General features: G+C 33.1%; 6 protein-coding genes and 3 pseudogenes across 6 annotated transcripts; 4 read left to right on the forward strand and 5 right to left on the reverse strand.

Moving 5' to 3' along the window:
• Positions 1-3529: 3529 nt before the first annotated feature.
• On the reverse strand, positions 3530-5583 carry LOC116143715 (annotated as a pseudogene).
• Positions 5584-15136: 9553 nt separating this feature from the next.
• LOC116143716 lies at positions 15137-20394 on the reverse strand (annotated as a pseudogene).
• A 2648-nt stretch (positions 20395-23042) lies between these two features.
• LOC116143790 (GPI-anchored CFEM domain protein A) lies at positions 23043-23744 on the reverse strand. The gene has a single exon (XM_031429246.1). It carries the CDS (start codon positions 23655-23657, stop codon positions 23307-23309), a length of 351 nt encoding a protein of 116 aa, XP_031285106.1. The 5' UTR covers positions 23658-23744; the 3' UTR covers positions 23043-23306.
• Positions 23745-25647: 1903 nt separating this feature from the next.
• On the reverse strand, positions 25648-26527 carry LOC116143801 (putative glycine-rich cell wall structural protein 1). Its single transcript, XM_031429258.1, has one exon. It carries the CDS (start codon positions 26313-26315, stop codon positions 25851-25853), a length of 465 nt encoding a protein of 154 aa, XP_031285118.1. The 5' UTR covers positions 26316-26527; the 3' UTR covers positions 25648-25850.
• A 2089-nt stretch (positions 26528-28616) lies between these two features.
• On the forward strand, positions 28617-32175 carry LOC116143779 (protein FLX-like 4). The gene is made up of 4 exons (XM_031429235.1): positions 28617-28808; positions 30130-30713; positions 31340-31479; positions 31580-32175. Exons 2-4 carry the CDS (start codon positions 30184-30186, stop codon positions 31837-31839), a joined length of 930 nt encoding a protein of 309 aa, XP_031285095.1. The 5' UTR covers positions 28617-28808; positions 30130-30183; the 3' UTR covers positions 31840-32175.
• Positions 32176-32968: 793 nt separating this feature from the next.
• Positions 32969-34354, reverse strand: LOC116143717 (tetraspanin-15). Its single transcript, XM_031429153.1, has 2 exons — positions 33728-34354; positions 32969-33265 (listed from the first exon to the last, which is right to left on the reverse strand). Exons 1-2 carry the CDS (start codon positions 34352-34354, stop codon positions 32969-32971), a joined length of 924 nt encoding a protein of 307 aa, XP_031285013.1.
• A 2696-nt stretch (positions 34355-37050) lies between these two features.
• LOC116143785 (cytochrome c oxidase subunit 6b-2) lies at positions 37051-39220 on the forward strand. Its single transcript, XM_031429241.1, has 4 exons — positions 37051-37171; positions 37619-37707; positions 37805-37886; positions 38961-39220. The coding sequence occupies exons 1-4, from the start codon at positions 37160-37162 to the stop codon at positions 39012-39014; spliced, it is 237 nt and encodes a 78-aa protein (XP_031285101.1). The 5' UTR covers positions 37051-37159; the 3' UTR covers positions 39015-39220.
• A 7093-nt stretch (positions 39221-46313) lies between these two features.
• Positions 46314-48175, forward strand: LOC116143774 (tetraspanin-8-like). Its single transcript, XM_031429228.1, has 2 exons — positions 46314-46990; positions 47642-48175. Exons 1-2 carry the CDS (start codon positions 46484-46486, stop codon positions 47939-47941), a joined length of 807 nt encoding a protein of 268 aa, XP_031285088.1. The 5' UTR covers positions 46314-46483; the 3' UTR covers positions 47942-48175.
• A 3046-nt stretch (positions 48176-51221) lies between these two features.
• On the forward strand, positions 51222-56056 carry LOC116143718 (annotated as a pseudogene).
• The last annotated feature ends 290 nt before the right edge of the window (positions 56057-56346 follow it).

A 56346-nucleotide genomic window follows, 5' to 3' on the forward strand; every position in this document is an offset into this window, starting at 1 on the left:
TTAATTTTCAAACTATGGAATCAGGTATGTATTTCTTTTTATATATATGTGAAAATTCATCAAGTTTCAAGATCCTATATTTTATATTTGTGCAACTAAGGCATAAAAAACATGAATTGATTATTGATCTTTTCTTGTTTGATTCTTGCTTTTAAGTTTATATTTTCAACCAAATTAAGAAATAATTTATATAATTGTCTTTTTTCTTTTTGGGTTTTATGTTAGCTATATTTTGCTAAGGACATTTTATTTAATTGAGGTAAGTCAAGACTTAAATTAATCAAAGTTTGTGCGATGACGACGACATAGTAACGAAAAATTTGGTTCAATTTTTTGTTTTTTTTTTAATTAAGAAACTTTAATATTTTATATGTAGTTGAAAAATTCATAGTCATTTTGGAATTAAATTACTTGTCCAAGAATATTCTTAAGCATGAACCGAACTAATCATACAAATTAAACAAATAACAATATAGACCAGTAAAAGTCAAATAATTTATAAATTGATAAGTATATTTAGAATAAGTTGATTCATGAACTCATTATGTAACGTATTGTCATTTGTTAAAACATGATATAAGCTAATGGGATGCCATTATCATGCCCAAATTTTATTTTTATTTTGTCAATACATTTAAAAACCAAAGGCTCTGAATACATGGATACATCATTTATATATATTATTATGATTATTTATTTTAAAAGTCAACCTGAAATATGAAATATGAATTTATATATAAACTCTTTCTTAACCAAACGATTAAGAGATTTATATGATTAACAAACCATTTTAATTTCCTCATATTTATTGATTTAAATTATTTTAGAAATAATTTTTTGTCCACCACTATACAAAGAGAAATGTGTTTTATCTAACAAACAGTAATGTACAGTTACTGACGGGTGTGTACCGAATTTGTGCACTGAATGACATGTAAAATCCTGACCGTTGATTTATTATCAGTTAATTTAATCAACGGTTAGGATTTTGTCACGTCATTCGATGCACAAATTCGTATAAACTTTTCGATAACTCTATCATTTTCCATCTAACAAACCCCCATTTTAAATAGAGGATAATATCTTTTAACTTAAATTACTGACCTAAAACTAAACTTTAGTATCTAACCCTCTATTTCAATCCATCAAACAATTAGATAATTGTTGAAATGACATTAAAACCTAACTTAAATCTGGGATGACATTCAAATTAATTTACAATTATGATTAACATGTTTGTAAAATACTTAGAGTATTTTTATAAATACTCTAAATATTACCAAAAATGTTTGTAAAATATAGAAATAAGCGTTAAATAGTGGTATTTAATTATTTTAAAATGGTTAAGTATTTATATAAAATTTGGGAAAATCTAATGATTGCTTGTCTTATTCAATAAAATAATAATAAAGTTTAAACTCCTTTGTTTCTACACAAAAAGAATCTCCATGTTACATGTGTGTACTTTGTCACTTTCTTTATTATTTATTATTTATAAATAAATATAAAAATTAAAAGAGAAAATAATTATGTCGGAGAGGAATATTAATCGTGAACAATTGAAAGAAGAATGAACATATCAAATTATGAAAGTTTGAGCCAAAAGTGTCGGTGGATAAATATTTTTATGATATTTTATTATTTTATAATTCCTCTACCAAATAAGTCCACAAGTTTATCCGCTCACGTGGACCCCTCACTATCGGTCGATGTAACGTTTTTGTTTTTATATAATTTTATTATAAATAAAACCAATTTTATAAACTTATCATAATCCGTTGGCAAAAACTAATCTCACGTAACATTAAGTTATGAGTTTGAAGTATGAGAGTTATGAAACAAAAAATAAAAATTATTATGCAACTCCTTACTCAAACGATTATTGTACTTTATTTATAATTTTGATTACGACTAAAGTTAGCGAGACAAAACACTTTAAACCACAGTTGTACTTATATCTATGATGAGTAGAGGTTAGTGACTCTATTAAAAAATTATTCTTTTAATTTGTCCTTGCCTTTAATCAAGATAAATAAAGTTAAAATTCGAAGATTTTTAAGTAATTGATTGAAGATGGGATTGTATTCCCCGTGAAAGAATACTCGCCTTCGCTTCCAAACCTTTAGATTTGGGGCTATGGTTAAGGGCCACATCATTAGGGTTAAGAACATTGTTTTAAACCTAACTCGACCCAGTCGGTGAATCTGACCCGACAGCTTCACGGTCGGGTTTAACTTTTTCGATTCACTCCAAAACCCTAAAGTTGGGAGGATGATCGGTGAACAATCGACGGTCGGAAGTTAAGCTTTTGAAGACTAAATTTCGGTAATGCAATGGTGGTGACGACATTGATTTTTCGTGAGTAATCGACCGGACTCGAACAAACCATACAACGGCAACAATGGGATTTTTTCGGCGATTAGCGAGGCTAACGGGGTTGGTGAGGTGAGTTTTGGTCGAGAGGAATAGGGGAGTAATTCCTGGGTTGATGGGAGGTTTGTTGGCCCCGGCGTGGATGAAATCTTGCCTGAATACGCACGTCGAGCGGTAGATCTGGCCCGAAATCGAACCTATTTGGCCAGATCTTGGGTAATTTTAATGGAAACGGGCTCAGGGGACGATTGGGTTGCATTTGGGGTGTCGTTGCTGCCGATCATCGCCGGTCGATTTTCATTTGGGGTGTCTTTGATAAAGTTTAAACATGTAAAGACTTGCAGTAATTTTTAAGGGTGATTTTGTTGGTTTTAAAATTTTTTTTCAACTAGTTTGACAAGCATCAACCGGTTAACTGGTTAACCCAAACCCAAAACTTTGCCAGGTTTACCCTGAGTTGGGTTTAAAACATTGATTAAGAGATGAGGTCCCAACCTTGACCCCGACGCCATTTTTAGTGTGTGATTGAATTTGGACTAAGAAAGCAAAGAGCAAAATAAATAATGTACACACATAATATATTATTTAAATTATAAAAAAAATACTAATTTTATGAAAAACACGAACTATAACTCCATCAGAAGGAATAGTTCGCAAGCAATAATTAGCAGAAAACGACAAGTCACTGTCACACAGAAGTCTTGACAATGTGTAAAAAAACAGTACAGCAGAGGGCCCACTATTAAAAATCCAAGCCAATAAATGAGGCCCAATATGGCCCATCTAGAGAACCTATATTGTCGGCAAGCAAAGCGGAGATAGATCCCATGCACTGTGCCAATTACAGCCTGGATCACAAATCTTTTGACCAAAAGTTTTCAGTAATCTAACGGCTTCCGCTTGACTTTATCTGTGCTTCATCACAAACGGTGGGTCCCTATTCGAACCGTATGTCACGGTTCTCTACGCTGTCGTTTTCACGCTTGCTGTCTCGTACCACTTTTTCTTCTAGGTTAAGAGGTATGGTATTGGTCGTCCTCTTTTATCAATCAAAAGCTCTTTGATCATAACAATAATAATTTTTATCCATTTAAAATTTTCATATTCATTTTGCATTAATATATTTTTTTAAATTATTAAAATAAGTTTGAGATTTTCAAAAACCCCCTTCAATCTCAAATTCCTATAAAGAATAAAAAATACAAAAAAATACTTTTATAAGAGTATTAAATAATTTTCAAAGAATCACCCTTAAACATAATAATGAATAGAATAAATATTCTGTAAATCTATTATCAAAAGGTTCTATGTTGAATCCTTGTTTATAATGATATACCTAATCGTTAACTTCGTAACCTAAAAAATTAGCTGAACTGCATAATACCCAACACCCTATTCTAAGCTAGTGCGAATTCCCTATTTACTATATCAATCTACTACTCATATACTAGAATGATTCATAGGATTAAAAATTAAAAGACCTAATTATTTTTTTGACTTAACACAAAATGCAAACTGTGTACTGTGTAATAAGATGGCGCATTGTTATTGGACCAACACATGAGACACTTGATAAAAGATAAGCCATGAAGGAAATAATGAGCAATGATTAAAAGTAGGAAAAATTGAGAGACTTGAAAGCTAAAACGTTTGTGTTTGGGCCAATCAAAGTTGACGGCTGAAGCTTTTTCTTTACTTACACAAACAAAGAGAAATAAAAACAAAAATAGAAATTAAAAAAAAACTACAAGAAAGTAAGAAGGGAGTATTACATTCACCTCTCCCCCAAAAAAGAATAATTTGTTTCTTTTTTTTTTTTTTTTTTCCTTTTTGTTCTAGGCTTTCTTTCCACCTTTCTTTTTTCTTTTTTCCAGGAAAATAAAACCAAACCTTCTAAAAATTTCCAAAAATAAAATTTAATTACACGTTTGCCGTGATGGTAGCCGTAATATTGAAGATACCATCTAACAAATTTTTTCAACCCGGTTTGTAAATCCGTTGTCGGTCTATACCCGAAAGCTTTCTGGCCGCACTTATATTCGCATGAGTGAACGGAACGTCGCCGTTTCCGGGCATCTCGATTATTTTCTTCTTCGCCTTCATCTTCAAATGCCTCTCCAGTATGTCACAAGCTTAGGTACCGTTACCGGAAGTATTACCCAAATTAAATACCCGTACGGGCAGGCCCCCGTTTCTTTCCGCCCGACCCGGTGCTCTTACCCGAAGTTCCAATGACCCCAAACAACCTTTCACTACGTCGTCAATGTAAGTAAAATCTCGTGCCAAATCAACGGTTTTTTCCCGCGATATACCGTGATAGGTTTGCCTTGAAGGATGTTTCTCGTGAACAGAAATAAGCCTATCGGGTCGGCCCAGGAACCATAGACGTGAAAAATCTTAACCCGGTATTGAAAGTCCGTAAATGTGGTTATAAGTGTGGGTTATTTCTTCACCCGCTTTTTCGTAGCCGCGTACAGACGCGGGCTGGTCCGTCGATCGATTCGGAGAGGACTTTCTCGTTTAAGCCGTAACTGAGCTGGTTGAGGCCCACACAATGGACGGCTGAGGATTGGCTGATTTACAAGCTCGGAAGCGTGACGAGACCCGCGATGTTGCTATGAACGTACGAGTGGGGATTCTCCATGGCGTATCTGACGCCGGCTTGAGCCGCTAAATGCATCACGTGCGTGAAAGCCACGGTGTCAAAGAGCTTAGCCAAGAGTTTGCGTCATTGATATCGCCTTCAACTACGAAAATGCCATGGCTATTCAACAGAGCTTTACGCGCCATCTTTAACGAGGTCGTAGTAGTTGTTGAATTGTCAGTCCAACGACCCCGTCTCCGGTTCTTTAAAGCCAACGCCACGTGTGTACCAACGAAACCCGCTGAACCGGTACCCAGCACCAACACCCACCGGACCGATGGATCTGAGCAGAGTTTCCTCACTTGTTTCTCCCACTGGATTCCTCCCCACGAAGCCGAGAAATACCGACTACCTGAATCCACAAAACTCTGAAAACTCAAATACACCGCCGTTAAAGCAACCAAAAACAACGCCCACAAGAACATAGTACTCGTCGACGCGAAACACCGGTGAAACTGCCGGTTCATCGTGTGACTCCTGTCGATCTTAAACTTCCCAGGCGTCGACGGGAACAACTCCTCCTCTAACGACGGCATTCTAATCAAAACTTAACGAGTCTTTTCCGTTTTGGGGGGAATTTACAAGAGAAGGAAAAAATGAAAAGAAAGATGGGTGTTTTGTGAGAGATTGTAATACAGATGCAGAGAAAATCAAGGGGACTGCATCTGCTAAGAGAATGCAAGGATAGCAAGATTAAAATAGTGGTAACCCACAAGAAACCACAAGTAGACGCGTGAACGCGTTAAAGGACGGCCAGATTGGGGGACAGAAGAGAATAATTTTTTTTTTTTTTTTTCTATGAATAACCAATATAACTGTTTACTACTCATAGTATTATTACAATTTTATAGACAGATAAGAACTGTTAATTAAATTTAAATTAACCACCTTTTTAAGCATTTTTGTATTGAGTTAGACTGTTAAAGTGTTTTGTGTGAAAATTCTATAATTTTCGGTGTCCTCTTTTGACTTTTCACATTTTTGAAAATTCACAGTGAGCTTGCACTATCATTACAATGAAATAATTAAAATTATTTTTAATTATGGGTTTCCCTTTCGTAATTAGCAAGGTATTAAACGAATTAAATACATCATAATTATACATATTTTTTGTATTTAATTAATTAAAAAATGTGGGGTTATTTGATAATGAAGAGAACATGGGGGGCCACGCGAGGGGTCATTACTGGTTGATGAAAGTGGAAAACTATGTGCTTTAGAATAATAATAAAAAAGTTAGTTCTACTCGTACCGGACTACCGGAGACCGGTCGTGACTGAGCACGAATTGGTAAGTAGTTGATCGATAGAGACTAATTAGAAAAACCGGCGTGTCCGGTGGAAACGGCTACTGTTCCTTGGCTTGCACATGGGCATTGGCGGTGCTCCTTCAATTCTCTATATAATTATTTTATTGTTCTTTTTTAGGTGCTTTCTTTGACTCGTCCACATTACCTTTTATATATTCTTTATTTAAGAATATTTTCCTGCCTATTATTTTTCAGTAAGAAAAATCTTAAAATGCTTTTTATTTTTTAAAATTCAAAATTTTAGTGATATTTTAAGTTGATTTTATAGAGAAAAAAAAAAACAAATTTCTTTACAATACACTCTAAGCTTGATTATATATCTACTTATGGATAAAATCTTTTATTTATCATTCTAATTAACTTTTCTATATAAAAAGGTGAAAATATTAAATAATTATTAAAATAATACTTCTAATATTTTCATTAAAATTCCTTAATTCTAAATAAATAAATATTCACCTCATATATACCGTATATTTTTTTTCTTCAGATAATATGTCAACGGCATGTAATTTCAAAATTGACGATTTTGATTATTGTTATTTTCTTAAGGTATAAGTTAGATGATGAAATACCAAATTAATAAAATTCATAATCAAATTCTGTTTTATATAGTCTATAAATAAAATAAAAATAATAAAACAATTTATAGCAAAATCATTATTAAGTATATTATTAAATAATAAATAATCTAAAATTTATGAATAATACAAAGTTAGTAGTGTGTGGGATTTCTTTGTTTCTTTTCTTTCCTTAGATTCATAATAGTAGTGGATCCACCAAATTACATCTTGATAATTTGTCTGCTGAGACATTATTGACCCTGTATCATAGTATAGGAACAATGCTTTTGTGGATGAGAAATCTGCTTATTTATGGCATAAGCGTTTAGGCCATATATCAAGAGAAAGGATGCAAAGATTAGTAAATGATGAAGTTTTACCTGATTCGGACTTTACTGATCTTGGCGTCTGTGTGGATTGTATCAAAGGAAAACAAACCACATCCACAATTAAGAAAGTAGCCACAAGAAGCACAAAACTCCTTGAATTAATACACACCGATATATGTGGTCCTTTTGATGTACTTTCTTTTAGTGAAGAAAGATATTTCATCACTTTTATAAATGATCTTTCACGTTATGGATATATCTATTTATTGCATGAAAAATCTCTATCTGTTAATATTCTAGAGGTATTCATTAATGAAGTTGAGAGGCAATTAGATAGAAATGTGAAAGTAGTACGATCAGATAGAGGTGGTGAATATTATGGTAAATACAATAAATCTGGACAATGTCCAGGTCCATTTGCTAAATTCCTAGAAAGTCGAGGCATATGTGCCCAATACACAATGCCGAGAACACCGCAACATAATGGTGTTGCAGAAAGGCGTAACCGAACGTTAATGGATATGGTTAGGAGTATGTTAAGTCATTCCTCATTACCCTTATCATTGTGGATATATGCATTAAAGACTGCTGTATATTTATTAAATAGGGTTCCTAGTAAGGCAGTTCCAAAGACTCCTTTTGAACTGTGGATAGGAAGGAAACCTAGTTTGAGGCACCTGCATGTTTGGGGTTGCCCAGCAGATGTCAAGATTTATAATCCACATGAAAAGAAATTGGACTCAAGAACAACCAGTGGTTTTTTCATTGGTTATCCAGAAAAATCTAAAGGGTATTGTTTTTACTGTCCTAGCCATAGTACGAGAATAGTTAAGACTGAAAATGTAAGGTTTATTGAGAATGGTGAAACCAATGGGAGTGTTGAACCACGTAAAGTGGATATTCAAGAAATCAGGGTACAGGTCCCTACGCCTATGACTTCTACTGAGGTTGTGGTTCCTATAGTTGTTAGACGTTCTAAAAACAATTAGGAACACCAAATAATTGAGCAAACACTACCTGATAATTTAGTAATCAATGAACCTGTGATTGGTGAGCCACGTGAAATAGTAAATGAACCACAAGAAATGACATTAAGAAGATCTCAAAGACAAAGGAGATCTGCCATTTCTAATGATTATATAGTTTATCTACAAGAGTCTAAAATTGACTTTGGAATGGAAACAGATCCAGTTTCGTTTTCACAAGCCCTTAAAAGTGGTAATTCTGTAAAATGGTTAGATGCCATGAAAGAAAAGTTAAAATCAATGGAATACAATGAAGTCTGGGATCTAGTAGTATTGCCTGAAGATTGTAGAACAGTCGGGTGTAAATGGGTCTTTAAGACCAAGCGCGACTCTAATGGCAATATTGAACGGTACAAGGTCAGACTTGTTGCCAAAGGTTTTACTCAGAAAGACGGTGTTGATTATAATGAGACTTTTTCGCTAGTTTCCTCAAATGACTCGTTTAGAATTATTATGGCAATGATAGCTCATTATGATCTAGAGTTACATCAAATGGATGTGAAAACTGCCTTTCTGAATGGGGATTTAGAAGAAGAAGTGTACATGGAACAATCTGATGGTTTTCCAATTGAAGGGAAGGAACACATGGTGTGTAAATTAAAGAAATCTATATACGGATTAAAACAAGCTTCCAGACAGTGGTACCTTAAGTTCAATGATACAATTACAACTTTCGTATTTAAGGAAAACACTATTGATCGGTGTATTATCTGAAGGTCAGTGGGAGCGCATTTGTAATTCTAGTCTTGTATGTTGATAACATTTTGCTTGCTACTAATGATCTTGGCATGATATATAAAACCAAGAAGTTTCTCTTTAATAACTTTGAGATGAAGGATATGGGCGAGACATCCTATGTGATTGGAATTGAAATTATCCGTGATAGATCACAAGGATTGTTAGGATTGTCTCAAAAAACTTATATCAACAAAGTTTTAGAGAGATACAAAATGAATAAGTGCTCTGCGAGTCCAGTTCCAATTCAGAAAGGTGATAAGTTGAGCCTTAAGCAATGCCCACAAATTGAATTGGAACGTAAGTAAATGGAGCATATTCCTTATGCATCAGTTGTCAGAAGTTTAATGTATGCTCAGACATATACCAGACCAGACATTAGTTTTGCGGTCGGTTTGTTGGGTAGATATCAAAGTAATCTTGGAATGGATCATTGGCGAGCTATAAAGAAATTGTTAAGATATTTACAAGGGACGAAAGATCATATGCTTACCTATAAGAGATTTGATTATCTTGAGGTTGTTGGATATTCAGATTTAGATTTCACTGGTTGTTTAGACACCAGGAAATCCACTTTTGGCTACGTATTTATGTTAGCTAGAGGAGCAGTTTCATAGAAAAGTGTGAAGCAGTCTGTCATTGTTGCTTCCACTATGGAGGCTAAGTTTGTGGCATGCTTTGAGGCCACAGTTCAGGGATTATGGTTGCGAAATTTTATTTCAGGACTTGGGATTGTCGATAGTATTGCCAAGCCGCTGAAAATTTATTGTGATAATGCCACAGCAGTCTTCTTTTCTAAAAACGACAAATATTCAAAAGGTGCTAAACATATAGAATTAAAATACTTTGCCGTTAAAGAAGAAGTTCAGAAACAAAGAGTGACTATTGAGCATATTAGCACCAATTTTATGATAACGGATCCGTTGACTAAAGGGCTATCACCTAAGACCTGTAATGAGCACGTTGAAAGGATGGGTATTATTGCTCGTCATGATTGATTTATAATGTATTGTATATGTTCCTTGACATTATGTTGTTAATATTATGTTGTTTTTATGTACATAAAGCTCTTTATGTTTAGTCACTATGAGGTCTTGATGTATTGTTTTCTATCAATATAAGTTATTCTGTTGTATGTTTCTTTGTATTATGTTATTTTGTATACATGAATGATAAAGATGACATAATTTGTCCTTGATAAGGGCATTATTGTTGGACCATTAAGAATTATTATAGATTGTTCTAAGTATAGAATTTGTAAAATGATACATGGAAGGGAATATGTTGATTTAATAGCATATGAATGCCATGATCCTTAGAGGTTCCTACTTTATAATGTTTATATCTTGACCATTTAAGATATGACCTTTAATTAATTATTATTGTGTACACATTATGTTTAATTACTAAACTGTAAAGTTTTATTTTTTATGACATATGGACCAAGTGAGAGAATGTTAGAATTATTAATAATTCTTATAAAGTGGTCCATGTGAATTAAATATAATATAAGGTTTAGGAATAATTAAATTAATTGAAGGGCATATTAGTCTTTAACCTTTGATGGAAAGGTTACATCAGTTAATAAAATAACTGATGTTTGCAGTTAATTAAATAACTGCAATATAAAAGGTGGGTCCTCTCTCTATTTCCAATGTACACTAAAATTTTTCTCTGTCTATCGAGAGAGTTTGCAATTACAGAAGGGAAGAAAGTGAGAGAAACACTACCTATTTTGATTCAATCAGATTTAAGTGTTTAATTTTCAAACGATGGATCAGTATATTTCTTTTTATATAATGTAAAATTCCATCACGTTTCAAGATCCTATATTTTTATATTTGTGCAACTTAGGGCATAGAAACATGAATTGATTATTGATTATTTGCTTTTGATGAGTTTGCTTTTAAGTTTGCATTTTCAACCAAATTAAGAAATAATTTATATAATTGTCTTTTTCTTTTTGGGTTTTATGTTAACTATATTTTGCTAAGGACATTTTTATTTAATTGAGGTAAGTCAAGACTTATAAATTAATCAAAGTTTGTGCGACGACGACGACATAGTAACGATAAATTTGGTTCAATTTTTTTGTTTTTTTTTTTTTTTTAATTAAGAAACTTTAATTATTTATATATGTAGTTGAAAAATTCGTAGTCATTTTGGAATTAAATTACTTGTCAAGAATATTCTTAAGCATGAACCGAATTAATCATACAAATTAAACAAATAACAATATAGACCAAGTAAAAGTCAAAATAAATTTATAAATTGATAGAAAGTATATTTAGAATAAGTTGATTCATGAACTCAATTATGTAACGTATTGTCATTTGTTAAAACATGATATAAGCTAATGGGATGCCATTATCATGCCCAAATTTTATTTATTATTTTGTCAAATACATTATAAAAAACTAAAGGCCTTGAACACAATGGATACATCATATAATTTTTATATATATTTATTATGATTATTTATTTTAAAAGTCAACATGAAATATGAATTTATATATAAACTATCTTTCTCAACCAAACGATTAAGGGAAGATTTATATGATTTTACAAAACCATTTTAAATTTCCTCATATTTATTGATTTAAATTATTTTAGAATAAATTTTGTCCACCACTATACAAAGAGATAACGTGTTTATCTAACAAACAGTAATGTTACAGTTACTGACGGGTGTGTACCGAATTTGTGCACTGAATGACATGGTAAAATCCTGACCGTTGATTTATTATCAGTTAATATTAATCAACGGTTAGGATTTTGTCACGTCATTCGATGCACAAATTCGGTATAAACTTTTCGATAACTCTATCATTTTCCATCTAACAAAACCCCCATTTTAAATAGAGGATAATATCTTTTAACTTAAATTACTGACCTAAAACTAAACTTTAGTATCTAACCCTCTATTTCAATCCATCAAACAATTAGATAATTGTTGAAATGACATTAAAACCTAACTTAAAATCTGGGATGACATTCAAATTAATTTACAATTATGATTTAACATGTTTGTAAAATACTTAGAGTATTTAATTATAAATACTCTAAATATTACCAAAAATGTTTGTAAAATATAGTAAATAAGCGTTAAATAGTGGTATTTAATTATTTTTAAAATGGTTAAGTATTTATATAAAAATTTGGGAAAATCTATATGATTGCTTGTCTTATTCAAATAAAAAATAATAATAAAGTTTAAAACTCCTTTGTTTCTACACAAAAAGAATCTCCATGTTACATGTGTGTACTTTGTCACTTTCTTTATTATTTATTATTTTATAAATAAATATTAAAAATTAAAAGAGAAAAAATAATTATGTCGGAGGAGGAATATTAATCGTGAACAATTGAAAGAAGAATGAACATATCAAAATTATGAAAGTTTGAGCCAAAAGTGTCGGTGGATAAAATAATTTTTATGATTATTTTATTTATTTTATAATTCCTCTTACCAAATAAAGTCCACAAGTTTATCCGCTACACGTGGACCCACTCACTATCGGTCGATGTAACGTGTTTTGTTTTTATAATAATTTTATTATAAATAAAACCAATTTTATAAACTTATCATAATCCGTTGGCAAAAACTAATCTCACGTAACATTAAGTTATGAGTTTGAAGTATGAGAGTTAATGAAACAAAAAATAAAAAATTATTATGCAAACTCTTACTTCAAACGATTATTGTACTTTATTTATAAATTTTGATTACGACTAAAGTTAGCGAAGACAAAAAACCTTTAAACCACAGTTGTACTTATTATCTATTGATGAGTAGAGGTTAGTGACTCTATTAAAAAATTATTCTTTAATTTGTCCTTGCCTTTAATCAAAGATAAATGAAAGTTAAAATTCGAAGATTTTTAAGTAATTGATTGAAGATGGTATTGTATTCCCCGTGAAAGAATACTCGCCTTCGCTTCCAAACCTTTAGAGTTGGGGCTAGGGTTGAAGGGCCACATCATTAGGGTTAAGAACATTGTTTTAAAACCTAACTCGACCCAGTCGGTTGAATCATGACCCGACAGCTTCAACGGTCGGGTTTAACTTTTTCGATTCACTCCAAAACCCTAAGAGTTGGGAGGATGATCGGTGAACAATCGACGGTCGGAAGGTTAGAGCTTTTGAAGACTAAATTTCGGTAAATGCAATGGTGGTGACGACATTGATTTTTCGGTGAGTAAATCGACCGGAAATCGAACAAACCTAGCAACGGCAACAATGGGATTTTTTCGGCGATTAGCGAGGCTAACGGGGGTGGGGTGAGGTGAGTTTTGGTCGAGAGGAATAGGGGAGTAATTCCTGGGTGATGGGGAGGTTTGTTGGCCCCGGCGTGGATGAAATCTTGCCTGGAATACGCACGTCGACGTCGGTGAGATCTGGCCGAAATCGAACCTATTTTGGCCAGATCTTGGGTAGATTTTAATGGAAACGGGCTCAGGGGACGATTGGGGTTGCATTTGGGGTGTCGTTGCTGCCGATCAGTCGCCGGTCGATTTTCATTTGGGGTGTCTTTGATAAAGTTTAAACATGTAAAGACTTGCAAGTAATTTTTAAGGGTGTATTTGTTGAGTTTTAAAATTTTTTGTCAACTAGTTTGACAAGCAGTCAAACCGGTTAAACTGGTTAACCCAAAACCCAAAAACTTTGCCAGGTTTTACCCTGAGTTGGGTTTTAAAACATTGATTAAGAGATGAAGGTCCTCAACCTTGACCCCGACGCCATTTTTAGTGTGTGATTGAATTTGGACTAAGAAAGCAAAGAGCAAAATAAATAATGTTACACACATAATATATTATTTAAATTAATAAAAAAAATACTAATTTTATTGAAAAACACGAACTTAGTAACTCCATCAGAAGGAATAAGTTCGCAAAGCAATAATTAGCAGAAAACGACAAGTCGACTGTCCACACCAGAAGTCTTGACAATGTAGTACAAAAAAACAGTACAGCAGAGGGCCCACTATTAGAAAATCCAAAGCCAATAAATGAGGCCCAATATGGCCCATCTAGAGAACCTTATTGTCGGCAAGCAAAGCGAGAGATAGATCCCATGCACTGTGCCAACTTTACAGCCTGGATCACAAGATCTTTTGACCAAAAGTTTTCAGTGAATCTAACGGCTTCCGCTTGACTTTATCTGTGCTTCATCACAAACGGTGGGTCCCTATTCGAACCGTATGTCACGGTTCTCTACGCTGTCGTTTTCACGCTTAGCTGTCTCGTACCACTTTCCTTCTAGGTTAAGAGGTATGGTATTGGTCGTCCTCTTTTATCAATCAAAAAGCTCTTTGATCATAACAATAAATAATTTATTATCCAATTTAAAATTTTCATTCATTTTGCATTAATATATTTTTTTAAATTATTAAAAATAAGTTTGAGATTTTCAAAAACCCCCCTTCAATTCTCAAATTCCTATAAAGAATAAAAAATAACAAAAAAATACTTTTATAAGAGTATTAAATAATTTTCAAAGAATCACCCTTAAACAATAATAAATGATAGAATAAATATTCTTAAATCTATTATTCAAAAGGTTCTATGTTGAATCACTTGTTTATAATGATATACCTAATCGTTAACTTCGTAACCTTAAAAAATTAGCTGAACTTGCATAAATTAATCCGAACACCCTAATTCTAGCTAGTGGCGAATTCCCTATTTACTATATCAATCTACTACTCATATACTAGAAGTGATTCATAGGATTAAAAATTAAAAGACCTAATTATTTTTTGACTTAACACAAAATGCAAACATGTGTACTGTGTAATAAGATGGCGCATTGTTATTGGACCAACACATGAGAAACTTGATAAAAGATAATCCATGAAGGAAATAATGAAGCAATGATTAAAAGTAGGAAAATTGAGAGACTTGAAAGCTAAAACGTTTGTGTTGGGCCAAATCAAAGTTGACGGCTTGAAGCTTTTTCTTTACTTACACAAAACAAAGAGAAATAAAAACAAAAATAGAAATTTAAAAAAAAAAACTACTAAGAAAGTAAGAAGGGAGTATTACATTTCACCTCTTCCCCAAGAGAAAAGAATAATTTGTTCTTTTTTTTTTTTTCTTTGTTCTAGGCTTTTTTTCCATCCTTCTTTTTCTTTTTTTCCAGGAAAATAAACAAACCTTCTAAAAATTTCCAAAATAAAAATAATTTACACGTTTGCCGTGATGGTAGCCGTAATATTGAAGATACATCTAACAAATTTTTTCAACCCGGTTTGTAAATCCGTTGTCGGTCTATACCCGAAAGCTTTCTGGGCCGCACTAATTCGCATGAGTGAACGGAACGTCGCCGTTTCGGGCATCTCGATTATTTTCTTCTTCGCTTCATCTTCAAAGTCTCCAGTATGTTCACAAGCTTAGGTACCGTTACCGGTGAGTATTACCCAAATTAAATACCCGGTACGGTGCAGGCCCCCGTTTCTTTCGCCCGACCGGGCTCTTACCCGAAGTATCCAATGACCCCAACAACTTTCACTACGTCGTCAATGTAAGTAAAATCTCGTGCCAAATCAACGTGGTTTTTCCCGCGATATACCGTGATAGGTTTGCCTTGAAGGATGTTTCTCGTGAACGAGAAATAAGCCATATCGGTCGGCCCAGGGACCTAGACGTGAAAAATCTTAACCCGGTAATTGAAAGTCCGTAAATGTGGTTATAAGTGTGGGTTATTTCTTCACCCGCTTTTTTCGTAGCCGCGTACAGACTCGCGGGCTGGTCCGTCCGATCAGATTCGGAGAAGGGGACTTTCTCGTTTAAGCCGTAGACTGAGCTGGTGAGGCCCACCACATGGACGGCTGAGGATTGGTGATTTACAAGCTCGAGAAGCGTGACGAGACCCGCGATGTTGCTAGAACGTAGAGTGGGGATTCTCCATGGCGTATCTGACGCCGCTTGAGCCGCTAAATGCATCACGTGCGTGAAAGCACGGTGTCAAAGAGCTTAGCCAAGAGTTTTGCGTCATGATATCGCCTTCAACTACGAAAATGCCATGGCTATTCAACAAGAGCTTTACGCGCCATCTTTAACGAAGGGTCGTAGTAGTGTGTGAAATTGTCAAGTCCAACGACACCGTCTCCGCGTTCTTAAAGCCAACGCCACGGTGTCCAACGAAACCCGCTGAACCGGTAACCCAACAACATCCCACCGGAACGATGGATCTGAGCAGAGTTCCTCACTGTTTCTCCCACTGGATTCCTCCCCACGAAGCCGAGAAATACCGACTACCTGAATCCACAAAACTCTGAAAACTCAAATACGACGCCGTTAAAGCAACCAAAAAAAACGCCCACAAGAACATAGTACTCGTCGAGCGAAACACCGGTGAAACTGCCGGTTCATCGTGTGACTCCTGTCGATCTTAATTCCCAGGCGTCGACGGGAACAACTCCTCTCTAACGACGGCATTCTAATCAAAAATTACGAGTCTTTCCGTTTGGGGGGAATTTACAAGAGAAGGAAAAAAATGAAAAGAAAAGATGGGTGTTTTGTGAGAGATTGAAAGTACAGATGCAGAGAAAATCAAGGGGACGCATCTGCTAAGAGAATGAAAGGATAGGCAAGATTAAATATAGTGGTAACCCACAGAGAACCAACAAGTAGACGCGTGAACGCGTTAAAGGACGGCAGATTGGAGGACAGGAATAGAATAATTTTTTTTTTTCTTTTTATGAATAACCAATATATGTTTATACTCATAGTATTATTACATTTATTAGACAGATAAGAACTGTTAATAATTTTCATATTAACACATCTTTTTAGCATTTGTTTGTATTAGACGTTAAAAGTGTTTAGTGTGTGAAAATTCTATAATTCGGTGTCCCTTTTCGAATTTTCACATTTTTAAAATTCCCAGTGAGGCTTGCACTATCATTACAATGAAATAATTAAATTATTTTTAATTAGGTTTCCTTTCGTAATTAGACAGGTTTATAACGAATTTTAAATAATCATAATTATACATATTTTTTGTATTTAAATTAAATTAAAAAATGTGGGGTTATTTTGATAATGAGAGAACATGGGGGGCCATACCGAACATTAACTGGTTGATGAAAGGAAAACTATGTGCTTGAATAATAATAAAAAAGTTAGTTCTACTCGTACGTAGGAGAACCGGTCGTGACTGAAGCACGAATTGTAGTAGTTGATGATAGAGACTAATTAAGAAAAACCGGCGTGTCCGGTGGAAACGGCTACTGTCCTTGGCTTGCCACATGGGTGGGCGGTGCTCCTTCAATTCTCTTATATAATTATTTTATTGTTCTTTTTTAGGTGCTTTCTTTGACTCGTCCACATTACCTTATATATCTATTTAAGAATATTTCCTGCTATTTATTTTTTCGTAAGAAAAATACTTAAAATGCTTTTATATTTTTAAAATTCAAATTTTAGTGAATTTAAGTTGATTTATAAGAAAAAAAAAAACAAATTTCTTTACAATACACTCTAAAGCTTGATTATATATCTACTGGATAAAAATCTTTTTATTTTCATTCTAAATTAACTTTCTATATTAAAAAAGGTGAAAATATTAAATAATATTAAAAGTACTACTAATATTTTCATTAAAATTCCTTAATTTAAAAAAAAATAAATTCATCCTATATATACTATATTTTTTTCTTCAAGATAAATATGTCAACGATGTAATTCAAAATGACGATTTTGATTATGAATATTTCTTAAAGTATAAGTTAAGATGATAAAATACCAAATTAATAAAATTCATAATCAAATTCTGTTTTATATAGTCTTAATAAAATAAATAAAAAATAATAAAAAATTATAGCAAAATCAATTAATTAAGTATATTAATTAAAATAATATAATAAACTAAAATTATGTAATAATTCAAAGTTAGTAGTGGTAGTGGGATTTCTTGTTTCTTTCTTTCCTTGATTCATATATAGTGTGGGATCCACATAAAAATTAAATCTTTAATTTAAATAAAAAATTAAACAAATAAAATATTTATTGCAAAATTTGCTGGCATCACAAAGACATGATCTCACTCTAGTATTTGTCTCCGCTTCTGCCTCCTGGAAACTTCCACGCACGCTAGTCTTCATAATCACGCCTTTAATAATCTTAATTAATTCTAACTAATCTTAATTACTGTTTATAATACATTCATTATTCACACTAATCACATGCGCTGATTTGTGCATGTACTGAGATATCGGAGGAACATGCGACGGTTATTTAGATCGGAATCATGATCCGAAGGACCTATTTAATGTAATTAAATGAGTAAGATGGGAATCCGGTTGAGATTTTTTAGGTTCCAGTTACATTCAAGTTGGATTATTATCCGAAAATAAATTTGTATATGTAAATTAAATTTTAAAAACATGATGACATAACATCTAAAATTAAAATATTTTAAAATGTGTTAATATATTATCTAATCTATTATATGATTTTAAAAATTAGGATTTCTTCCATTGATGTGTTTAAATCAAATTGTAATGTCATTATATTATTTTTATTAATTAGGATTCTTATGGTTTATATTTTATTATCTATGATTTCTATTAGGTTTTTGGTTTATGGTTTTTACATTATTATGATTTGTTATATACACAAACAAAATGTTATTTCTCATAGGTAAAATTCCTCGAAAATGCATTTACCTCAAAGTCACACTGAATCTCTTGTCGATAGGTGCGTTTGACACATTATTTTACCCATATTCCCATCTATTCTCAAATATTGTTTAGCACATTATTTGAGAAATATTTGTATATTTTTTTTAATTATTTTAGACCCTTAAGTTTATTATTTCATAATACCCCTAGAAAAAAGTTAAAAATTAACAAAAACACCCCCTAAAACCATACTTGCCGATTCCGGCAACCACGTCGTGGTGGTACGCCGGAATTATCACAAAGGCCTACACTACGACTGAAACTGCCCGGTAATTCACGATCTGGTCTTTTCCGGTCAAACCACAATGAATCTGGCTGGAAAATGCCAGATCTAGCCGTCAGCGACGGCCAAAGAAATAGTCATATTGACCGACAACGACGGCTCCATATTTTGGCCGTCAGATGGACTTTTATGACGTCAACCAGCCAGATCTGGCTTATTCCGACCAGATTCGTGGTGGATTTGGCAAGAAAATGCCATATCGAGCCTAACCGCCAGATTTGACCGGTCTGTGCGTAACGCAATTTTTCGGCAAGATTCCAGCGGTGGTGGCCGGAATCTGGCACTGCAAGTGGTGGGGGTGTTTTTGTCATTTTACACAAATTTTTATATTGGGGCGTTTAGTTAAATTAGCAAACCTAGGGGGTTTGTTATAAAATTTTAAAATTTACCTTGTACTAATCCCTATTCAACTACCAATATTATTCTCAAAATCATATCCAAAATAAATAAACACAAACGGACCCTATAAATTATATTTTTTTTTTTTGTAACCGAGTGTTGTCGGGCTAGCTTGCATACACTTAATTAATCATTGTAGTCATTGAACACTCTACAAGCTCACAAGGACCGGATAAAAAACATTGTGGTGGGTGACCCAAAGTTTAAACGCAGAAACTCACCAAAAGAAATAGATCTCCTTGACCGCCAAGGTTTGTTGGCACTTAGAAGGAATTTTTTTTTTTTTTTTTTTTTCTCAAGAGCTGGAAAGTAAAAACCAAGAATAACAGTATTGTTCAAAAAGTGTAATCAAATTTCCGAGTTTGAATACCGTCGAAAATGTATAACCAAAATTAAAACAAAGTACTATTCTTCCTAAAAAACTATTAGAAATTTAATATCTCAAATAAGTTGTGTCACATGAATGGACACAATTTGCTCATGTTACGAACACACATGTAGAGATTTTGGTCATTCCTTAATTATAATTGACCTATTCAAATTAGAAAGTTCTTAATTAGTCAAATTTTTAATTATTCTAAATTCCCAATTGCATGATCTTCAAAGAAACGTCTAGATTTTATTATATAATATCATAGTCTAATTTTTAATCAACTCAATTGCTTCAAATGCAAACTAATTGATTGATTGGTCGATCAAGAGTTGGTGTTTGACCAAGACTAATAATTTTATGTTTTGATTTTTCAATTCTTTTTATTTATCTCTCATTCTAGATTAAAAATATAAGTGGATTTAAAAGGATTAAATATTTGAGATAATCGAATAATTTGTATAAATTGAAAACTTTATAACTCAATAATAACAATAATAATCATAATTAATTAATATAAGTAATGTTTTTATAATTATATGCTTAAAAAGGGAACTTCATCTTCCAACAACAATGGAAGGCTTTTATAATTGTTGCATTTTTTCGGGAAGGGCAACTAAGGCAAGTTTTAAATTGTTTAAAACTTTGGAAAGTTAACACATTACTCCAATTTTGGCATACACTGATACACTGAGTGCTATGACTTTATTTGTTTTTAACTCAAGATGGAAATTTACAAATGCTTTAAGTTTAAAAAATCGTCGATCAGATTGAAAGTTTGGAATTTTTAATCAAATTTCCCCTAACGTTTCAAGAAATTAGTCGGAAACCATCATTACTGACATATTTCGTTATTTGATCGTCAATTAACGGTTGAAAAAGCCAAAATAAGTTTATTTTACCTTTACTTTAATAATTAACTAAATAACTAACAAAAATATTTGGTTATGAATGATTAAATAAGTTTTTTCATGTCTACTAGGGAAATCAAAATTGTAATTGTATTATATGAAAAAATTATCAATAATAATTAAAGTATTAATATTTATCATCATGTTGAAAATTATGAATTATATAATGATAATTTAAAACGTAAAGAAACTTTTACATTATTTTAACCAAATTCAACAACTTTTTTCATAAAATATTTTTTAAAATTACATTTATTTCAGTAAATTATACTTTCATAACCTCTACTTTAAAAAGATTTTTTAATTTCGAACTAAAATCAAGAGATTTCTTTATTACAAAGGAAAAAAAAAATAGTTGTACCTAAATAAACTATACCAAAAGATAACGAACCCTCAATATATTGAAGAGAGTATATGATACTACGAGCATGAAAATAATTAACAAAGTTAATCTAAAATTAAAACGACTTTTCACTTAATTAAGTCATTTTCACTAAACATGATGTAGTTTCAATCTCAGTTTAAAGTAATTAATCAATTTTAAAAAATGTCATTATCTTAAGTTACATTTATAATTGACATTACATCTAATCTTGATTGTTTATAAGTTCCCTAGCGATCTATTTCAGTTTTTTGTCAAATATGAGTTAGGTTATTAATGCTAATATTTGAACTAATTACTTGTAAAAAACGACATGTCATCTTGTAACCACTTTTAGTAGTGCAATGAATTGACATTTTGTCTTTCTTATTTTGCTTGTTTTACCATATGTTATGTTAAGTATAATATAATGATTAAAGGTTGATCTCGTCTATGTATTGGAGATTATTTTTAAGTATAAACTTTATGTCTTCGGCCTTTTTTTGTCCGCACTTGGTTGTTTCAGAAACGTGACTTTAACCTTTATGTGTTTGACATTTTTTTTTAGTGAGTATTCACCGATTTAGAAATAAACAAACCGTTAGGTTATTCTATTTAAGTTTGAAGGGAACAACATATTTACTATTCATCTAAATTCAATTAATCTAACATTTAAAATTTGTCAATATTATTGAAAGGTTGATATATCTTTTAGAGCTTAAACTGGTAAAAAAAAAAAAAAAAATGTCATTTAGGTGAAGGGATCTCAAAAGAGGATTTCAATTTTAAATATATGTATACTTCAACTATATTACCCAGCCCATGTTAAAAGTTATTTTAGGCCAAAGTTCGGGCTGATCAGCCCGGCCCAAATCACATATATACTCAATTATTTCGTTATCATCATATTCTTATATTATATAGCAAAAATTCTTGAACTTCAAATTTTAACTTAAATTATCCTCGCATACAAGAATTAACTCTTGTTAATGAAATTTAAGTTCTGATTACAAAAGAAAATTAAACTTTTTATAAAAGAGATTGTTCGTGTAATAGAAAGAGATATGCAATCGAACCCATCTGTCTCTAGTCTTAGTCTCGAGTTTTTTATTTTATCTCCGTTAAATGTAATTTCTTAAATACACTGTTTAACTTTAGTTTCCCTCATTCATTAAATATTACACTTTGACCACAAATGTAATTTTCTGATTCGGCCACCGGACGGTTTTACTTCTTCATGATATCCAAGCGAGGTATTTTTACCCCTTTCTTGACGTTGAGGCTAGCTAAGAGCAAATCCATTGAAGTAGGAAATTTCTTTATGCCTTTCTTTTGGTCTTTGGATACCGAAACTCAAATGCTTTTTCCAATTAAGAAAACGAAAGAGGATCCAAAGATGAGCTATCAAGAACATGTTACATGTGCTTTAATAGCTTTTTATATTTTATATATTGTTTAAACTAAGTCTTTCCCAACATTCCATGGTGGGTTGTGAATTGGCTTAGCCATTTTGGTGATTTTATTCCTTATATTAATATTAATTTTGACTTGAATAAAATATTCTTCTATTTTTGGTGATTAGGTTTTGCTTTATTAGCCGCAAAGAGCTCTTTGTCATTCTTTTAATAATTCAATTTAATTGAAATACAAGAATTCTATAAAACGAGCTAATTAAAAGTAATTAGTTAATTACAATGACAAATAGATTGTTTGTTTGCCAAGAAAATTAGAGAAACTATGAAAAAAAAAAAGAAAAAAAATATAGAATCTAGAGATTGAGAGGATATTAGAGAGAAAAAAAAAAAAAAAACCCTCTTCTGATTTTACAAGTTCAAAACTTATTAATTGTGTTTTATGCTATTAATTCCTTTTATAATTTGTTGAGTTTTATGGTATTTTGTTGTTTGATTATTTTCTTTTACTTCTTTTGAGATTAATTTTATGCTATTACACATCCTGAATGCCTTTATTCTGTAATAAATTAACCAATGGAATATTAGAAAATCATATATAAAATAATTACGGAAATTAAGGAAGCAGCAGTAGGTTTAAACATATATAATTTAAACCTTATTGGATATATCATGATAAGAAAACACATCTATAATGAACACACGATCGACAGACACTCGTAGATCAAGGAGTAAAAACATATTGAAGATTTTGGAAAACATCTTCATTTGACAAATCCAATTAAGACTCCAAATAAAAACACAAAAGAAATTCAAGAACCAAACGCTAATTCACCATCTTCTTATTCGTATTTATAATGGTGACACTCAATTAATTATTTAACAATTCTTTGCATCATTGTAAAAATTAATGTCCATTGTTATAACCTCCAGCGCCTGACCCAGCTCGAGACCCAGCATAGGATCCAGCTTCGGACCCTGCTCCGCCGCCGCCTGACCCAGAAGAAGTTGAGCTAGATGAAGAAGAGGAACTGGAACTCGAGCTAGACCTAGATCCGGACCCAGACCCAGAACCGGCTCCTGCGCCTGAGCCTGAACCGCCCCCACCCAACCCAAGGCCTAGCCCAATACCAAGACCAACCCCAACTCCTCCCAAGTCCACCCCAAGGTCCTTTCTTGCCACACGCCCTTGGCTCACCACACTCAAGCTTGAAAACACAAGCAAACCAAGTATAAGCAAACACCCCAACTTGGCCATGGCTAGAAACAAAGTCCAAAATATCAAACAAAACCTTTAGGAAGCAAGAAAGGTAGAGGTTTTGTGAGATGGGGATTGAGGTGAAGAATTTATAGTAAAATTTTTAGATAGTGCATGCAAAATGTAGCACGAAATGAAGAAGTGGGGGTACATGTGCCACCGCCTCTAAATTTATTATTAAGAAATTTGATGGTGGGCAAATATGTGGCTTCAAAGGGTGAGAAATTTGGTAGTGGGAACTAGCTAGGGTTCTGAAAATTGGGCCACTTTTGTTAATGATATGAGGATTAGGTGTCATTGTGCCAACCCATGAATTGCCCACTCGATATAGTGGAATTTGCATGCTTAGATTGTAAGGCAAAATTTGTCACTGCGCCAAAAGCAAGAAAAAGGCAAAGGGTCTTTTTGTAGCTGCTGAATTCGTAGTAAAATAATGAGAAAGACCATGTTTCCACTTCCCACTGAGCAAGAATTTGCTAGAAAGTTCAAGACTGCATTAGTGGGTTTGATCATTAATTAATTAATTTTGAAGGTGGTCAACATTAATCAATTTATTGATCTTAATTATAAGGATCCTGTATGATGTTAATTAACATGTGTAATTGTCTAATCTTATTTCACTATGGTTAATAGTTTTCTTAAGATTATCTTATATCTAGTTGGAATTTGTTTCTTCATTTGTATTAATGGATATAAGGCACTCTAGTATTGTACACTACAATTTAGAATTCAGGATTTATATAGTTCAATACAATTTATATCAATATTCATAATATTTAATGATCAAATTTGCGGTTTGCTCTTATAAGGTCAGGAAGTTAAACCTTTTATAGACACTTATATATGGATAAAAGCTATTATTTTTTGTTTTTTTTTAAGATTATAGGGTTTGACCAGACTTTAGTTTTAAACTCAGATTCGTAAAGCTTGTTTTCTAATACAATATTAGAGTGAATCTCATCGTTGCCTTAATGGAATTACTTAATTAAGTAAATATTAGAAGCATAAGGAAGTAAATTATGAAACTTCAAAAGCGTAATTATTTAGAAATGAAGTTATAATCTCTTTGACAAATTCCATGCATGGAAAAAGTTAGAAACTTTGTATATCAGCCAGAAAAATTAATGGCAGATATGGCATAATTTATTACATAAAATTAAGATCATGTCTTTTTGAAATCAGAAGTTGAAAGAATATGTAAATTTCTATACATGTATAATTTTAGTAAAAAGATTTATTAGGGCATGAAATCCTAACATTCAAAACTTCACATTTATCACTTTCCTTTTTAGGTGAAAGACTCAAGATGTTCTTATATCTAAAGATATGAGACTAATTCCCGATCAGACTCGGGTAAATGCCTTAAAAACCATAAGTTGTTTCCAGTGAAATTCAAACCTCTGACATTACGGATAAAGTTCGTTCATTAGAAGTTTAGTTATCAGCTAAACCACAGCTCATGGTTACCATTTATCACTTTCAGAATCTTGCTTTTACTTTCCATTATTTGTTTTAACAATTTTGGTGAACTTCCAGGAAATCTTTCGAATGTTTAAGGCTTTTCTGTAAGTCAGAAATAATATGCATATTGTAAAGAAAGGCATTATCAGTTGCATTCTCTTAATTATTCTTTGATATACAAACTGATCGATCATATATACAATGATATTGAAGCCTCTCCACACACTTCTAAGAATCTTCTGCTACTGAAACTTAGCTTCAGATGCTGGCAAGATAATCATAATGAATATTTCTGCAAGCGCATGCCTGCAGGAATCTATTAGCATGTCTTCTCTGAAAAGTTTTCACACTCACAGTTCTCTGATTGAAGGTTTATATAAGAAAATTTTTATCTGCAAATCTAAATTCATTAACTCTTCGTCAGGATGTCTGGAAGAGAGATTGATTGAGTTTATGTAAATTATTTTTCTATAAACTAATTACATGAACTTTAATGAAAATGAAAAAAAAAATTAAAAAATAGGAAAAGTTAATTCAAAATAACACATTCATCATTCTGAATTGATATCTTACACAAAGTAGTGGATAAATATATAAATATGTAAAAAAAAAAAAAAAAAAGGTACTCAACTTCACCATCTACTTATTTTTATACAAAAATGGTGAAAATAATTATTATTTAATTAATTTTTAAACTTCTTCTAGATAAATTTCCCGGAAATATAAATATTCTCAGTCGCCGCGGCCCTCGCCATAACCTTCACCGTAGCCCTCACCGTACCCTTCACCGGCGCCATTTCCTCTTCCATAACCTCCTCCATGTCCCCCACCATATCCTGAACCACCTCCATTACCTCCCCGGTTTCCTCCGGATCCTGAACCTGCCCTGGAACCCGCATAGGAGCCTGCATAGGACCCGGCTTCCGAACCTGCACCAGAATTTCCTGAAGAACTGGACGAGGACGAAGACGAAGAAGATGAACTTGACCCTGAACCTGAACCAGAACCAGAACCGGCCCCGGCTCCGGACCCCGAGCCGCCGCCTCCGCCCAAGCCAATGCCGACTCCAGCTCCAATTCCGACCCCAATCCCTCCAAGGTCCACCCCCAAGTCCTTTCGCGCAACCCGGCACTCGGATTCAATAATGGATAGAGTTACAAGCAAAGCAACGAAAACTAGAGAGGTTAATGATGCCATATTGGTGAAAAGAAATGCGGAGTATTTGTATCGGCTTTGGAGAAGCTTTTGTTCTTGGCGGGAGGAGTAATTGGGAGAGTGAGTTACTTATAGAATTATAGTTATTGATGAGAGTGTTAGTGGAAGATTTGGTGGAAGCCTGGATGTGAGATTCGTGGGCGGAATCTTCAGGATGTGTTGACAAATGGGTTTGATTTTACCGACCCATTTTGATAGTGGAATGTGAATGTTTGGCTTGTTTTTTGTGAAGGCAACTCAGAGAACTTGATGTGTACAGATGTAGGATTTTGTGTAGTTTTGGTAGTGTTATTATTGGGTAAAGGTATTGACTTGATTGAGGTTGATGAAAATACTTAATCATTTCAAGATTAGGTCTCTCTTATAGTCAACTTTTTGTTCTTTATGTGGGTTACATTAGACAGTCGACCCATTTTGATAGTGGAATGTGAACTTTAATTTATCATTGTCTAATGTATATGATGTAATCATATGAATATATTGATATGTGATACCATTAACTATCATAATATCCTTATGGAAACTCTATATTTTGTTATAGTAAGACATGGTGTTTATAAAGTACATTCTATTAGTGAGTCTTGACATAAATCATAGAGGATGTGGTTTAATTCGATGTCTTATCAAAGATTGACATAATAAAGTCCCGCAACAAATGCAACCCTTATATTTAGCTACCATCGTTGAGTTTGGAATTTTAATAAGATTATCGCCATATGACCTCTTAATCTTCCACCAAAAAAAAAAAAAAAAAACCTCAAAATATCATTGATAGACTTATTTCTTTTTATACAATTTTTTGAATTTTAATGCTATATAATAATACAATCATCTTGGCACTTACCCATTAATGGTCAAAATGTAAGATGTTTGCCTAAAAAGTCAGCTATGTGGGCTTCGTCAGCAAAGGCCAATCAAATTCAAGGAGGCTTTTGCCGTCTAATGTTTCATGCCGCAAGGACGGAAGAGTATGGCTATCGTCAATGGACAAGTGAACGCCAGTTTTGTGAGTGTGTTAGGAATTGTCATCTGCCCAGCCTTACGGATTTAAGGATCTCCCGTGCAGACAACCAATGAAAAGCGGGTTAGGAATGTACCATACCTCCGATGCAGACTCTGATTACTACTCTTGAATCCTCCAACTATAAATAGAGACTCCTCTCTCATTAGATTGACTTATTTTAGTCTAAAAAATCATACATTCTCTCTCTCTCTCTCTCTCTCTCTCTCTTATATAATATATATATAATATTATATTATATATATATATATATATATATAATATATATTATATATATTATATATATATATATATATATATATATATATATTCTTTAGATTGTAATTCAGCTCCCTGCACGATTTGACTGTAATCATCCATTGATACACTACATGGATGAGATTCGTTTTTGAGCATCCAAACCACTTTAAAAACGCTTCTTATTTATATTTTTACTGCGATTTTCATATCATGTATAATTTCTAGCCCCTTAACATTTTGCACCTTGAGTCATTGATGTCAAAATCCAGCACAATATAAGATTAATAGTAATTATATATTGTATAACATATGATTAACTAATGTGATTATTTAGCATAATTTATAATCATTATATTAATTGGGATTTGCTGATTCTAATGAGCTACACATAAAACTTCTTTAATGATGCAAATTTGAGTCCTAACTTGGGATAGTTATAATAAAAATAAATTTCAGATTGTAATTAGTTAAATTTTTTCTAATTTTCATCTTAAAAAAGTTTCTTACATATTAATAATTATCTGTATATTACATAAAAAAAAAATATATTTTGTTACATTAAAGGTTTATAATGAAATAAATATTTATCTAAATTATTTGGATAATGATTTATACTTTAGAGAAATTATTATTTTTTTAATTTGTAGTACGTAATAACTCGCTAGCATAGCAATTTTTTATTGAACCAAAATATTTCTAACTTTTCAAGTATGTTTAGAGTTTTTGCATAAAACTTTTTTGTTTTTTACTATCATACTCAAAATTATTTCATTTCTTTTCTCTTCTAATGCACCAGTGATGAAATCTTAATACATACTACTAAATGAATTATAATAAATCAAATATTAATTTTTTTTAACTACACATTTATTAAGTTATAATCTTTTTTGTTCATCCCTTTGTAAGACTGTGTTTGGGGCATTACTTTTACCAATCCTATCCAATCCTACCTGTACAATATATATATCCCTGTAACCAAACACTTGCTTTAATCGTTTCTAGGATTTAAATTTTAAGCCTTTGTCCAGACGGAGAAGACGATTGTTTAAGGAGTCTAAGCCCTTCAAATCCAAACTTTTTAATTTAATTTAATTTAATTTAATTTAATTTTATTAATTAATGGGTCACTCATAAATTTCAAATTACCACCAAATTGCTCATCGGTTTTGCCTCAGAACTGGCCAAGCTCTGAGCCTACGGGACCCTCGGTATCTGTATGTAATTCTGATTCTTTTGTTGCTTGATTTTCTTGTTCTTTTTTAAGCTTTAATGGTGTTATCTTTTGTTATTTTTAATTGGGTTTTGTTCAAATTTTGTTAAGTGTGTATAGATTTTGATGTTGCATTCAGTTAAGTGAATCCAAATAAATATTAAAGTTTCGTTTATGATATCTGGGGAGTTTAGTTTGTGTCACTTTATGTTAAAAGTCGCTGAATTTAATGAGAAAATTGATTAGTGTTGGTTTTTATCTCTCATTGTTGTAAGAATTCAATAGTGTTTTCATTTATTTACTTATTGGGTTGAACGTAAATTGCTCTTTATTTAAAAGAATTGATTACTGGGAATGTTGTTAAGTGGTGATAGTTTTTTATTTTACAGTGTCTTTGTATGTAGTTGTGTAGATACATGGGCCTGTATGTTTTTGCAAGTTTGTTCAAGTTCATTTTGATATGGGAATTGGGAACCAAAGGTGTTAAAGGGCTTAACGTTTAAGCACTTTGAAGTTGAACATAAGATGGTGAATTTGTGTTATTAGAAAAGGGTTTCGAAAGATTGTGTAAGAAGATAGAAGATATAGGAAAGCAGATTTTCGTCTACAGCTTGTTTAGTGGGAAACTGTGAATTGAAGAGAAGGCCTCAACTTGTTTGCATTTATAAGCTTTACACTCGTCGATGATTCTATTATTACTAAACATAAGGTGGAGAATCAGCATTCTTGGTGGATTTTGATTTGTGGATTTGATTGGAGTGTAGTGTGATTGAGACTTGAGAGAGAATAAATGGAAACTTTTTCCCTTAGCCCTTATGGTAGTCCAAATAGCCATTAAAGTTTTGATATTGTAAGAGGATTACTAGCCTCTCTGACTGGCAGGATGGATGATTAAATTTAGTAAAACGGAATTGTATGTGCCTCATACACCTTTCTCTGTAAAACGTGTTTGAAATTACTGGGAAACCTATATCTTGATTAATTATACTTAAAACAAACCTAAACCATGCCTCTGTTTGAGAATGAAATTGATGTTGGTCCAAGGTCAGTTGACCTTATCATATTCTATAAACAGAATCTCTGCGTTATGCCTCCCTGATAGCTTTTGAATATTCCTTGAAATCCGCAGTAGGACAATCTGGCAGATAATTTTGGCATTCCTTCTGTTGGGTAGGTTCCTGTTGGAAGTTTTTTATAAGAATCTTGTTCATAATACCTGGAGATTTGTCCGTATTAGGAGACGTTGCAAACTTTTTTGTTATTATTACATTTTTACTTAGCTATGATTGCTTGTCATGATTAACCAGAAAGTATTTACATCTCAGGACCTGGATCGTTACTATTTATGTTGGTTGTAGTCTGACTGGATTGTCAGACAGATGGCTGGCAGAGGACGTATTACAGCTTTTGAGGGACGTACCCAAACCCCAGGGATGTTGCGGCATGGTCCGTTTCCTGGTCGTCGATCATTGGAGCCTCTTCCTCCTCCTGGGCTTTTAGAGGATAAAATTGCTGTTCAGGCAGCAGAAATTGAACAACTTGCCGGGGACAATCATAGATTGGCAGCTTCCCATGTTTCCTTGAGGCAGGAACTCGCTGCTGCACAGCAAGAAATTCCAAGACTCAAGGCACACATTAGAAGCATCCATGCTGAAAGTGATATTCAGATCAGGGTGTTACTGAGTAAAATAGCAAAAATGGAAGACAGTATTAGGGCAGGTGAGAGTGTGAAAAAAGACCTTCAACAAGCACACATTGAGGCACAGAACTTGGTCAGAGCCAGACAAGAGTTGACTGTCAAACTTCAACAGGTTTCACAGGAATTGCAGAGAGCTCGGCTTGATGTTAAAAGTTTACCTGATTTACATGCTGAACTTGACAGTTTGAGGCAAGAACATCAGAGGTTACGGTGAGTAATGCAAGTGCTTAAGTTTCTCTTGTGGTATTTCCCATATTTGACAGTTAAACCTGCGGTTATTACCAAACCTACTGCAATCTTCATAACCTATGCTTCAATTATGCTAAAATGGGTAATAATGAGATCAAGATCGCATTAATGCAATTTAAGGACTCCATTTCTCCTTCTGGCACCCTGAAAGTCTCTAGTTTCAAGTCTTATTGAGAACTAATTTTATATTTCAATGTATAAGCTGAGAATTATGAGAAATATCATTAGTCGTCTGATCCATTACTGTGTTTGGAATAATCAAACTTACTTTCAGTTGCCAATGGCTTTGATGTAATCTTAAAGGGAGACATCAGAAAGCTGGATGTGATAAGGAACTTATTTGTGTAGAACTCTCAGTCGAGACCAAACTTTTAAACCTCTCTGTTTAAGTCATATTATGGGTGCTGATGGATGATGGTTATGTTTTCTAATGTGGCAAAGAAATGTTACTAAGATCACCAACATTTAAAATATCTTTGTTTCAGCTTCCATTGTCATTTTCTTCTTCTTCTAGCAGGATTCAGCAGTTTATCAAAGTTCTAACTTGGTTCCTTTTATTTGTTTTAATCTTTTGTTTGGGTAAAAAGTGCTACATTTGAATACGAAAAGGGTAAAAACATAGAGAAAGTGGAGCAATTAAAAGCAATGGAGAAAGATCTAATTGGGATGGCAAGAGAAATGGAAAAGTTAAAAGCTGAGGTGATGAATGCTGAGATGAGAGTACATGGTAACTTTTCTTGCATGTAGCATGGTTTTATTGGTTGAAATTTCATTACTCTGATTCTTCTGGCTTGCTGTAACACTTATGCTGGCGTTATTTTATGCAGCTCCGATCCCATACACTGGTGGCTACATGAATCATAGTCATTCTTTCCCGCCCCCTGTACAGGGCAGTGCCATCTATGTTAATGGCTATGGACAGCCTCTTGTGCATATGGGTGTTGTGCCAACAATCGAGGGAACAATTCCACATGGAAGTGGTAACCAGGTGGCTGCTTCCAGTGTGGTTGGTGTTGCTGCTGTCCCTGCTACCAGTGGTGGTGCAGTGTGGGGAGGACCATATGATCCATCAGTTGCTCGGAGGTGAACTTGGAGAAGCTGCAATTATACGTGCAGACAAGTTTCTTCCTATCGCAGCATTGCTGGCATGTATGGAGGATAATTGATTGAGTTATATTGTTGTGAAAATTATGGTTAGATAGGTCAAAATTTATTCGAGAACCTCGTACATGGCTTATTATGACCGGTAACAACTTGCTTTACTGAAATACTGTGCAAATTAGGATCTGGTCACTCTGTCATGCTTCCAAATAATTGTTGTTCACCGCAAATTTTGTGTATATTCTCATAGTTTTAGGTCAGTAAGTTGAAATGAAGCTTCATGGCCTGCATATGAACTTTTGCATCATGGATGAAAAGGTTCAGTCATTATCTTCAAGCATCTTTAATTTTACTGATTACTACTATTCTCTATTCTTATCTTAACCGAAGAAATAATGGGAAAACAGCAAGTACAAAAATGAGTAATAACCCCCAGTAAAGATTGGTACAATTCAATTCAACATTTTGTTCATTCAGGTTTGATTGTCATAGCTCTCTAATTTAGATTAGGTTTATTGTTGGATGAACTACATTATTGGTATTGACCCAAAAAAGAAATGGTAGGTACAAGACAACTAGTCTGTGAATAATCAACCATCACATTGTAAGTATTGGATAGGTTCGATCTATAGTCATTAGGTCTTCCTTAAAGATCTACTAAATTTATCGAGTTGTTTCAAAAAATCAAAATGGCCGGTTATTAATGGAATTTTGTCGACTCTGCGTAAAGTACTTGTTTGGATGAGGGCTCCTTAACACATCGTAAGCTAAACATGTGCTGACTAATAACCAACTCACAATGATATGTATTTATGTTCGACGTCGTACAAATCAAGCTCTACTAGATTGTACTTATATTTTCTTTTCATCTATCACCTTGATTGATTAATTTTAAAAGTAAGTATTTTTGTGATGAATGAATGAATAAGAAGGTATTAACCAAACATGAAATCAAACTATTAACCAAAAATTCGAAGTGCATGCCTTTGATTAGCCTTTATTAATCAAAGAAACCCTAACTTCTTACAAACAAAATTAACAAAAAAAGAGAAAAGAAGAAGGAAAAGGAAAACTACCCAAAAAAGAAACGAAATAAAATGACCACCTAAATTTGCCTAATCTCCAAAACGCTCCAACATGGTGGTAACGAAGAGCAACAAATGAGAAACAATGAGCAATAAAGCAATTAAAACCATGAAGAGGCCAAGCTTCCACCATTTGCTTCTCAAAGTTTTGAGAAATCCTTCTTTGCAAGCCCGGCAACTGTAGCACAAAATGGTTCTGTCATTTGTCCATATATCACAATCTCTATCACATGGAGCTGAGTTTTTCATGGCTGCATCGTCTTTCCTCCAAAAGGTTGCATTCACAAACTCCATCCCACAGATTGATGGTGGCTTGCAACATCCGGCCTTAAAAAATCACAACCATATTTATAATAATCACTTTCTGATTACAGTATGAGCGTTTCAATTAAACGATTGCAAAAGGGTTTCAGAATCATATTAATGAAACTTCAGCCATAACGTTATCGGACTGGTAATATAAAACTAGAAAAATGAAATAGTATTAATGAAACTACATGCATAATGTTATCGGAACGGTAACATAGAATTAGCAATGAAACAGTATTAATGAAACTACAAATATAATGTTATCGGCCGGTAACATAGGTCTAGAAATGGAAAGGTTATAGTGAAATTACAAACATAATGTTATCAGACCGGTAACATAGAATTAGAAATAAAATAATATTTGTGAAACTATAGACATAACGTTATCGATATGGTAACATAAAACCAGAAATGAAACAATATTAATGATATTATCAGACATATATATAACATAGAACTAGAAAGGAAAAGTTATTATACCTCAATGGAAGTTAACTTGCTCATACTAAAATCATAAGGTTTAAAGGTGATTGATCTTGAAAACAAGTCGTCACAAGTTCTTGTATCATAAATGCAGGTTTTGATATGGTTCCAATTCAGATCATCTTGAACCTTCGACCTCAACCACTTGGGAGAAGCAGGAATTCTCCTACTCTCCATATCATAAGCCCCCACAAGAGCCAATCCAACAACGAGCATCACCAGCAACGGCACAATAACCAGGAGGAAAGCCGGCATCGGAAACCGCCGTCGCAAGAACAAGGCGGCGATGGAGATGATGAACATGAAGATCAACGCAATGCCGATCCCAAATTGCAGTTTTGGAAGCCTCAAGAGGCTCTCGCAGTCGGAGTCTCTCATGTAGAGAAGCCATATGACTGAGGCGAGAATCGGAAGAGACAGAATGAAGGACAACATTGTTATTAAGCCTGAAATGGTTTTTGCATTAATTAGTGCTTCTGGGCCTGGTGGTGGTGGCGGTGCTTCTGATGCAGCTGTTTTGTCTGCCATTTTTGTGGGTTGTGGAGGTGCTTCTGCGGCTGGTGCTGGTGCTGGTGGTGTGGATTTTTCTTCAGTAGTTGTAGTTACTACAACAGTTTCAGCCATGTCAGTGAAAGAGTGGACTGGTTGGGGGTAATAAATGTTGAAGAAATATATGGATTTTCTTGTATTATTGGTGGTTTAATTTTTGCAATTAATTGATTTACCAAGTCAATTCTCAAGTTTGTTTAGAAATCTAGGGAGAGAAGAGAAATATTTGGGGAAAATTAGGAACTACTATTTGACATTAACTTTGTAGGTTTTATTTCCGTTTCACCCCTGAGGTTTAGTGTTAATACGTTTTTCTTCTTCAATTTTGGGAAATCAACATTGACACCTTCAAATAAAGGTTATTTACCACTTCCATGTAAAGGTGGAAGGGGTGGAAAACGCATTTTGAATAACGGGTTGGCAGTTTTTGTCAAACGGTTAAGCATTTTTACATTCAAGAATCATAATAATACCAAATCAATTAACCTGTTTGGTCAAAACTTCTAATTGTTTGACAAAAACTACAATCGTTTTGATAAAAAAATATCAGCAATTTATTCAAAATATATTTTCTAAATCCCTTAAAACATTACATTTAACTAACAGACATGTCATTTGGGGTAAAAAAAGTTAGTTTTCCAAATTTTGGGGCGAAAGGGTTTTGTGCCAAACCTTCAGGGTGATAGGGAAATACTAATTTTGTGTATGAATTCTTGAGTATCAAGATATGTAATAAAGTACTAGAACTGTTATATCATCCAAAGTTTTTTATTACTTCAATGGTAATAATATCTCGTTTTTTGACTAAAAATTATTGCTTGGTTGATCTAGTAATGTTATTGAACTAGCGTAATCTTCGGTTAAATCTAAGGACTCGAAGTATTTGGAAAATAATTTTTTTTCTTTTTAAAGAAAAAGAAAAAGTAATTTGCATATCTAAGTAGATATTTTGATGTTCAAAGAGTGTAGTCAAGATCCACCGGGCTAGGGCTAGTTTATGAGTATAACTAATTATACACATGGCAAAAAGAATCCTTAAAAGATTCTAAGTAAGGTTAGAGTAAGAACAGGGTAATAAATAACAGAAAACTAATATATCATTTTGGATTTCATCAAGTCAATCTCGAATCAGGCTATTAGTACTTTCTTCGATAAGAGAAATTCAGACTTATTCAATGGTCCTAATCTAATTCAACACTAAATAAGTTCGAATAGTAGGATTAACCACACACTTGTATAAGAATTTCTAGGCTTTACTGTTTGTTACAGGAGATATAATTTACAACTCAAAATATGAGATTGCACAAAAATTGATACCATATATACTCCCAATTTTGGTCCCAACTAATGTAGTTGTTAATGTATCATCACTACATTAATTGTAAAATTTTATGAAACAACGTTGTGCTTCTTACAATTAATATACATTAACAGCCATATCAGTTGAAATCCTAACTTTATATATGTAACATCACTTGAAACACTAAAGATATTACGATCATATTCAACTCAAAATATTACATATTAGATATTGAATATATTTAACACTAATGTCATTTTATATTTACTTGATTATCACGTTTAGTTGTTAAGTAATATAAGATTTCGGTAATCTTTCAAAATCAATAGTAATTACTATTAGTAATATATGAGATAATTTATCTCAATTTTCTTAGGTATTTTAAGATTACTTGAAAATCTTATTTTTATTACAATTTTACCCCTTATTAATAAGATTTTTGGTCAAAAATACCCTTATTTTGAAAATAATTTACAAATATATTAATCGACTATTTTATCCTTGTATATAAATTTTTTAGGACATAAATACCTCTAGACTTTAAAAAAATTACCCAAGGGTGGTGGCTGGATCTGGCCACCACCGTCAGCAGCCAGCCGGCGAGGGAATGGCACATGACCAATTGGATCTGGCCGGCCGTGCATTGTTAAGGTCTTTTTCGGCAATGGATATGTGATCCATGGACAGAAACGACCATATCTGGTTGTGAAAAGGCTAGATATTTGGCCGTGAAATGACGGCCGTTTCACGACCACAGATTTGGTCGAAAAAAACTTCATCGGCGCACGACCTGTCAGATCCGACCGCTCGTGCGCCATTCTAACAACTGCCAGTGGTGGTGGCTGGCTGCCGGTAGTGGCTTGGGGTAGGTGGAGGTGATTTTGTTATAAATTAAAGTTTTATATAACCGGAGTATTTTAGCAAAATTTCAAATGTAGGGGTTAAAAGAATGATTCAAAAAATAATATCATATTAATATTTAAAAATGAGGACAATTTAGTAATTTATATAAAATACCTACCAGTTTATACTCCCAACCAAACATATTAATATAACATACGCACTAATTTATTCTAACTTAACCAAATACATTTTCTTAAATACTCCCAGTAATCTTCAAAGTAATCTATCTTTCCATTAATATAACATTCTTAGTAATACAACATTCCCTGAATAAGACACACCCTTATATTTATTTATTTTTAATTATAGGACTATCATCAATTTATTTATATTTGGGGTTAAATATAATTTTAATTATAGAATAATAAACATATTTGTTAATCAAGGTTATTAGATGATTAGTTAAGAAAAGAAATATCTAAAGATTATAATAATATCACATTATTTGCTTAATTCGAGTATCGATTTAAATGAAAATATTAATCCAAAATCTTAAAAAACATGAGCCTTTTAATTATTTTACTCATTACACGTGGCTAATTATAATTGGCAATTGCACGAACCGGATACAAACACTATACAGAGAAACACAAATTCATTTTTATAAGGCTTTTGTACTGTGTAGCCATATCAAATTCGAAACCACCAATTTCTCGTGTTCGTTGATCGGATCACTCATGGCGGACGAGGTAAACTTTCTGTTTGGCTCCCCAGAAAGTAGAAACTGCTGGAAAATTAAACAAAATTTCAAGCGTACTTATTTCTCATCAGATTCAACATTTAATTTCCACGCCGTCGTATTATTTATTTATCACTATTAACTCGTTTCGCTAAATTATTAACGCAATCAATCTTAATCTCGATTAATTAGTTATGTGATTTTGCAAATTTTCGTCTATATTTAGGTTCATGATACGGTTTCGTGCTAGGTCTGGTAAACGGGCCTTCCGTGGCTGTTGGATTGACAATTTTATATGTATTCCATTTTGTTACAATTCGTTTATGTCAATTATGTGTACAAGATTTTAGGTTGCAAAAATGGGTGATCCGGTAACGTTACCGGATTTGCATTCCGGTAATTGTTAACGATTTGCGTGTGGTGTAGTGTTTTATTGGTATTGTGGTTTTATTTTTAGATTGAACTCAAAACAGCTCCTGCTGATTTCCGGTTTCCGACCACTAATCAAACGCGACACTGCTTCACTCGCTACATTGAGTTTCATAGGTAAAGTTTGTGAATTCTTGGCAGTTTTGGTTCTGATGGAAATGCTTTGTGTACTGTATATTGTGGTTTGTTCTTGAAAACTGAATGTTTGTTGCAGGTGCTTGGCCGCGAAGGGTGAAGAATCTAATGAATGTGAAAGATTTGCCAAATACTATCGTTCGCTCTGCCCGGGTGAATGGGTGAGTAAGCTGAGTTATTTGTATTTGGCTAAGTTACTTGCAATTCACTTAGTTGTAAGATGTAGCATGTTATGTGCTCAAATTGTGTCACTTATGGTGTTTTTGAAAGTCAAATTGTTATGCATCTAATGCACGAACTTTGAGTATATTGGCTAACTCTTCCATAGTTGGCTTTTCTATGTCCTAATTTTGAGATATCTGTTCCCTTCTGTGGAATAAGTAAACTTACTAGTATTGTCGATGGATCGGAGGAAACTGCTAGATAAAAAATTTCATGTCAAACCTTTAGGATGCTACTCTTTACTCCGTTCATGCCCGCACTCATATATGTAGGCAGAAAATTATTATCATACATTTGCATGTCCATATACGTATTCAATACTGTGTACCCACTAATATTCTCAATTGCAGTTATGCTGTCATGTCTAAGTTTCTGGGAGTTTCTATGTTGGACATCTTGTATCTGTGTAAAACTTTTGAGTCTGATTCTCGTATGTGCATATCATCAAATATTGGAGACAATCCCTGTATACATAACAACCCTCAAAATTGAGATAGAAATGAGAGGAATAGTATTTTCATCGAAGATCTAGTCCATAGCTTTATATTTTACATATTGATAATGGTGGTTTTCAATATCAAGTTATGTCATATGCTAGAATGCGTTTATGATAACCAGCAGCTTATCTGTGTTTTTGGAGATCCGCTGATATTTAGGCATCAAATATTTTGTTGAGTTGACATTTGATTTCTGATAGCATGATAGATCACGGGATATATGCAAGTAATACTGGTTTTGTTGTTCAGGATCGGACCTGAAATTTCTTTCTTGGTACTGTGGTTATTACAATCTGTATTTCTGATGAAACAATAGAGTTACTGGTTTTGCATTCATTTATTATTCAGATGATTGCTACAGAGAAAGAATCACCATGTTTGTCAGATGGTCATTTGTATTCCATGACCTTACTTTGGATGTTTTCTAATTGCTAGGGTAGGAGTGATTTGCGTAACTGATTGGCACAGACCATCGCTATTTTTGTTTAATCTTTTTTTGTTCTTAAATTGATGCAGGTTGAAAGGTGGAATGAGCAAAGGGAGAATGGGACTTTCCCAGGTCCTCTTTAATCTGGAGACAGCTTGATTGGCTCATTTTGGGAACGGGAAGTTAAATATTGCTCTTTTGCTGTTTCATTGGTTATCATTGAATCCTCTGAATCAATAAGGCATAATGGAGATTCTTTTGAATTTATTGAATGTTGATACTAAATTGTTGTGAATGGAGAAGTTGCTAAAGAACTTTTAAAGGTCTGACTTCTTTCTGATGCCCTTAATTTTATGATCCCGTGCATCAGTTTTGTGTTTTTGGTATGCTACAACCTAGAATTGGTGTGTGATATGTTTTGTCTGTGTGTTTTATCTGCATGCATGGTCCTCTCCTGCATTTATTTTTCTTATGCACCCCTTTGGTGATGCTTTTAGACTGAATAAAATTAATATAGGACTGGACAAGATTTGTCCTTAGTTCTGAGAGGTCTTGGCCTGGATTATGAGAAGTTGCAATGGGTGAGGGGGAGAAGCTAGAGCAAAACTACGTAGGCTTATACCTTTTGATCAATTCAAAGTGTTGGATATTTGACGAGCAAAAACCATTTTGGTTGAATTGCTGTTCTACATTTTAGTTAAAACTAGTAGTATTTCGTAGACTGGACCGGGATTACGTTTTAGAAACTGTAGAAAGTGAAGGGGATTTAGATGTAAGATATGAAGGCACCTAAGCAAGTTGGAGCATAGGAGTCACACAACTGATGTTGCTCTTAATAGTTTGACAACTTAGTGACCTCTCCGCAAACCAATTTCTTTTAGCTTGCCATCACGAGATTGATTAGAAATGAAAGTATGATTGTGCGGAAATGGGAGATTAGGCACGATGCAGAATGCCTGACCGGAACTCCTTCAGTTTCTCCAACAGCTTTTCGGAGAATTGGCGCAAGGCTCCGGTTCCCCGATTTAAGGAGATAAATCAAAGAACGGAGGATAAATTACAATTTACTCCAGCCAGGTGATCAGATGCCATCGAATCACACGAGGGAATCTCTTCTGAAAATTGTTTTTGTAAAATTTATCCTATGATCCTATAATGCAACAATTAATTGCTCGACTCAGACCCATTGTTTTAAAACCTGGATCGGAGGGCAATCCATTTTGTTGCTCGAGTCATGGGTCAACCGGTTGGACCGGTCGGTTGGATTGGTGATGTCAGCAATAATTTAATTTTTAAAAATTTACATATTAGTCCTTTAAATTTTAGTCTATTACAAAAATATCCCTCAAAAATTTCAAATTAGTCTTTAAAATTTTTATTTATTAAAAAAATGCCCCAAAAAATAACCAATTGATCCCCTAAACTTTTGATATATCTTCAAAACACTCCTAAAAATAACAAATTAGTCTCTATAAATTTGAAATATTATAAATACCACCCTAAACTTTGAACCAGATTGGAGAAGCTATCGAGTCCCGGTCGAATCGGTCCGACCTGGGTTTTAATACAGAGCTTAGATCATCTCCAATCACAAACACCAAATTGGTGCAAGTTTTACACCAAATTGAAATGATTTTTGGTGTATTTCACTATTGCATCTCTAACCTATTACATCAAAAAGAATATTTTTTTATAATTTTTTTTCCTTTCTATTAATAATCAACAATTAATTTATTTCATTAATTATTTTTTATATATTAATTAAATATTGGGAATGATATTTTTATTAAATAATAATTATTTTTAAAATTATACTAATTTAATAAAATTAAGCATTTATTTATTCAAATAAACATTATATTTAATATAAAAAAAATTACATTTAATATAAAATGTAAATACTGTAGTTAGCGGTAAGCAGAGTTGAATCCACAGGGAGTAAGACTAACAACCTAATATATTTTGAGTAGCGGAAATGAAATTGACAATTTGATTAATGAAACTAAACAAACTAAATGCAAATAATAAAAGCGTGAAATTAAAACTAATAAAGACTTTATAATAAAAACGTTGCCGTTACGATTTTTGGTTCGACACGAGACCAACTCACACATTCTCCTCACCCTCTACATCCCTAAACCTACAAGGCAAGATAAATCAATGAAATGGCTTTCCGGCAACTCTAGGTATAATCTATCATGTCTCACCCGATCACTCAGTACGATGGTTAAAGACTATCATTGAACGTCGATAACACTACAAGGCAATACCACTAGTTGGTACGTGATTAACAAATACAATTTATCAACACGTATCTTCCAATCAACCAACTTCACAAAAACACCAACAACAGATAGAAATGAAATTAAATCCGAACACAACTCAATTACAATCGATGCGAAGTAATGAAAAGCAATATTCATCATTTAATATTTCAAAACAACGTTATCATCAGCGAGTTCTATGAAAACATTAATCACAATGGACAACAATATTCATCAAAAATTATACTCAAACCATATTAAGTACGAAATCAAACATGAAACGAAAACAATAATTCGAAACACAATACTACCAAAAGTCCTATAATCAGGCTTACCAACTAGTCGAGAGCTGATGAGTAGAGTCGTGGAGTCAATCTCGATCTCGCTTATGTCATAACAAACAACCGGAACTCAGCCGCTCATAGTGGTGATGACGGAGGCTGAAAGGTGAAAACGAAGCTGATCATGGTGGAGAGGAAGTAACCGACAACGATATGATGCGAAAAATGGGCGAAAACGACCAACGGACAGCCGGAATACGAACAGTCGCACTGCCGGAAAACTTTAATTTTCCGGCGAGTCTTCCGGAAAATGGTGGTAGAAATGGGATCCCAAGGTATCGATGAAATTTTTGGTGGGTCTTCCGGAATGGTGGCAAAAATGGGATCCGAAGGTACGCTGGAAAGCTCTGGTGATGGGGAGTTTAGATTAGGTATGGGGAGATGAAAGGTCACCGGAAATGGGAGAGATCGCGGCTGGAAGGTGAAGAGGAGCGACGGTGGTGATGGTGGATTTCGGTGGTTTTGGCATTGGCTGAAGCTGGAATGGATAGATCCGGCCGTGGGGAGAGAAGATCAGCCAACGGGAGGCGAAACGTCTCCGGAGGTGCGCCAAAAAATGGCAAAATCGCGGTTGGTGGAATGCAAAAGTCACCGGAAAATGCGGTATGATTTGCGGTGGTGATGTGACCGGTGAAGGGGAAGCCCAACCGTTGCCGAGGTCACTGGAAAAGGGAGACGAAGCGATGCTGAAAATGACACTGTGGATGGATGAACGGCAACAGATTTGCGGACCCTTCACTTTCTTTTTATACACAATGTGAAAAATATCACTTTGGTCCCTATATGATTGAAAAGTGACAAAATCAACCCTTATAATATGACAGTTTACCCCCAAACAACATAAAGAGACAAAATCACTTCTAATCCATAACCACAAACTAATATCAACTCATACCATTTCCAAATCATTCAAACAATGTTAAATTATAAGAAAATATTAGGAACGATTTTCGTGAATAAATTCAAAAATTCTTTAATTATCTCAATATGATTTCATTAATCACACATAGGGTATTTTTATCACCAAAATAGAGTCACTTTCATGACTCTAACATATATTTTATTAAATAATAATTATTTTAAAAATTATACTAATTTAATAAATTAAGCATTATTTAATCAAATAAACATTACATTTAATATAGAAAAAAAATACATCTAATATAAAAGCCACCAAAAAAAAAAAAAAAAAAAAAAAAAGACAACAACAATACAAAAGTAAAATTCTATATAGATGTAATTTAATTTTCGAATTAGTATATCTTTACAATGATAATTAATGCATTTCGAAGGGATGGTGAGCCTCTGGATCCTTATTTGTCTATGTCGAGCAAGAAAATTTTGAACAGGACATTTTCATCTCGACAATTTCAACTTCGGGAGTTGGCGCTTTATCGATTCAATCGATGCTCAACATACAATCATTTTTTATTTTTCATCATTTTGAATTAATAATTATTATGAATTTATTATTAAATATATATAAAATAATCAAATTAACTAAATATAAATAACAAAAATAAAAAATAAAATATATTTCATATATGATAGTATCACACCAAATTAGTGTGACATTATTCACTTACACATCTTAGTTAATTTGGCGTGATACTATTTATTTACACCAATTTTGTGTAGTGTTTGGCGTTGGGTTAGAACATATTTTCACACCATTTTGGTGTTTTAGTGTGGGTTGGAGATGCCCTCATAAGAGAAACTAGCAGTTGTACCGGATGGCCGGGTTTGGACCGCTGGTGTAAATTACACCCGGAGGAAAATCAAGTTTCGGTATACTCAGGCCGACCACTAAATCAGTTAACCGCACAGTAAAGATACATACAACCCCCTTTAAATTTTAAAATGCCTCAGAAAACTACATCGGTCCATTAAAAGTAAATGTTAAAAGCCTCCTCTCAAATCAACCAAACCCAGGCCTAAAGACTAGTAGGTTTGCAAACCGGGCTTTTTTCATAACGCAAGCTTTGCAATTGAAATCTTTGATATTTTGTTTAACTCACTTTGAATTGTGGTTCATTGAATACTGAATCGAAAAAGTTTTAGAAAACTAGAAAAGGAGATGATGTTTCTTCTAAAATTTCACTCAAGAGAGTCATTTCCTAGAAGTAACACTTTTGAGTCTTGTTGGTAGGAAACGATGGGATGCATATTGTGGTATGTCATTTAACCCAATTACCGCCACCGACTTCTCTTTTCTGCAACCATTTTTCAACAAGTTATCATACAAAACATAATAGGAAATAAAATTGATTCCCTGATAGTTGTTGCCTGTAAGAATTGTATAAATTGTTATTTCATCACAATCAGTGTCTACGAAAGCATTATAATTGTTCTAAGAAACAATAAATCTTTTATTAAAAGGACTCTCAAAGGAAATATAAAATTATATGAAAGTAAGTGGCTTCTGATCGTGAAAGGACTGTCAACCTTTATCAGCGTGGCTGTACTTCCAAAGAATAAATAAAGAGAATGAACAGAAAAGGCAAGAAACCAGAGAAGACAAACGATTCTATTCTTACTTTATTTTTTTTTTTTTGTAGGAAGGAATCATCAAAGAATGGGCGGGGGCCATCAGAATTGAGGATGAGAATATTGTACCCAGAGGGGCTGTTCAGAATATTACTATTTTGACCACCACAACCCCAACCACTCTAGAGAAATGAAGAATCAAATACAATATCAAGTGGGTTTATGGACTTTTCATAGTCGAGAGTTAATTATGACTTAAAAGGTTTATATGATAGGGTTAAAAAAATTAGTTAAAATACGTATAAATTGACTCGAATATCCTTAATCATAACAAAAAAAAAAAAAAATAATAATAATTCAAATGGGTTTACGGAGAACAAGCATTAAATATCTTATGCATGAAACTTTTGGTAATTTTAAAGAAATTAGGGAGTATAGACTTCACAATTTCTCAAAATATCAAGGATTAAGTAATTTTTCAACGGCCCTCCCTATATATAGTGTCCTTTATAGAATCATGTAACATAATGGGAGATTTGACTAAATCATCCCCCTCAATAGCATAACATGATGAGGATCATTAACACCTGTAAATATAATTTTTTTTTCCTAAATTGACCCTACCATTGTAGATGGAGAAAAAATATCAAGAGATGAGAAAGACAGAAGCAGTAGTGGACCACAAATTAGTGTTGTGAAATTAGAACAAGACAAGTCTTCATTTGTCTCCTTGATATTTTGAAGTGAAATAAACAATTATCTTATCTGATTATTCCCATGTGATTGTATACATCCACATTTCAAGTCAATTGTCCTTTCTATTATCAATTTTCGACCATTATTAGTGAATTTTGATATTTGTGGAACTCTTTTGTAATGGTCGGCAAGTCACGCGGTTGCAACAGTAAATGAGATATCTCATTTACTATTATATCATGTGGCTTATAAAAAATAAAGTTATGGTATACTTTTATTATTTATTTAATTTTAGCTTGAAATCATTTTTTATTTTATATCACATCAGATTCCTATATAAAAGATTTTAACATATAGTATAACTTTTATATATATTTGTGATAGAACTTAAGTCGGAGATATTTGTATGTATTGTTTTAAAATCTAAACCAAAATTTTTATAAAGCCCATAAAAAATAATTGAATGAAAATTGTTGACAGATTCATCATAATTTTGTCGTGATGCGATTTTTCAATAACATAAATTATAATATCTTAAAATGATATAAATATAAAAATATGATGAATTTGACTTTTTGTATTTATTCTTTTTTTTTTTTATCATATCATTATTTATAAAACTTTCGTGAAATTTTTTGTGAGTTTAATATTATTGTATATTAATTAACATTTTTTTTTTTACAAATATCTCTAAACCCATATGGATTAATAATTATTAATAAAATAAATTAAAATTTATGTGAAACCAACTTGGGATTTTGTCTAGCATCTCATATGTTCATTAATACAGCTTAGGATTTAGTAATTAATTATTAACCACCCTTTTAAAAACTCAATTAAAAAATTAAAAAAAAAAATAAATAATCTTTTGAACATTTCAAAATTATTCAAATTTCAAACTAGATCAACTTCGATTCGCTTATTAAAGGAACACGCGTCTACGGTACTTGAGTGACCTATCAAAGCTGAAGTGGCGGCTAATCAAAGATATTAGATATTTCAGACGCACAGATCTCGCCACGTGGAAAGTAACAAAACTTATCAGGGCAAGCGCACTGGTGATCACATCCTCCAGTTCAAGGACGTGTGGGAACTTGGGAAGCGGATAAATATATAACGTCTCTGTTTTCTACGTCACAGGAAGGTCCGTAAAATTGAATTGTGACAGTCACTCTCACGTTTTTAATTGGCATCAGAGGCATGTTCAATACTGTTACCGATGAGGATTTGACCGTAATTAATTCAAGTTTGACCATAAAGTTTGGTCATGTAAAGGCTTTTAACTTTGTTTGAAAGTGACCACAAATAGGAAATCCATTTATTATTCTTCCTTTAAAACGATTTCGCTTAATTCACAACTCTCCAAGCAAGCATTACTTATTACTTTTAAAATTTTCCATAATTAATTCTACACATATTAAATAAAATAAAAAAATTCTTAAAAAATAATCTAATTTTTCTATAAGAGATTAAGCATTTTTATTTATGTTTAAAAATAAATATCCCGTGTTTGGAGAGACTTCCAAATTCTAAACCCACGCGTTCATTTGGAGAAACTTTCAACACGACACGTGTCCTAATTCAAAGGTCACCAAAAACGTGTGCAACCCCAACAACTCTTCCTCAAATATTAACTACCATCACCCTCTCTCTCTACAAGAAGAACCTTCTCTGCAGTTACTCGAATAAAGACTCAACTCTTCACAACCATATAAATCCACCCTTCCAACTCCAAATCCCTCACTCCGCCTTCTCTTCTTCTCCCTAAAGCTTCGATCTTTCGCCACCCTTTTCGTCCTCTGACCTGGGTTTTTTCTTTTCACAATGTTTCGTTTGAGCAATAACTTGATCGGCATTCTCAACATCCTCACTTTCCTCCTCTCAATTCCCATCCTCTGGGCCGGAATTTGGCTCTCAAAACATGGCGCTTCAGAGTGCGAGAAGTTCCTAGACAAGCCGGTGATTATTCTCGGAGTGTTTCTCATGGTGGTTTCTTTGGCCGGTTTGATCGGCTCGTGCTGCAAAGTCTCTTGGCTCCTCTGGGTCTACTTGTTGGTCATGTTCTTGTTGATTGTGGCCTTGTTTTGCTTCACCATCTTCGCCTTCGTTGTCACCAACAAAGGCGCCGGCCAAGCCTTGTCCGATAGGGGGTATAAAGAGTACAGATTGGGAGATTACTCGAACTGGTTGCAGAAAAGAGTGAATAGTACCAGTAACTGGAACAAGATTAGGAGTTGTTTGGCTGATAGCAAAGTTTGTTCAAGCTTTTCTAGTAAGTATTTAAATGACACTGCTGAGAAGTTTTACTTGGAAAACTTGTCTTCCGTTCAGGTACTACTTTAATTTGGATCTGTTCTTTATTTTTCTTCAATAAAAATTGAATCTTTGCACTCTGAATTCAATCTTACTGTATAAAGTTTGAATCTTTGGACTCTGAATTTGGTCTTCCTTGAGAAAGTTTGTAAGTTTGATTTGGGTTTTATGTATTTGTTGGAGATCTTTGAGTTTTAGGTTCAGTTTCATACACAATTTTGCTCAAATTTTTATTGAATTTTGATCTGGGTTTCAATAATGAGTTTAAACAATTGTGTTTTTCTGGTTATATCTGAGTGATTTTTATAATAAAAAATTAGACTAGATAGGAGTAGGATTGATTCTGGGAATTTTTTTTTTTTAAAATTATTAAAGCATAGATGTTGACGTCTTACCAAGAGCCATCTTGGAACTGGATGTTGCTTTCTCCAGTTGGCCTTTAGTTGCTATACTTATTGCTCATCAAAATCTGATTTGACTTTTAGAGAGTTGGTGTGAAATTGAAAAAGTATCAATATTTATGAAGAATTAATTTTATCATATGTCTAAATTGTGGTTATTTTGGTCAAGCTCCTTTTTTTTTTTTTTTATATGTTCTGTTGTTATATTCATTAGGGCCTCTGAAAAATGGTGTTGAATTAACCAAATTGATTTGTTCTTTGTATGCAGTCTGGTTGCTGTAAGCCATCAAACGATTGCGGCTTTACATATGTCGGCCCAACAAATTGGACTGGCAGTGGCACAACTTCAGCCAATCCTGATTGTACAACGTGGTCGAACGACCCAAATGTGCTGTGCTACGACTGCCAGTCATGCAAAGCTGGACTGCTGGACCAAGTCAAGACTGATTGGAAGAAGGTGGCCATCATCAACATTGTCTTCCTCATCGTGCTCGTTATTGTCTACTCCATCGGATGTTGCGCATTCAGGAACAGCAGGAGGGACAATGCTTATGGGAAGTACCCTTGAGGGAGGTCATGTGCAGTAGAAGGATCATCATATATTTCTTCTTCTAGTAGTAGTAATTAGGCTTCTTGTTATTAGAAGTGACTCTGGTTTATATTGTTGTTGTTATTAATTTGTTTTGGTTATTGTATAGCTTTTGATGTGGATTATTTTTGCTTGTTATTAGAACATATTGGATCTCTGTAATCTTTCTTTTGTTTGGAGTTTATATATAACTTCTATATCTGCTGCTGTTAACTGTTGTACATTGGTTATGCTTAAGAGGTCATTTCTTGCAACATTGAACATGAAGACGAGAATTCTCATTAAATATATAAAGTAGATGAGTAAGGTTACACCTAGAAATATTATTAATACAATCTAATAAAACAGAAAACCAAACTAACAAATTTTTTGAGTGGGGTCATTAGCCCCTGCTACCCATAACTGTGTGGGTCCGTTCTTCAAGTACAAGATTCCTCATTTGGATTCAATTTTTCACCACATATCAAGTTCTAAGTTGGTATTGTAAAGAACGGGAAATGGGGACGTAAGCAGGGAAGATTTGACACCCTAAATTTAATAATCCCATTAAGGCAAATCAGTTTAATAATCCCATTTAGGCAAATTCATAATATCAAATACCAATATCTTGCATTTCGGTTTCAACCAAATCAAATCAAATCAAAACAAAACAAAAACAATCTGTTTTCTACCTTTGAAATTTTGCCACAATGGTCAGCTGCAGTAACGGCTTGCTAGCACTCGTCAATGTGGCAACATTTCTCCTCTCATTGCCAATTCTCTGCGTAGGAATTATCCTGGCCACAAAGTAGTTTAAAAGTGGAGTTTATTTATTATTTTAATTAATAACTTTTATTTTTGAATCTAGTACTTAATTTTTTATTTTAAATGCGGTTAAATTTTGATGTTTAAAATTTGAAAATATTCTTAATGTTATTTAATATTATATTATTATTATAATAGTGGAAATTTTCTTTAATATATAACCAATTCAACATTAGGTTGCTTCTTTGATATTTTCTAATAATGAAAACAAAGATTTTTTTTTCCTATAATGAAGTGGTAAAAAATCTCTTCTCACTAATGTTTCTTTAAATAGGAAATCCATTTATATTCACAACTCTCCAAGCAAGCATTCTTATTACTTTAAAAATTTCCATAATTAATTCTACACATATTAAATAAAATAAAAAATATCTAATTTTTCTATAAGAGTTTAAAGCATTTTTATTTATGTTTTAAAAATAATATCCCGTTTTGGAGAAACTCGAAATTCTAAACCCACGCGTTCATTTGGAGAAACTTCCAACACACACGTGTCCTAATTCAAAGGGCACCACGACGTCGTGTTTACGGAGAACAAGCATTAAATATCTTTATGCATGAAACTTTTGGTAATTTTAAAGAAATTATGGGAGTATATAGACTTCACAATTTCTCAAAATATCAAGGATTAAGTAATTTTTCAACGGCCCTACCCTATATATAGTGTCCTTTTATATGAATCATGTAATCATAATGGGAGATTTGACTAAATCATCCCCCTCAATAGCATAACATGATGAGGATCATATAACACCTGTAAATATAAATTTTTTTTTCCTAAATTGACCCTACCATTAGTGGATTGAAGAAGAATGATCAAAGAGATGAGAAAGACAAGAAGCAGTAGGTGGCCCACAAATTAGGTGTTGTGAAACTTAGAACAAGACAAGTCTTCATTTGTCTCCTTGATATTTGTGAAGTGAACATAAACAATTATCTTATCTTGACTTATTCCCATCTGCAGTGTATACATCCACATTTCAAGTCAATTGTCCTTTCTATTATCTATTTTCGACACATTCATTAGTGAATTTTGATATTTGTGGAACTCTTTTGTAATGGTCGGCAAGTCACGCGGTTGCAACAGTAAATGAGATATCTCATTTACTATTATATCATGTGGCTTATAAAAAATAAGTTATGGTATAACTTTTATTATTTATTTAATTTTAGCTTGAAATCATTTATTTATTTTATATCACATCAGATCCTATATAAAAGATTTTAACATATAGTATAACTTTCTATATATATTTGTGATAGAACTTTAAGTTGTGGATATTTGTATGTATTGTTTTAAAATCTAAACCAAAATTTTATAAAGCCCATAAAAAATAATTTGAATGAAAATTTGTTGACAGATTCATCATCTCTTTACTTATTGACTTGATGAGATTTTTTAATAACACAATGTTATAATATCTTAAAATTGTTTAATGATATAAATATAAAAATATGATGAATTTGACTTTTTGTATTTATTCTTTTTTTTATTTTATCATATCATTATTTATAAAAACCTTTCGTGAAATTTATTTGTATGTTTAATATTATTGTATATTTAATTATACATTTTTTTTTTTACAAATATCTCTTAAACCCATATGGATTTAATAATTATTAATAAAATAAATTAAAATTTAATGTGAAACCAACTTGGGATTTTGTTCCTAGCATCTCATATGTTCATTAATACAGCTTAGGATTTAGTAATTAATTATTAACCACCCTTTTAAAACTCAATTAAAAAATAAAAAAAGAAATAAATAATTCTTTTGAACATTTCAAAATTATTCAAATTTCAAACTTGATCAACTTCGATTCGCTTATTAAAAGGAACACGCGTCTACGGTACTTGAGTGACCTAATCAAAGCTGAAGTGGCGGCTAATCAAAGATATTAGAATATTTCAGACGCACAGATCTCGCCACGTGGAAAGTAACAAAACTTATCACGGGCAAGCGCACTGGTGATCACTACTCCTCCAGTTCAGAGACGTTGGGAACTTGGGAAGCGGATAAATAATAACGTCTCTTGTTTTCTGACGTCACAGGAATGCGTAAAATTGAATTGTGACAGTCACTCTCACGTTTTTAATTGGCATCAGAGGCATGTTCAATACTGTTACCGATGAGGATTTGACCGTAATTAATTCAAGTTTGACCATAAAGTTTGGTCATGTAAAGGCTTTTAACTTTGTTTGGAAAGTGAGTTAAAGTGGAGGTTTATTTATTTATTTAATTAATTAACTTTTTATTTTGAATCTAGTACTTAATTTTTTATTTTTAAATCTGCGTTAAAATTTTGATGTTTAAAATTTGAAAATATTAATGTATATTTAATATTATATTATTATATAATAGTGGAAATTTTCTTTAATATATAACCAATTCAACATTAGGTTGCTTCTTTGATATTTTCTAATAATGAAAAACAAGATTTTTTTTTTCCTATAATGAAGTGGTAAAAAATCTCTTCTCACTAATGTTTCTTTAAATAGGAAATCCATTATTATCACAACTCTCCAAGCAAGCATACTTATACTTTAAAAATTTTCCATAATTAATTCTACACATTAAATAAAATAAAAAATAATCTAATTTTTCTATAGAGTTAAGATTTTTATTTAGTGTTAAAAATAAATACCCGTGTTTGGAGAAACTTCGAAATTCTAAACCCACGCGTTCATTTGGAGAAACTTCCAACACGACACGTGTCCTAATCAAAGGTCACCAAAGACGTGTGCAACCCCAGCAACTCTTCCTCAAATATTAACTACCAGCACCTCTCTCTCTCTACAAGAAGAACCTTCTCTGCAGTTACTCGAATAAAAACCCAATCTTCACAACCATATAATCCACCTTCCAACTCCAAATCCCTCACTCCGCCTTCTTTTTCTCCCTAAAGCTTCGATCTTTCGCCAACTTTTCGTCCTCCTGATGGGTTTTTTCTTTTCACAATGTTTCGTTGAGCAATAACTTGATCGGACTTATCAAAATCCCACTTTCCTCCTCTCAATTCCCCTCTTGGGCCGGAATTTGGCTCTCAAACATGGCGCTTAGAGTGCGAGAAGTTCCTCGACAAGCCGGTGATTTTCTCGGAGTGTTTCTCTGGTGGTTTCTTTGGCCGGTTTGATCGGCTCGTGCTGCAAAGTCCTTGGCTCCTCTGGGTCTACTTGTTGGTCATGTTCTTGTTGATTGTGGCCTTGTTTTGCTTTACCATCTTCGCCTTCGTTGTCACCAACAAAGGCGCCGGCCAAGCCTTGTCCGATAGGGGTATAAAGAGTACAGATTGGAGATACTCGAACTGGTTGCAGAGAAAAGAGTGAATGTACCAGTAACTGGAACAAGATTAGGAGTTGTTTGGCTGATAGCAAAGTTTGTACAAGCTTTTCTAGTAAGTATTTAAATGACATGCTGAGAAGTTTTACTTGGAAAACTTGTCTTCCGTCAGGTACTACTTTAATTGGATCTGTTCTTTATTTTTCTTCAATAAAAATTGAATCTTGCACTCTGAATTCAATCTTACTGTTAAAAGTTTGAATCTTTGGACTCTGAATTGGTTTCCTTGAGAAAGTTTGTAAGCTTGATGGGGTTTATGTATTGTGTGGAGATCTTTGAGTTTTAGGTTCAGTTTCATACACAATTTTGCTCAAATTTTTATTGAATTTTGATCTGGGTTTCAATAATGAGTTTAAACAATTGTGTTTTTCTGGTTTATATCTGAGGGATTTATAATAAAAAATTAGACTAGATAGGAGTAGGATTGATTCTGGGAATTTTTTTTTTTTAAAATTATTAAAGCATAGATGTTGACGTCTTACCAAGAGCCATCTTGGAACTGGATGTTGCTTTCTCCAGTTGGCCTTTAGTTGCTATACTTATGCTCATCAAATTGATTGACTTTAGAGAGTTGGTGTGAAATTGAAAAAGTATCAATATTTATGAAGAATATTTTATATTATTATGTCTAAATTGTGGTTATTTTGGTCAAGCTCCTTTTTTTTTTTTTTATGTTCTGTTGTATATTCATTAGGGCCTCTGAAAAATGGTGTGTTGATTACCAAATTGATTTGTTCTTTGTATGCAGTCTGGTTGCTGTAAGCCATCAAACGATTGCGGCTTTACATATGTGGCCAACAAATGGACTGGCAGCGGCCACATTCAACCAATCCTGATTGTACAACGTGGTCGAACGACCCAAATGTGCTGTGCTACGACTGCCAGTCATGCAAAGCTGGACTTGGACCAAGTCAGCTGATTGGAGAAGGTGGCCATCATCAACATTGTCTTCCTCATCGTGCTCGGTTATTGTCTACTCCATCGGATGTTGCGCATCTAGGAACAGCAGGAGGACAATGCTTATGGGAAGTACCCTTGAGGGAGGTCATGTGCAGTAGAAGGATCATCTATATTTCTTCATTCTAGTGGTAGTATTAGGCTTCTTGTTATTGAAGTGACTCTGGTTTATATTGTGTTATTAATTTGTTTTGGTTATTGTATAGCTTTTGATGTGGATTATTTGTGCTTGTTTTAGAACATATCGGATCTCTGTAATCTTTCTTTTGTTTGGAGTTTAATATAACTTCTATATCGCTGCTGTTAACTGTTGTACATTGGTTATGCTTAAGAGGTCATTTCTTGCAACATTGAACATGAAGCGAGAATTCTCATTAAATATATAAAGTAGATGAGTAAGGTTACACCTAGAAATATTATTAAACAATCTAATAAAACAAGAAAACCAAACTAAAACAAATTTTTGATGGGGTCATTAGCCCCTGCTACCCATAACTGTGTGGGTCCGTTCTCAAGTACAAGATTCCTCATTTGGATTCAATTTTCACCACATATCAAGTTCTAAGTTGGTATTGTAAAGAAAGGGAAATGGGGACGTAAGCAGGGAAGATTTGACACCCTAAATTTAATAATCCCATTAAGGCAAATCAGTTTAAAATCCCATTTAGGCAAATTCATAATATCAAATACAAATATCTTGCATTTCGGTTTCACACTCAAAATCAAATCAAAACAAAACAAAACAATTGTTTTCACCTTTGAAATTTGCACAATGGTCAGCTGCAGTAACGGCTTGGTAGCACTCGTCAATGTGGCAACATTTCTCCTCTCATTGCCAATTCTCTGCGTAGGAATTATCCTGGCCACAAGAGGAGGAGCCCACAATGTGAAAAATTCCTTCAAACACCTATGATTGTTCTTGGTGTTTTCATCATGATCATTCTCTGATTGGGTTGCACGGCGGTGTCACCGGTCATCCGGGTTGCGTTGGTTCTATATCGTGATGATGTTCTTCTGATCGTAGTCTTGTTTGCTTCACCACATTTACTTACGCTGTCACGAAAGTAGCAGCCGGCGAAGCGTTGGCCACCAATAAGAATATAAGTTAGTAATTACTCATGTGGTTGAAACATAGAATTTTTGATGAGAAGAATTGGATGAAAATTAAGAGCTGCTTGGCTGCTAGCAATATTTGTACCAATTCCCATGGCAATAGATTACAAGAGTTCAGGTACTGTAATTTCACTTTCTTTGTTCTTCCTATAGTTCATTTCTATTATTTGTCAAAACATGTTTTTGTTTTCTACCTTTTTTTTTTCCTCAAAAACGATGCATATCACCTGAAAACTACATAGAACCGTCGAAGGTTATTAGTTTCGGTAATAATTGAGCACTTAACTTGAAAACTCAAGTTAGTTGAAAGAATCGATTGGTCTAATAGGCCTCTCACGTGAAATTTATTCAGATGAACAAGAATGTAATGTTCGGAAGGAGGGGACAAAGAAATCTGTTTTCCTTGTCTATTTTTTTAGCCGAAAATCGATGCATATCATTGTTGATGGCTGATAATTTTGGTAATAATTATGGATAATACTACGTTACATTTGTGGTTTCGTCTGATTAATTATAAACTATTACGTCGCATTTATAAGAGAAAATTAGTAAAAAAGGTTTGTTGTATATCTTTATCGAATAATTTATTAACTACTTACACAAAAAGCTTAAGTTGTAGGAAAAATCTTCCAATAGTATTAAGTCTAATAGGCCTCTCATTTGCAATGCACAAGACAAGGGCGGAGCCAAAAAAATTATTTAGGGGACGGAATGTAATGTACAATGAATGAGGGGGATAGAGAAAGAATTAGGAACTTACGCTAATAGGGGCGAAAATATTAAGTTCACAAACTGAGGGGGACAAATAACTTTATATAATATATTAATTGATGGTTTGAGAGTGTTTACCTTTATTACTGATGTTGCATAAGATTTTTTGTTTGGGAAAATGACTTGTTTGATTCTTCGGGGTGAAATTGTGTTTATTTCTAGTCTGAATTTTGCATATTTTCTTTTACGTATGATTCTCAATTTTTGTTTTCTTTTATCTGTGCATGTTAATGATGTATTGATGTTTATCAAAGAAATCATCAATTTTTGAAAAAATTATTATGTGCATGATAGAGATGTTTCAAAGAGATATATTCTAATAAATTTGTTTTCTTTAGATTTGACACCATATCCTATTTTCTTTGGTCCTCCAACAACAAGTCTTTGATAAAGTTATAGTATATTTTGATTTTTAATTATTTGAAAAACTTATTTTGAAATTGATCCTTCCTCATTTTTCATTTTGTGGGTATTTCTCTTCTAAGGTTTGATTAAAAATCATACAAAAGACTTCAATGAAATCACCTAAGAAAGATTTCTAATAAATTTTCTGATAAACTTTATAAAATTTTTCTTTTTAACATTGTTTGATTTAATTATTCAACTTCTTGCTATGCAGTCTAGTTGCTGTAAGCCTTCAGATGACTGCACATTTACAAATATTGAGCCCAGAATTTGGAACAAAACCAATGGGGATTTCACCAATCCCGACTGCCAAAAATGGGATAACAATCCCAACTCTTTGTGCTACAATTGCTTGTCTTGCAAGGCAGGCATGTTGGACCAAATCAAAGGAGATTGGAAGAAGATTGCACAAATTAACGTCACAATTCTTGTTTTGCTCATGATTTTGTACATCATTGGTTGTTGTTCGTCCGACGGTAGCACCCGCACCACCCCCTACGCAAACAACGCTGTTTATAGACAAAATCCTTATCATCCACAAAACCCTAATTGTGCACACTCTCCTCCTCCAAACCCGTATCATGCACAAAACCCTAATGCTTCTAAACAAATGTATCCTTAAACTCATTTGTGCTTATAAACCCTAATTAATAACAGTTTGTAGAAGTGTCAAATAAAACTTGAATAAGGGAGATTCTTTAATTCGTCGTAGAGTTTAGCGTTGTTAAAATAGAGTTGAAATGTGTAATTTAGTTTTTTAGGGAATTCATTTACTCGTATTAGGAGAAAGCTTGTATTCAAGGTTTTATCAATATTTGACAATAATCTTTGATTGATTTTACAAAGAATTTACCTTTATTAGGATAATTAGATATATTTGTTCTTGTCCACTTAATTTCTTTAAACATAATGGTCAGGAGTAAACAACTTTTTCCCATCCAAATAATAGTTTAATGACATTTTTCTATCCACAAACTTTTAAAATACTACTTT

The sequence above is a fragment of the Pistacia vera genome, unplaced genomic scaffold (genome assembly GCF_008641045.1).
Source record: "Pistacia vera cultivar Batoury unplaced genomic scaffold, PisVer_v2 Contig432, whole genome shotgun sequence".
Lineage (NCBI taxonomy): Eukaryota > Viridiplantae > Streptophyta > Magnoliopsida > Sapindales > Anacardiaceae > Pistacia > Pistacia vera.

Excerpts from the sequence above, each read along its gene's own strand:
- LOC116143790 (XM_031429246.1), bottom strand. The coding sequence starts at position 23,657 with ATGGCCAAGTTGGGGTGTTTGCTTATACTTGGTTTGCTTGTGTTTTCA.
- LOC116143801 (XM_031429258.1), bottom strand. The coding sequence starts at position 26,315 with ATGGCATCATTAACCTCTCTAGTTTTCGTTGCTTTGCTTGTAACTCTA.
- LOC116143779 (XM_031429235.1), top strand. The coding sequence starts at position 30,184 with ATGGCTGGCAGAGGACGTATTACAGCTTTTGAGGGACGTACCCAAACC. Across the intron at positions 30,714-31,339 it reads CAAGAACATCAGAGGTTACG|TGCTACATTTGAATACGAAA; the intron begins GTGAGTAATGCA and ends TTGGGTAAAAAG. Across the intron at positions 31,480-31,579 it reads TGCTGAGATGAGAGTACATG|CTCCGATCCCATACACTGGT; the intron begins GTAACTTTTCTT and ends TATTTTATGCAG.
- LOC116143717 (XM_031429153.1), bottom strand. The coding sequence starts at position 34,354 with ATGGCTGAAACTGTTGTAGTAACTACAACTACTGAAGAAAAATCCACA. Across the intron at positions 33,266-33,727 it reads GCAAGTTAACTTCCATTGAG|GCCGGATGTTGCAAGCCACC; the intron begins GTATAATAACTT and ends TGATTTTTTAAG.
- LOC116143785 (XM_031429241.1), top strand. Across the intron at positions 37,708-37,804 it reads CGCTACATTGAGTTTCATAG|GTGCTTGGCCGCGAAGGGTG; the intron begins GTAAAGTTTGTG and ends TGTTTGTTGCAG. Across the intron at positions 37,887-38,960 it reads CGCTCTGCCCGGGTGAATGG|GTTGAAAGGTGGAATGAGCA; the intron begins GTGAGTAAGCTG and ends AAATTGATGCAG.
- LOC116143774 (XM_031429228.1), top strand. The coding sequence starts at position 46,484 with ATGTTTCGTTTGAGCAATAACTTGATCGGCATTCTCAACATCCTCACT. Across the intron at positions 46,991-47,641 it reads AAAACTTGTCTTCCGTTCAG|TCTGGTTGCTGTAAGCCATC; the intron begins GTACTACTTTAA and ends CTTTGTATGCAG.